Source organism: Serinus canaria, chromosome 6 (genome assembly GCF_022539315.1).
Source record: "Serinus canaria isolate serCan28SL12 chromosome 6, serCan2020, whole genome shotgun sequence".
Taxonomy (NCBI): domain Eukaryota; kingdom Metazoa; phylum Chordata; class Aves; order Passeriformes; family Fringillidae; genus Serinus; species Serinus canaria.
In genome coordinates, this window is record NC_066320.1 from 9,134,679 (window position 1) to 9,206,519 (window position 71,841).

Sequence of the window (71,841 nt, forward strand, 5' to 3'; positions counted from 1 at the left end):
TAAAATGCCATACAAGCCAGTTCTACCCGAATTTGCAATATTCAGTGTAGTAACACACAACTATTTCTGGAAAGGTGTTCTAGTCTTATTTGGTTGACATGGGAGTGTAACAGGATTATCCCTTTCATTTAGAGACCTAGAACTGTGAAGAACCAATCTTTGTGATGCAAGTAAACTGCCTGACAGAAACCCAAGATTAAAGGGGAAGTGTCCCTGTAAAATGTTAAGCATTTAACACTGCTTTTCTGGCTTCTTCACAAAGTGGGTCTAACTTGCCATCACCTCCTAAAGGTGATGGCAAGTTAGACTACAACTTGCCATCACCTACAACTACAACTTACAAAATATATGCATGTAATTGTATTTACCTTTTACATTTCTACTTCTTACCCCAACACATATAGCCCTTTGTGCTCTCCCTCACAGTACTTGGAGCAGCTTGGCTCTGCTGTGGTTAATTCAGTAATCTGAGATGGACTCAGCAAGCAAAAAATAAAAATTCCTATTTTGAAAGCAGAGGGAAGCCCTAATACCTCTGTGGACCAAAACCTAGCAGGTTTTCTTGTGGCTGTGGGCTGGTGCATGTGGGATGGCCCCAGACAGTGCTCTCCCAAGCATGACCTTAACTCCCAAGCCATTCTCTGTTCCTGACTGTGCCTTTAAAACTGCCTTGAATATAGAGCAGTACAGAGCTTTAAAGTGTAAATGTTGATAGAACTGAACTGTTTATGCCTTAGGAAGTGCTTATTTCAAAATGCAGGTGCTTTTGTAAAAACTGCAAATAATAAAATTCAGGAGTTACCAAAATCCAAGTCATAGATGTTGCAATGAAATGCCATCTCCCTGTCAACCACCAGGTCTACAGCATTCCAGTTTGTTATCACTTCCAGAATAAGCTGATGTCCATCTGCCTTCAGGCCAGCTGGAAAAGGGCAAAGAAGCTGTGGCCAGGACTGTATTTGCTTGATTCCCAGTGAATTTTGAGTAAATCTAAGTTCTAGCACTTATGAGGATGAGAAAAACCCAGTGGTAATGTAGTTAAGTGCTGTAAAAAACTCTAAAGCCTATCAGCTTTAATCTCTGTCTTCACTATTATTACATTAATGGATCTCCTTTGAATGAAGCCTCCACCCTCTGTCATTTCTAGGTCTAGGGGTAAAAGGCAAGAAATTAATTTTGTACTTGTATTTGCTATTAACTGGCAGAGCAGCTGTAAGAAAAAAAAAGCATTTATTTGTAAGTACCACAGAATAAAACTAAATTCAAAAGAATTCTCCAGTAAGCATTAGGATGGTGTTATGGAACAGCTGGAACATTAAGTGAACAACCTTGATAACCCAATTGTTCATTGACGCATAATTCATCTTTCTGCTACTGAAAGAGTAATTTCTCAGGACATTAAACACTTGAGATTTTTGTGAAGCTGAGAATCAAACCAGAATGGACAAAATAATCTCTTGATCCATGTATTTTTTTAGATGAATTAGGTGCTTTTCAGGTTTATTATGGTACATTGTATAATGTTAAATTAATCAGAACTGGGGAAATAAGAACACAGAAGTGCCAAGTACTTGCCTGGGCACTCCCCAGATTGGAATTTGTTTTAATTCATCACTTTCTATTGAGTTGTTTTAAAAGGCAGAAGCAAATTCCTGTATAGCCAAGTATTCAGGGTTTCACCTTTCCACGTTTCTATCAGCTGTATTAAGGCTGTACTGACACCTCAGTTTTCCTGGCAGGTGGAGGTATTTTCTCTGTCCCACTTCCACTGTAGCTGGATGATTTGCAAGGGTCAGCATTTCTCAAACATTTAACCTAACTGCATCCACCTGTGAGGGGTGTTTGCAGTAGTTTAATTCAGCTTACTGAAAAAGTAGGAGAAGTGGCTGTGGAAAGAGTGCTTCATAAAATAGCATGCTTTCAGCTTCTGCTGCTGTTTTGCCATTTTCATCAGACAGCTCTCGCTGCTTTCTAGGAAGCTTTGATAGTAATCTCAGACAATTAATTCACACTTATAAAATGGGTGAGAGAGATGACATCTCTATACTGTGGGCTCTAAATTAAAAGACCACCTGATTAGTTTTCCCAGGTTAGGGCCATGACAGGTACATTGCAATGATCTGCTAACCCTGGTGAGAAAAATTGGAATGAGTTATTAGTAGCCCACTTATTGCATTGACTCATGCTTTTTGTAAATTTTCAGTGTCAGGCAAATAGGGATTTGTCTGATACTTAGCTTATTCTCTTTTTTTTTTTCCTCTTTTTTTGGTGCTTCTGTGTTATCGAAAGCCTTTAACTTCACAAAACTGCACTTATTTGAATACTTGAGATCACATGCATGCAATTTGATTTGTCTTGAAACTTTAGATGAATTTTGCTATGCAGAAATGGTTATTACAGCTGGAGAGCATTGGAGCAGAGGAAAAGTGTTGCTCATTCCCTCATAAACAGGAAATAGACTACACCAGTCCTTAATGAGATGAATGAGAAAAAGTAGCTACAACCCTTCTCTGTGGGCTCTCCATCACTGCAACTTTAAGTATGGCTAGTGAAGTTCTGCAGCACCTGCAAACTCCGTAAAGCCCCGAGGCACTGCTCTTCTGTCAGAGCTGCCGTGGAGCCATTTCAAGCCCTGCAGCAGTGCCCTGAGCCGCACAGCTGGCTCGGTCCCTCACCTGTGCATGTGGGAGGTCGGAGCAGCTCTGCTCCAAAACGTGGCACCCGAGCCTGGGGGTACCTGCTGCCTGCCTTGTGCTGCTTCCTGGAAATAATAGCTGAGCTGTGAGCAGCGAATGTAACTACTCCCAAGTACTTCACTTTTCAACTACATTTGGGTTTAAATGTTTCCATCATTGGTTTATGTGTTTGTTTCAGTCTGTGTTTTTAATGAGGTTTGTGTAACTGGAAAATATATGCACACTGTAATGCAAACTAATTCTAGCAAACACAAAGGATGGAGGTGTTTGTACTTTCTGAGGCGTGTTTGAGGAACAGCCCTTTCCTCTGCCTCACAAATGGCACAGCTGCTAGAGCCCCCTTCGCAGCCTGCCAGCTTTGGCACACCGAGAGCCTCCGGTACAGTGCAGCCACAGGGAATCTGAGCAGGGACCAGAAGGAACGGCCTGAAGCTGCCTCAGGGGAGGTCGAGACTGGGTATCAGGAAAAGGTTCTTCATCCAGAGGGTGGTTGGGCACTGGAACAGTCTCCCCAGAGCAGTGGTCATAGCAGCAGCCTGACAGAGCTGAAGAAGCATTTGGACAACGCTCTCTGGCACATGCTGGGACGGCTGGGGGTGTCCTGTGCACGGCCAGGAGCCAGAGATCCTTGTGAGTTCTTTCCTTCGTGATCCTGCACGATCGCACGTCAGGAGCCCGCGCCTCCTCCCTGGGCAGGGCCGGGCGGAGTCCGCCGCAGCCCCGCCGGGCGGAACGGGGCCGGGGCGCCGCGGGGAGCCCGGGCAGCCACGGGCGGTGCAGTCCCAGCTCCGGCTCCCTCCCCGCGGGGCTCGCAGGGTGGGACGCGGGGCGACCCCTGAGGCTTCGAGGGGCCGAGGCTGAAGGCATAAAAAGGCAACAAGGACTTTCCTCTGATAGCTTTTATTTGCGGTGCGGAGCTCCGTCCGTGAGCGAAGGAAGAGCTGAATGAGCTTTACCAGCGTACACTTCAGGGCGTACATATCGATATAGACAGATAAATATATTTCAGTAGAGACAAAACATAACAGGAAGAACATGTGCTATAAATACACATTTACATTTGTCATAAATATATACTTTTTTATAAAAATAAAAGTATCACTAAAATATTTCTCTGTCTTCTGCAACTCACGCTGTGCTGTCACAGCTGTGTCCTGCCAAATTACCCGTGGCACAGGGGCGCTGACAGCACTCCTGTCAAAAGAGCGAGGTCGGGCTCTTACACCCTTTAAACACCCCTGTTTTGAAATCGAACGTCTTTTATTTTTGATCACTGTGAACACAGAAGTTCATAAAAAAATTCACTTTTTAATTTCTGCACCCCAGCACTGCGTGTACATTGGTGTACGCCTTTTGAGAGAGCAAAAAAATTACCCTCTGAAAGTTCTCTTGCAGGGGGTTGTGTGCCCCAGGTCCCACCAAGAGGCTCATTAAATCAAAGACACTTGTTACATTAATGTAATTACACCCAGTTTGTCAATCAAAATTTTCTCTCTTTTTATACTGAACAATCTATTCCACAGTATTCTGGTTAGAAACATTTTAAAAGCTTCATGTTTGGTTTCCATAAGTGCATAAAGGTGTGTATTTTTAAACTTCATAAAAGAACTTCATCTGCGTAACACAAATAATTTTAAATAAGAACTTAAGAAAACTCATTTTCTGAAATCCTTGGTAGATACTGCATGGGATCACACCACACAGGTGTAGGGCATTATCTTAACTGAGAAGCAGTACAGTCCCTTGTGAAGCTCCTGCTGTCAGAGAAGTTTGTAGTGCCTGTGAATTTTTATCCATCTGTAATTTAACCAGAACGCTCCAATTTAAACAGACCAGAACTGAGCCTGAAGCTTCCTGCACTATGTCAGGTACCTTGCAGATAGTGCTTTTAGCCCAGGCAGTGGCAAAGGTAGACCATGTACACAAAAGACCTCTCTGCAGGGACTGAGGTCATCAAAGCTGCTCCTTTCAGATATTCAGGCTGAACACTAAAACCAGATCAGTAAGACACAAGTACAGATTGGTTAGCTAAATAAATGGGAAGTATGATCACTGGTCCTCAAGCAAAAATATAGTGTCAGTATTTTCCACCACCAGTAGTTTCCAGAGCTGGAGAATGCAAAACACCTGTTACAGAAGCTGTAGACAACTAAGGGGCTCTTAATGATAAATTGGTATAAAGTATCAGCTGTGGGTGTAGATGCTTCCTGAGTTCTCAATGGCTGTATTGAGCACAGTGTCTGAGCTATTGTTAAGATTCCAGACTAAAAAGTAAAATGAGTAGCAGGTAATATTTGCAAATAACTAACTGTACTTATGTAGCTAGGATTACAAAATAAAAGTATATATTAAATTAGAAGAAAATTAATAAATTATCAAATAACTATTCACAGTATTTTTATACACTTAAAATATTACTACAATTTTAAACATATAATTCTACAAAAAATATGTAGTGCTACATTTATGTTAGAAATGCAGAATGCTTTTGTAGTGAAATGATACAAAGAAAAATTACTGGGAATGTTCTGAAGAAATTTTCATAATTATAGTATAGGAACAATTTAAAGCTTTATTTTGAACCGTGTATTCCTTAAGCAAACCTTTGGTCTCGGCAACAGTTTTTTTGGGTTTTGTTTATGCCTTTTTACATCTTAACTTTTAAATTAGATTAGATGTTAGGAAGAAGCTCTTTACTGTGAGAGCAGTGAGGCACTGGAGCAGGTTGCCCAGAGAAGCTGTGGATGCCCCATCCCAGGAAGTTTTCAAGGCCAGGTTGAAAACTGGCCTTGAAAAGGATGGGGCTTGGAGCAACCTGGTCTAGTGAACCGTGTCCCTGCCCATGGCAGGGAAGTGGGAACAAGATGATCTTTAAGATCCCTTCCAACCTAAACCATTCTATGATAACTTTGGGGAAGTTTTATGCTATAATATTATTTAGGTAATCTAAAACCAGGTTTCATCTTTGATTTGAACCACAGCTCACAGAGTAATAAAATGTACATATTTTTCAGTAAAATATAATAACTTTAAAAAAATTAGCCTAGCTCTTAATATATGCAAATCATCATGGTTGATTTGCTTCAACATATCTACTTCCTCTAATTGATTATCAGGCCCACTGTGTTTTCACATATGGGGTTGGGGATATCCTTTATCCAGCAGACTGCTTAATTGCATGTATGCCCCTCCAAAGAGGCAGTAAAATAATCATGGACATGTAGCTTCTCCTGAATTTGTATCTAGAGTTCTTAAATAGAAACATATCTGCATTTCCAGGCTATTGCAATAAATCCATTCTGCTTTTAGGCTTCAGAGTGCTTAAACATGTGATTGTTTGGTCTACAAAGGAAGAGAGAACATCACTCTTCACAGGCAAGGAAGCAATCCCTGGCCAGGCCTCAGAATGTGTTCCAGATTATGTGGCACAGGATCTGCACTGGAGTTTGGAATTGAGTGTCTTCAGTGAGTGAGTAAGTTGTGTTCTAACAATGATACTGACCACATCTAAGTAAGGCAGCATATTTGACCTCATGAGAAAGTAACTGAAAATATCAGTCCCTGGAAGGATTTATAGGAAATGAAAATGAAAAAAAAAAAAGTTAGAAAAACCTCAGAATAACATTCACATAAAATGGGAGTCATCAGACACTATATATTATCACTTTTCTGGTTGAATTTACTGCATATTGCAGAATATGATACCCTACATCTGATATTTAAAAATATAAGTCCCTCCAAGTGGGATGATGCAAAGCTGATATGAGTACCAGTACTGGTATTTATAACTCTAAGCTGAAGACTTCCTTATATTGCAAGTTTACCTCTTCATTCTAGTTATTGCTCTTTGATTTTGTGTGGTTGCATTCACTCTCCTGCCAGTCACAGTGACTAAATTAATTCCAATGCAAACAGAAAATGTCTTAAGTAGGATTGAATAGTACTTAGGTTTTGTGCTTTGCCACTCTGTCAGGCTGGATTTTGCTCACTGATAGAAATAATTAAGTCAATTCATTAGGGACAAAATTCTCCCAGTTCTCTGTGATGGATCATGTCTCCAATATGCTGCTTTCAGAACAGGACTGTGCTTGAGACCAGTGCAAACCAGAATAAAAGCTAAATTATTTCTGCAGCATTTTTGAATTGGGGGAAACATGCAAACTTGTGTTATGTTCCTAAAATCTGTGGAAATGCACAGGAGCCGCTCTTTAAAAAATAATCAGTTTTTCTTACATAGTAAATAGACTGGTGGTATTAAATACTCTTCATGCAGAAGTTCAGGATATAATGGCATCAGCCTATTATTTACAGTTTTACTCTCAAATTCCCAATAGGGGAAATTTCTTTTTTTCTTTACATGCAAATCTTGTAGTAATAGATGTGAATATTTTAGAACTACTTCCAGGGGATATTAATTAATTGGTGTTCCTTAGCGTTTAATTTATGTCATGTGCATATAACAGACTAAATTTTTTAGGTGATAAAATGGCACAAGTTAATTATGGTTAGAAATGGTAGTACAACACATACTTTTATGACTTCCTCCTTCATTTCAGTCAGTGAGACCAAATCTTTTTGCTGACGTGTAAGCAAGAAATGGCAGATTTAGTACACAGAGTTGTAAATGTTGGTAACAATGAGAAACAAATGACACTTTGGTTCTACACTATTATATTACCAGTAATATCTTGCCTTTGAACAGCTACATTGTGTTTCTTCCTAGAGTGAATCCAGGAGAATAATTCCCACAGCCTCTTAGCGCTGGTGGTCACTCTGCAGCTGGGTGGCTGCATCTTGTTTAGCAGGTGGCTTTGCTGTAGTAGAACTGCATTTGTTGCACAGATCTCTCATTTCTAGGAGACTTTCTTCCACAGCTTTTGCAAACATGCCTGAGGAGGTTTCCTTACATTCCTTAAAGCTTGAGATGCAGAATAATAAATGCTCTGGCTGAGGGTTATAACATGCCCCATATCCATTGGGTACCACAGGCCCATAGCAGCAGAACATTTCCATAGTAGTAGGAACCTGGTTGCAGGGAGAAGGAAAAGAGTGATCTATGATAAAGCAGGGCACCTAAAATTGCTTAGGAATAAGAGAAAAAGAGAAAAAAAGAGAAAAAGAGAAAAAAATGCTACAAATGCTGGTAATGTGGTGAATCCAGCCTTAGAGAGGATCACCGTCTTCAGAAGTCCAGAGCTGGAGATGATTTACCTTGGAAAGCAAAAGCTGATCTCAGTATAGAATCTCATTGCTCTGTTTGTTTGCTATGGTTTAAAAACTAGTGTAATTTGAGGTGGCTATAATGCCTTTCTTTGCTCAATTTAAATAAATATTTGAAAGCTAGAAGATTTTTTATTGATAGGAATTTTATGTAATCCTTGCACACAAAATGAATATGTAAAACTTCTTTGTTGTCTTAAATAGCAAAGGTTCTATCATCATCATAGTACGAGGATTTCATATTATCAGAGCTTCACACCATCTTGATACAGGCAGCTCCTCTACACACTGACTTCTCCAGGTCCTCACAGTAATCTGACTCTCCTCACTCCTCTTTCCTTACTCTTATATAGCACTAGTTGTTATTGATTGCAGGTGTGGCCTGTTAAGATCAGGCCCACCTCCAATCTTCAGCAACTGAAACAGCTGCAACTCATTGGGCTTGCAAGATCACCCTCTACACTTCTTTAAGGTTTTTAATTACTTAAGCTTTTGTTAAATTTGTAATGCTAAGACTGCATTAAAATAAAGAAATTAGCATTGTCCATTTCTAATAATTGTTTATAATTTTGACGCTTATAAAAATACTTTAATGCAACTAGGCATTCTACTTCACCCCAATTTAACCATGGCATAATATGGCAGTGAAACACTTTGTTCTGCAGAAAATAAAAGGTGTTGGAAATCTATATGTTTCAGACTTTGTGTTCATGGGCCTTCTCAAGCAACATTTGCCTTTTTAATGGTGTAGAACAGGCCATTAGTCCTGCTAATAGAGCCATAGAATTGTCAGATGAATTTGCTGTGCAACAGCCGAAGGCCATAAAGCCATTCAGAAGCACTCTTTGCTCATGGATAGTTTCTTGGAGAATTTATGTAGTAGCATGTTGGTTACATTCACTCATGTCTGAAAGCCTACAAACATTATGACAAGATCAAATTACTTATTAAGGTTTTATGCTGTAGTATGATATTGTAAGTCTCTTTTGTTTCATAGTCCCAATCAGTTGCAGTTGGGTTAGTGTTTCAGTTAATGAATTCCTATAGAGATTTCTTTTTTCATTAGGACTGCTACCACATGCAATGAAACATTTAATTTTTAGCCTGTATGACATAAAGATGCTTCCTTGTTCAGAACATTAAATGTAGGAAGTATTGACTCTTACAGTACCTTTGTATGTGCAAATAACTGAAAATCTGTAAATGTAAGTGTTTGGTTGCATGTCTGCGTGGGTTGCTGTCCTACAGCAAACAGCAGAAGGCTCTCAAAGATCTTAAACATAGCAACTTTTAAGAGTAAAATTGTGGCTCTTGACTTTCTGTTTCTCAAAGTGGCAGCCTTTCTGGCTTGGTCACTGGAGTAAAGACTGCTCACTAGAGCTGTCATCTCAGGGCAAGGAGGAAAAGAAGGGGAATGGGAGTATATGCAGTTTGGAAACTGAGCCCTCATTTTACTAGTTTGTTTGAGTGCATTTCCAAAATATCTGCAAAGGACTTTGGAATGTTGCCTTTGAAGTGATAACTGCAGTCAGTATTTACTGTGCTGATGAATGAAAACAGGATTGAAAATGTGGAGCAATTTGCAGACTTCTTGATGATACTGCTTTTGTTTGTTTGCCTTTTTTACATTGTTTTCATTGTGAGCAACAAGGTCTGGCAGAACACAAATGAACTATGCTTTGCTTGGCAAGACCGGTGAACAGGAGACACTCACCTGGCTGGTTGAGAGGATGAACCGATTGCTTGTCAGATAAGTCTCATCTGTAAATATCTCTGGCAGCTCCTTGAAGTGTTCCCGTGCCACCTCTCTGAGCCCTAGCAGGTGATTGTCTATTGCCATTCCAGTAACAGCCTGTGATAAGACAACAGCGTTTAACTGAGTTTGGAGGCATTTGGACTATTACTGCCTAGTGCTCTGGTCAGAGCTGATGAACTTGGTTTGAGTGATGTAAAACCTGTAATGTTCAGATATTACTCTGAGTGTGTACTTTGCTGAAGATCAGTAACTAGAAATTCATATGGTGCTCTGAAGATTTACACATCAGGAAGGAGACAGTTTTGATGTGTATTATGTGCTGTTGTTATCTGTGTGCTCATTGTCTCTCAGAGCTGAATATCATGGGCTGAGCTTCTAAAGATGCTGAAGGGAGCATATGGGACAGCAGAAATTTCTAAGCATGCTTTGGAATTTTCTGTGCATCATTTGGATTGTTTCAAGGTGAAGGGCTCCAAAACACCTCCAAATTGGAACAAGTCTTCTATCACTTTAATGGAATGCATCTCCCTCTGGCAGTTAAAGCATATGTCATTCCATAGAATATAGATCCAAGGATCTGGTAGGTGTCTGCAACAGGCTGAAAATAATAACAGATAGATTTGCCAGTAACCTATCATGGATCTATGAGCAAACCCCACTGCTTGGGAAAACTGGAGTTAGGGACTGTTAGAAGCAGTGGTGGCAGCTCACAGGAGCTGCTGCTGAGCCTGCAGTGGAGTCCCTGCCATCAGCTGCCTATGCAGGTCTCTGCTCTGTCCGGCTACTAAATGCTCTAGACTTAAGGCATTTATTAGCTTTAAGAGCTTTGCCCTACAATAAATGTTTGAAGATTGAAGATGGCTAATGGGATAAAAATTCAGCACTGGGGGCTTGGCAGACAGGATAGTTACAGAGCTCTGTTTCTTTGGGAAACCAACCCAAAATTTGGTCCAACCAGGCAGGAATTGCCTCAGATAAATAAGTGTGTTCAAAATCCTTCAGTCCAGGTTTGTTCTTCCTGGTGAAAGCACTGATTTTGTGGACTGAGCTGTAGCTCTGCTGTGGCCCAGGCTGAAGTCACGTAGGAAGGGAATGCTGAACTAGGGACATCGTACTTCCCTGAGAGCAGAGCTGACATCCCTGTGGCATAAGACCCTTCTAACAAGGGGAACAAACAGCCTGAGAGAAGGCAGGATTTAAAAAAGAGCATGAGCTTGGTTTTCCTCTTAAGGATTAAAAAAACTAAAAGAGCAAGTTTATTCTTCTCTTATGAGAAGAATAATTTTAACCTCTGCTAAGTGCCTGAAACAGGGGGTTGGGAGTGCATAGCCTGGTTTAGCTTATTAAGATCTAAGCACCCATTGGTAAAGGAGCTATTTGTTCATCAGCCCAGACAGAGGAAGGATGCTTGCAAAAAGGTAGCATACATCAGTGCTGTGCTTGTGTTCTTTTTCCCATACAGGGAAACTGACTTGATAATCAGAGGAAATATTTTGCTATCACACAAGATTTATAAGGCTGTTAGCAATGACATTTTTGCAACATAGATCAATGTCATGTCTGAAGAGAGGCTGAGACAGGCTAACAAAATAAACTGTGAGTCAACGCATAGGAAAAAACTGGGCTAAATTGAATTTTAGAGCTCCACTTTTAAGATAGCAATGCTACTAGTAAGCCTTAACAAGGGGAAATAAAATCATTAAATTGCTTTTTGTTTTATTAAGTAGATTTTTTTTGTTGTTGTTTTCTTAGGTGCTATTACATTTCAGTCTGTTATGCACAATTTAGTCAGACCATCTAAGTCTTACTCAGAGTTTAAAGCCCCAAAGATTACATTCTGCTATTCTGAGAAAGGAGGGGGACCTTGCTAAGTAGAAATACCTGGAGAGCTTTTTAAATGTAAAGATAAATTATTTTTCCAATGGAAGTTTTAATATTTTCCCATAAGCTACACTGGAGGCTGAATTTTATAACAGTTTCTGGCTTTGAAATAATTTGGAGGGGAGAATTAATGTGTGTTTTTCTTTTTTTCCTCTCTTTTTTGTTTTTGGGGTATTTTTTGGTTTTGGTTTTTTCTTTTTTTTTTTGAGAACGGTTGCACAAAAATTCCATTGGTTGTGACCCAGTAGACCTTTAGTGTATTGTGCTCATTATGAGGTTACCCTCAGATGGTTCAGGAGAGGCAGCTGCTCTGAAGTAAGACTTGGCTTCGCTTTACAGAACATGAGAAGTCTCAGCTTCTAAGATGTGGGTTCTCAGCACAAGGCTTGAGACACAGAACTGTTTTTCTTCCCTGTTTCTTTTGTTTCACTGTCCTGTCTGAAAACAATACTTTGCTGCTTCAGTGCTCAGAATATCCCTTTAAAACCACCTCTGAAGGTGAATGATTTATTGAATATTATGAATATTCAAAGAGTAATCAAAAATATGGGTTTATACGCAATGGTCTGAGTCAAAACCATAGGCAGCAAATTCACTTATCATAGCTGGTTATTAATATTTATTAATATCGTTAGTGGTATGACTAAGTTGTTTATAGAATAAGTCTGTGCTTTGTCTTTGCACAGTGGGACATAAAGCATTACCCAGATTGAACTGTCTCATTTTTAATCAACAGAAAATGAGTTGTATTTGGTATTAAACTGATTTCTTCACTGGAGGGCATCTCTCCCTTTTATTAGACACTGCATTCAGGCCTTTAAAAGGAAACTTACTATAATCACTCCCTCATTGTTAACGATCTTTATTAGAAATGGCAGTTTGGAATACAAGAATACATGTTCCAGAATACCAGTCCATCTGAGGATCAGGTTCCAGATAGGGACCTCTATCATCTAGTGAAGAGAAATATAAGAAAATGCATAGATAGTTAGTATTAGGCTTAGGGTTTTTTAAGTTGAGGTTAGTTGAATATGGCTATTTGGGCCATTAGAAATGTTCTTATGTGTGACATAGCAGATGCTTTCCTGCTTGGAGATGCCTGAATTTTTCTAGTATTTAAATAGCTAATGACTGTCTTCATACTTTTCTTGAAAAAGCTGACTAGTTCTTATTTAGACAGGCAGTGTTTTACTCACCAGAGCAGAGTAATTAGTCTGAGCTGCAATTGCATCCTTAAATTTCTGCATCTTCTCAGAATCCTGTTGGGGTAATCAGAATATATGTATTATTGAATCAATTCTCAAAGAAATAGCATCTTCCATCAACTAATCAAGAGCCAAATAGCAAGCACCCCAAATGTCCTTTGCTCTTGGCTCAGGTGTAAGTACGCTGATAAATGAAAAGCCACTGAGATCAGTGTCCTGATCAGCACCAGCACCTGACTGTGCAAGGGGAGAACTGGTTTTATGGTGGTGGGTTGTTTGAAGTCAATAAAAGGTTTGCAGTTCCTTTTGTGTACTCCTTCCATGGATTTTGGTGGTGTAGATTATTACCAATAGAATCACTATGTTTGAAGTAGGGAAAATAATTCCCTAGTGTAATTCAGTATTTTCAAAACACACAGGCAGTATACCTTCTCCAGAATGGTTTATCTAGACATTGACAGTGATATTAATGAAAGCTATTACTGATATTTTACTAGCCAGTCAAAAATTACTCCCATGTGTGAAAGGGCATCTAGAACTTTCCAAGGCTGCATCTGCAGATGCCTCACATTTCAAGCTAGTAAATTTGAAGTCCTGTCAAATGGCAGCCTTTTATATTAAGGGAATGATCTAAAGAAGTGTTACCTTGCTGTACATCAAGTTCAACACTGCAACTTTTGGAGACCCTGAAACAGCCAGAAATGAGTGGGTCTCCAGATAAACAGGGGACCTTCAGCTCTTATGGACGATGAATGGTCTTTTGAACAAAGAATTCATTTTTGTAGCAAGTCAAGGTCACCATCAGGGACCTTCAAAATACAAAGTCTGATATTTTTTTTACAAGGCTAGAGCTAGGCCTTAGTTCCCTTGTACAGATTAAATTACCAAATGCAGTCTTTAAATCTGATTAATTTACAGCTATTCAAGCAATCCCTAGTGTCAGTAGCTGCTGCTTTTACAGCAAGTGTCAAATACATGAAATATTTCTCCTGCTGAAGAATCAATCTGACTCAATCAATCTTTGGTGACAGTTCAAGCTAGCATTTGAGGATAATTTTTGTTTGTATCAGAAGAAAAATGTTTTTTAATTGGATTTGAATTAATAGCTATTAACAAACAATATTTTGGGAAGTTCAAGGCTACTTACACCAGGTTGTACATCTCTTTGTCCAGAAAAAAGAAGTAACCCCTCACATTCAGAGCAGTGTGTAGGTCTAAAGAAATCTCCTTGGAATAGGGTTGTATTAAATTAATTTTCTAATATTTCTGTGATACTAATATAGGTAGTTTTGCATGGAAAGATGAAGATGCTCCCATCAAAACAAAGATTTATTAATGTCTGTTAGAAAGAACAATCCCAGACCAGTATAAGTGTGCTTTATATCTCTCGGTGGAGAAGAGACCAGGAAAACTATGACTGGCTTGGTTTGCATTATGATTACAGGTTTTCAAGAGGAAATGAAACCATTATTCCCCCTATTCTGTATGGCCTAGGCATGCAGTAGAAAGATATGGGGGTTGAGACTGAGCTTCATCTAGACACACATGCCATTCTTCAGCTTGCTTGTGTAAAACAGGACAGTTTAGGGGAGCATGATCTCAGATTTGGGTGGGGAAAAAGGTGAAAAATGCTGAAGCTCTAGGAAAGTGGCAGGAGTCAGTAAGTGTTGGAAGAAGGCAGGAAAGAAGAGATAGTCCCAAGGAGCTAGAAAGATCTATTGAAATAACATGGTAGGAGCATGCTGGCTCCTGCCAGGAGCACAGTCAGTGTGCACAGCATGGGCTGGGACTATGCTGAGTGCCCAGGTGGGGAGAGGAATGTGCACAGAAAACAGGAACTTCTGATGAAATGTGATTGAGAACCATTTTGTCAGACAGGACGCTGATAGCAAATAGAAACAGCCTCTTCTTGCCTGCTGTATAGCGCAATGTTAGTACATAGATGTTTGAGTGGAGAGAGGAAGGTTAGGGGGAGGAGTGTTGCAGTTGGGGTAATAGTTTTTAGCATTGTAGGAGGTTAAAGTTGTGTAGGTGGTCAGAGCCGTGGGCTCAGGTAGAGGCTATAATGCAATAGTATGGCCATAGTCTGCAGTGAATTACCCAACCAAGAGAGGGAGTTACTTCAGGTTTTTTGAGTTATTTTACCATGGGACTTACTTGAGCTTTGTCCATCAGGATCTAAGTTCTGGGCATAATAACCTTAAGGAAATTGAAGAAGCCGTGGATGAAGAGAGGATTTTTCTGGGCAAATTTTGATAATCCTCTGGGACATTAGATCCTGCTTTATAATTTTTCATTAATTTACACCTAATCTATAGCCCAGCAATGCTTCTAGCAATGTTATGCTAAATTCTAAAGAACAGGCATGTGGGCTGTTGCCACTGGAATGGGCTTACTGTGAAAAATAAACTGTATTGAGGCAGCATTTTGCATCTAAACAGCCACCTGGAAATTCCCTGTACAGCAGCACAGTGCAGTGGGTGGAAGTGGCGCAGAGACATTGAGGGAGGCTCTCCAGGGATGGTGGGCAGGACAGTACACAGGGCTGTTTGTGCAACTCAACTCCCAGCTGCACCTCTTAGCATCCCCATCTACTCTGTACAGTGCTCATGCTTCTGGCAAACAGATGGTGGTGGCTCAAAGAAAGGCAATTTAAATTTTTCTTTTTGCAGTATGATATCAGGACAGTTTGGAGAGTTGTTTGATTAGTTTGATAAAGCTTTTCATCATTAAGGTTCAGCTCTCTTAAGCATCTCATAAGACTTAGTCTATTTGTAAGAAACGTCCCTTTAAAACAAAATGATCATCCAGAACATATCCACTTATCCAGAAATGAAAGCATGGGAATTACATCACATATTGCAGGCTGCAGCAGAGCTAACCACTGCAGGAGACCTGCCAGGCAATTCCCCTGGTGTGGCAGTTTAATGATCCTGAACTTTGCATGTTCAGCCTAGATCTCTCCAGGGAACTGAATTTGGATCTTTTGATAGGACGTTCATAAGACAGTACTAAGTCTAAAATCAGATATTATGTTTCTTATAATGTCATATTTAGGTACCTCTGAATCTTTTGGATGCTTAAATAAAAAAAAAAAAAGGGAATATTTATATTTAGCTTAATGGGTTGTTCTGTACAAAAAGCAAAATCCTGTAATGCTTGCTACCCTGCCCTATGCCTTTATGTTCTCAGTTAAGGGTTAAAAAGTGAGAGATTGGGGACCATGAATGCATCAATTCCTTAGTGTTTTGGCAGAGGACAGAGGGAGGCAGCCCAACTTACCGACACAGCTGCCTTGTCACCTGCCATTGCTTTGACAAAAGCAAATGCTTCGGAGGTAGCGGACCTGATATTCTCAACCCGGCCCTCGTCAAAGCGGCGCAGGGAAGCGCTTTCATAGGTTGGGACAAGCCTCTTGTGGCACCTGAGAGTGAAGGAGGAAAAACAGAGAATGATTATTTTCAGAGTCATAAAGACTAGGAGAAGTATAGGCTTGGTACATTTTATTGTTACAGCCACACTTTTATTTCTTGCACAGTATTCATCTTAATGTTGATAGAATTCTGTAAGAAACTTTAAAAAGATGGATGCTCACTCATGTCTAATATGAAGAGCTGCATGCAGCTGTATATGTTTTAGTTATGCATTGCCAGTAAAAAATGACTTGTTGTGTAAAAACAAGGCTAGTAAACCAAAAATTTACTGAGAGATCTCAAGGAATGTTTTATTTGTACTGCATCATAAAATAATTGTGTAATTAATCATTTACTTATGGGCTTGAAATATGTTTTATTTAAAACAAGAGAAAATGCACCAAGTGTGTGAATGAAAAGAAGAAAACCAAAAGGGGAATAGCATGTTTTTTGTGAGCTGGAATGAAAACCCTCAGAGCAATTAGAACAGATTATGAAGATTGTTACTTAATTTGGGTCCAGCACTACTCCTTGCTTCAGGAGACAGACTGTGCCTTTCAGTTGAAGAAGGTGGTCTCAGAACACAACTGTTCCTAAGGTTTTTTATGGTAAATGTGGGATTAATATCATGGCTGGGATCCAGATGAAAATCTTGGGCTAGGTCCTTGTTGAAGTTTTAATTATAGAATATGCAAAATGGATGTTCAACAGATGTTAAAGGAGTACATGAAATGTGTTAAGCATTTCTGGTCTTGACCAGGTAAAAACCACTCTGGAATTTAATCTGACATGATAAAGGATTATTTGTGTAATAGGCTGTTCTGCAGGAGACCATGCAACCTGTCTCTACCTTGGAGTTCTGGCAATGTAGAAAGGAGCTTTTAACTTTGGTAAGACCATGGAAATTAGGAGATCTTATCAAATCTTGGGCTGCTCGTGAAGAAGGGAACAGCAGTAGTTACTGTTCTGTGTAGGAACTCCAGTGTGATGTGCTGTGTTGCAGTGGATGCTTTACAGCCTGTGCCAGAGATGCATGTCTGGTTACTGCCATGGTTCCTCCCAAGCTACCCACGAGGTAATGCAGTGGTGTTTCTGCCCTAGGGACCTGGGCTCCCCAGCTGCTGCTGCTCCAGACATCCCTGCCATATTCCCTCACCTTCTCAGTGCCAAGCACAGGGATAGCTGTGGGGAGGGTACTGGCTGGGAATGGCATGTGTGGGACACAGGGATGGGAAGGCAGACCAGGAAGAGGGAAAGGGAATGAAGAAAAGGAGTACTCTCCCAGAGCCAGGTATCAGTTTCTATCTTGTCTGCCCTACAGTCATTAGGAAAGATCACTCATTTTCATGCATGAGGCATTTGTTTGAATGCTGAGGAGAAAATGGACCCTCTATATAAAACCCCACCACCTTGTGTATCTTGATCCTATGAATTAAACTAACCTTACCTGTAGAATGCCAGCTGAAGTGCTACTTGAATGTAGGCATCTGGGCTAATCTTCTGTTTCTTAATGAATTCCTTTCCATAGTGCTCAAACTTGTAGGCTATAAAATCCAGATTTTCCACTACCCTGGAAAACAAGCAAAAGGCAGTTACTGCTGGGGTGGATGTAAAAATCTCATAGAATTGTTAAAGTTGGAAAAGAACTCTTAGATCATCAAGTCCAACCATTAACCTACTCTACCTTGCTCACCTTTAAACCATATTCTGTCTTATTTCTGTTAGCAAATAAAACCCAGAGATCTTTTCCTGCCAGTACCCTCTTAGAAGTGAGTGGTCTCCTGCTCTGCAGACCATCCCGGCCTTTGGTAACCTGCTCCTAGCAAGTAACTTTTATTCATATAGGTTTTACACCAGACTTGTTATCTGTAGCCATAACTGTGGCACTCAAGTCTGTTCATTTCAGTAGGACATCTTTTTAAAAACAAGCAAACAAAAAAACCCCAAACAAACAAAGTCCCCAAAATCCAGCAACCTTAGTGTTTCCATCCCTGAAGCCTAAGCAAGGATCTCCTTTGTTCTTCACAAATTTCTGACAGATTTACTGGTGTGAGAATTGGGTGCATTTAGGACCTGATGAAGGCCCTAAGCCCCATGCAAGATTCAATTTAGAGAACCTCTACTGTTATTTAAAACACAAAGGAGTTATTCTGCATTCTGAATGTTCTCACTCATATGTATCTTTATAGCCACTTTGAGGTCTTATCTAATGCAACCACACTGGACATGCTTACAGCTGATCATGCAGACAGTGTGTTAATTCTCTACAAAGAGATCACAGGCCTGAATGTTGAGAAAAAATCCTCATTGCTGCCCCCACCCCCAAAGATCATGCAAATCTTTGACAGCCTGGAAACGGAGTCAGAAAAACTAGACTTTGTAGAAGCAATATGAATGTAAACAAATTATGATCCTAAATTCAAATTGTTTATTCAAACCAGTTGTATTCTACTGTCCTCTATATGTACCCCTATTGCCTTGGCTTCAGATTGAGTCAGCTCAAACCCATAAGACACAAAAACAGAGGACCAGGACCTGCATTGTTTGCATCCTGTGCAAATATGGGCAAGCTGTTTTTCCTCTGGTTTTTAGAGTTCCTAATATTTACATGGAAGGAAAACAATGGTAATGCAATTCCTGAATACAGACAAGTAGCTTCAGCCCATAAAGGTCCTATCCTGCCCAGAGATGCTAGGTATGTGCAGTTTGGTAAGAAGAGGAGGAGCAGAAAGGCAGGACACCGCCAAGGAGGGAGCCCATGCAATGTGCTGTGTAGTTCCCAGCTTGCAGTTGTGGCTGAGAAAGATGAGGCATCTGTTCTACCTTTGGAGTTTTTCTGCTGCTGATGCCAAATGTGTCTGAATATCAGGGGAACACTTCCATCTTAGTCTCCGTGGAGCAGGAAGTTCACTCACTGAATCAGCTCGGACTAATTTCTTGGAACTTTCTTTCCTGTTGGCATGTGAGACAGAAGTCATTAAAGTCATAGGAATAATCCATTTATTAAACACTGCTCTTTTAGCAGGTGAATTACTGCTTTTCAACTGTTTTATGTGTCTTCGTGCCCCTGTGCACCAGGGGAAGTTTGCCACTGGCAGAGGCTTCCCAGGGGTTGGAATGGGTGTAAAATGTAGAGAAGGGAACTCACATGTGCCTGAGCAGGTATTCAGCGCACTGCACCATGACGATGCCATCAAAAGGGGAATGTTCACACACGGTCCCGCAGAGTCCATCTCTTCCTACCACAAACTAAACAAGGAGAGGAATAGGTGCAACATATACAGGGAATAGATTGTGTTCTGGGTAAGTTATCCATGATGGAAACCTGACAAAGGTGTTATTGTTCCCCTGTGGTTTTCTTATTGCTCATATCAGGAGCTTCCTCGCCCTACAGATCAGTGGGTGACTTAGATTTGCTGCAGGAGACTTGCTTGTCCTGTGAAAGGTGTTGCACTGAATTCCTTTCATGCTGCTGTTTGGGACTGAATCCTGTGAGAATGTAAATGCTAGCAATTCCCAATGGAATCTGAAACTTTGATTTAGCACCTGCTTTATGGTACACAAAACCCATCAATGCAAAGACAGGCCAGGGTTCTCCTTCTGCTTTTGAGGACAATAAAACATCTGTATCTGGGAAATCCTTAGGATCCCATTTTATTACAAAGTTCATTCTTATTTGATAGCTTTCTCATAGCTTATTTTGAATATTTTATTTTTAGATACTTTATTAATTTCATTTCCCTCTTATTTATCTTAATTCTTAATTTCATTGTGTACACATGGCACTGCTGGTCACAACCTGCTGCACTCCAGTTCTGTGATACGCTCATGCAATTTGTAACTTCTGCATCTCATACAAAAGCAGATGTCTAGGCCAATACTGCAGCTTTCCTGTTCTTTTCCTGGGCTTTCCCCCACACTTGTTTTGAAGTGCATTTGGCTGGACTTGCCTCACTTAGCTCTCTCTTGCACATTTGACTCACATCCTGCCTCCCTGCTTTCCATGAGGTTTTCAGAGAGTGGGCATGATGCAAAAAGCTCACCTGGACATTTTCTGAACCCTTACTGCAGAGGTGAGGAAGAATATAGAGAGAATGGCTTCCTACATGATCTGTGTTTGCATAAAAAGAAATAGGATCTTATTTCCCTAAGAATTTCTCTTCACCTTGGAACTACTTTGGCTTGAATACATCTGGACAGATTAAACCCTCTCACACTCTACACAATTTTATTTGCTTTCTGCTGCCTTATGATAGTAGACAAAAAGAAAATGTTGTTTATTCTCATCTGCTTGAAGTATATCAACACTTGACCCTGCAAATAACAGGGTTCTATCTTTTCTAAAGGCAAGTGGTTTGTTCTTCAAAAGAGTCTGCTAATAATGTCATTTGCAGTGACAATAATCAGGAATGATTATTGAAATGTGTTTGCTCTTGGGTAAGTTGGTGCAAGTGGGAGAACAGATGGGAGAACAGAGAGCACAGCTGAGCTTATGGATCGAGATATTCTGGCCTTGGTCAGGTACAGATTGTGGGATAAGCAACCATAGATATGAAAAGAACTGGAGAAGTACAGCATATACAGCTATGAAGTTCTCTGAAACTATGTGGTTTTGTAAGGCTGCCAAGTAACACATACAGGCTGATTGTGTAACTAAGGGGAAATTCTTGCTTAAAGATGTAACTTCTTGGGGCCGCAAAAATGTATAAACTGATCCATGATAACAATAAAGCACCTTTGACTTCTTTCTGCCTTGACTTCTCACATCCCTCCTTCAAAGTCCCATCTCTCAGTTGTGGCAATTATTTTAGGGGTTTCTCTTTTCATGTTGCTGTTCTTAGATATGGCAAGAGCAAAAAGCATTATGCAAGCAATGTATCAGTCAGGGTTTTTTCAATTTTTCATAAGGTGTCAACATGGTTGACAGTTGGAGATTAATACATCACTTCACTCTGGGTCTATTGCAAAGTGTGGAAATAACAGTGCAATGCTTTAAAATATGATGATCAAAATCTGATGGGGAAAAATGCTGGAGAAGTCAATACTTAAGAAAGTCTCAACAAGGATGCCATTCAATGAGTAAACAGTCTGTTAAGTGCGGATTTAAACACATGCCAAATTATAAGCAGTAGCATTTCTAGGATTTCAGGAAAATGCGTAAGAAGGGGAAACAAAGAAAAATATTGTGCTTTTTTTGTCATTCTGGGATACTAGGCCAGCATTTTCATTCCATTTGACTCAGAGTAGAAAAATGCATTGTCTTTTTATATCCAATGTCTACCTACTCATACATCTGAGTATCTGTGTTATCTCAAGAGCAAAGGGCAGCTTTGGAAAAGGTGGAAGTGTTCCTGCTTCCCCTGCTTTGCAGGGGACAGCCTTGTTCACACCAAACTTGCCCCGGCAGATGCTGGCATGACATTCCCCTCTTTCTCCCACCTGACTCTCAGTGGTCCCCACCATCAGGCAATGTACAAATACTGTCCCAGTGCTGTAAGGTTTTTACCTGCATAGGTTTGTCATACCAACGATTGGCCCCGTTTTTATGGTAGCCCCCTCCGTGCAGCATCTGAAATGCCATGTTTGTGTTGTTGAGTTCCACCCCACTGGGGCTGTCCAGGCACACCAGGCATATGCACCGTTCAATCATGTCTAGAGAGTCGCGGTTGGTGGAGTCTGGGGATAGAAGAGTGAAATGTTCACATCCTCTTACCTCTGAGTACAACACTGTCTGGGGAACGCTCTGCCTTGGAGAGAACTGGGGATCTGACCCTGACTCTGCAATGAGCTGATGTCTGCAGACCTTCTCTCAGCAGCAGATCATCTCAGTGTGAGGGAACATTATACCAAGGCATTAATTCCTGTGTTAACTTTTGTAACTCTGTGTATCTCTCACATGATTCAATAATAACCACTTTCTTTTTCTGCCTTTCATTTCCTTGAAGTAATTATATTACAAAATAGATCTATTTTACTCTTAAAGCCAGCATTGCTTACTTATTTTATAAATAACAGTTACAGAGGACAGGTGGAAAATAGAAAATTTCAGAGCTCATGCTATTGCTGCAATATTCTGCTCTGGAACAGCAGAGCTTAGAGTGTTTTTGTGTTGTTCTCCATGAAAACCCTTTTCAGAACAAGGAACAGCAGGGTCTACATGGGTTTTGTCTTATTGTATTAAAACCCTCTTGTCTGTCCTGTCTCTGATCTCTAGCTTATATTGCCTACATCACTTGAGGAAACATCTGTGGATGAGGTTTTGAGGTTTAAGTTTTGAGTGTGGTTTTGCCAAAACCATGGGTTGTCATGTTACAGTGCTCTCCTGTCACTACTGTACTGCTGAATAAAATGGGCTTTTCTGGAACTCTTTCTGTTTCTTTTACTGATCCTGACACGCTTATGCGGTTGGACTACTGGGGGTATTTTTACCTGGTCCTCAGGGCTTTTCTCCTTATTCATGGTGTATTTATGTGTTCTCAGTTTCTTTGTCTAACTCAGAAATATTACAAAGGCTCAGGGTTTGTTTGCTTCTGAGGACCAGTTTGAAGCATAGGAAATATCTAATTGTGACCACTTCTTACAGTTCCTCATTGAAAGAAGAGAAGTGTGTAACCTATAACAAGAACTTGTTTCATTTAAAAACATATAAAATAATTAATTGCTGTTATATGGTTGTCAACAAGATCAAAGGAAAAAGGGCTTTCAAGCATCAACATAAAATTCCTTTTGCTTTTAACAGATCAGCTTTCATCCTCTGGTTTTCCTAGATTTTAGTGTGAATGTAAACTTGTTTCAGGATGTTCTCAACAAAAGATATCAATTCAGATTGATTAAAACTTCTTTCAAGTCTAGGCTAAGTTCAACAAATACATGTTCAATTCAGAAAACTATTTTAGCTGAAAGAATGGAAAAATATTTAAAATTAAACAATTATGATTTCCATTTGAAATATGGGGCCATTTCAATATGTGCATGTTTTCAAGGTTTGCAAGTATGTAAAGTGGCTTGATTGTCTGAAAGATCGGCATTTTTCATAGTAAGAAATAATGCACCTTTCCAGAAGGAGTAACATAGGTTAGTCAAGAGCTAGAAAAAACCCAGACATTTGTTACCATCCAGGTTCATTCTTCACATGCTGAAAAAGAAACCAAATATGCAAGAAATTAAAAATGTGTCAAGAGAAGGAGAGGCAAGTGATAGCACTGACTGAGAAGGAAGACGGGGAGCTGTGGCCTTGTGCAGGTTATGGTAAGGTGCTGCCTATTGCTGTTTGGTGGCTCCTGCAAGGCAGCATTAGCAGCTGGGGCCCAAGGGACAGAGATGGTCAGTCTGACTTCTTGCAGGCTCCCTGGGGACCTGGGGGAGTGCAGAGCGTGTTGTGTCCCCTTGCCAACAGAAGAGTCCTAGGGAAAGCAGCTGGAGCACCTGCCAGCTCCTAAGAGGCTTGAGCCAAGAGATTGTGTTTGATGGGGCGTGCAGAGAGGTTGCTGCCCAGCAAAAAGTGAACACCAGTGTCTCTCGGGAGTGTCTTCAAAAGCATTCAGAAGCTTTATAAGAGAGAAGACACATCCCTGTCCACTTGGCTGTAAAGCTTTTCTAGTGTCTCACACTTGCAGGGCTGGCTGTAATTGTGGTATTTTTTTCATTGATCTGGGTGCATCAGTACGAAGGTTGAAAAGATCCTTGTGAATGAAACTTGCCTGGTATACATCAGCTTCTGGTGCTTGCAGACAGGCATCTTTGAGGGAAAACAGCCTGGATAGTGATTTACAAACTGCTCACAGCTTGCTCAGCATTCTGCTTTCCGCTGTTTGATAGGTATATATATATTTCATTGTGGCTGCTACCACACATCTTTGACAGATATGAAGCCCTTAGTCTGACATATGGCTTCAGGATATCTGGAGTCTAGGTATTAGAGTGAATAAAATTAAGCTGTGCCAGAAACAGAGAAGCAGGGGAAAGATGCCTTTACAGAAGGAAACAGACATATCCAGAGGGCTGATGAAACACTGAAAAATTATCATGTGAAGCAGGCAATAAATTGCATGAGAACTCATGAACCATGACTTGGGATTGAAAATATCTGCAGGAAGAGCTAAAACAAAAGAGAGTCTGACCAAGCCTAAAGCCTGCAAGACATTTCTTCCTTTCTAATGCACAGTTGCATTGAATTGGCCAACCAACTGTTAGCTAGTTGGGTTTTTTTAAATATAGTCTTAGAATGAAAAATATGAGAAAGCAGTTTTGAATCAAATTCAGATGTAGCATGCATGGGACTGTAGCCAGTCACTTCATACAGAATTCACCTCCTGTACTTAGGAAGAGCAAGCTAGTTCCTCAGCCTGAAGACAGTTACAATTCTGAGTGTGTTTATAAATCAGTGATGGCTGGGTTTATTACAATATCTTGGACATTTTCTCTCATAGAAGACCTGTGGTCTACTTGCAGATCTGTGCAGGCCCATGGATAAAACTCCTTCATAGCCTCTGCAAAGCACTGCACATGTTTTCTGTCCCAAAGCATTCTCTCTTGCCCTGCCCAGCACAGATCAGCTTGGAGTGACCCTTTCACCCACATTGCTTCCCAGGTTCTCTTATTTATTGTTGCAGGAACATTTCACCATCACAGATAAGAAAGGAAAGGGCTGTTAATGATCACATACCCATGTGTAACAGCAATGCATTCACCTATACAGAAGGGTTGTGCTAACATGAATGGTCTGGGAAGGGATTCCTGCTTAGATTAGAGAAGGTTCACATCATGGTGCTATGAGAGTTACTAGTGCAGAATCTGGTTTTTTTCAGCTGCCTGAGTTGTTTGCCTTCTGATTAAAACTAATATTTTGGGAAATGCCAGGCAATCTAAAAACACTGGAGAAGGTTTTGCTAGTTTTTATTGATTTTTCTTTTTGTTTTTCTTTTGGATGATATACGTTAACAAAGATATTTTTGCTGGAAGTTTCAAGGCATTAACTGTTATACTTAGTATGGCATGAAAATAAATGATTAGGTGTTCACCTCAATTTTCATTAAAGTAAGTTATTTTTTAGTCTCCTCCTTTAAAAGGAAATGTTGGGAAGAAGAAAGGAAAGCTTAAAGATGAAACTAATGCTATATAAAATTGCTGAAATAATGGCCAGGACTCTCTGTGTGTGTATCTGTACTAAGCTTTATAATCCCAGATAAACTTGAATAAGAAAAGGGGAATTTTCCTTAGGTAATGGTAAATTTATTTTTAGATTATTGGCAACTCTTGTGTATTCCAGGGCATTAGTAAAACAGCAATATTTTGTGTGGCATTGCTGAACTGGATATAAGGAGATGAGTTAATGTTTGCTTCTGGATGAAAAAGTAAATACTTATTGCATGTAAAATGGCAAAAAGAGGGCATTTTTATCACTTAGCCTCAGGGTAAAATACATAAGGTGTGATGTGATGTGATAGAGGTCACTAACCCCACCCTTTGTTTTCATCTGTTTCCAAGTTTGACATTCAAGTCCAGAATCTGAGACAGCTAAATGCTGCCTGTTGGAAAAGAGAGAGAGAGCAGTCCCCAGATAATAACTGGTGCCATCTTTCCTAGATAGTTAAGAATTGGTTGAATCAGCCCTGGTACCTTCTCCATTGATCGGAGAGAGTACACAACTAGATTCAATAGGTGTTTAACTTGCAGCTGCTTTTGTTGGATAACATCAATAATATCTAATAGTTGCCAAAAGCTAAGAGGATACATCACTCCTATTGGTACAAAATGGATATAAAGAAAGAGACAAATCACAAAATCTGACGTAATGTAATTTATGCAATGAAAAACAAAGAATGGAGTGAGAGTTATTACATGGCATAACACTTAAACATACACAGCCAAAGGGTCAAGCTATTTCTGCTGATCCCCTGGCAACACACATCTTACAGGAGTTTCCTACTGCTGGAAAAATTCAGCAGTGGGGTTGCACATTCAGTCCTGTGTTTGCTGTGATGTTTGCTCTCAGCAAATAAAGGCAGTGATGGTGAGGAGGAAGATGATGAAGAGAAAGCTGGGGTTGCTGCAGCTAACCTTTCATAAGGGTCATCCTGGCCTCTGCCCACTCTGTTCTTCCGTCTGTTGTCAGCAGGCCAATTGGAGGCAGCATTTCCTCTTCATTCTCTGCCATTTTTGCTATCTTTTGTAACTGAGTGAAAAGATCTCCCTCACTGAGACGACGGAAATTAATGACAACATCCAAAACAAAAAACTGCAAAAAAATTACAGAAGTCAGAAGATCAGTCAGAGGTGGGTTGGACCCTCTGTGGTCCAACATTTTACTTTCACCTGGGTAGGTGTTGAGATGCTGAAGTCCTGCCTGGAGAGCCAGGCCTGCATGCAATGCACCAGAAAACCACTGGGGAATGAATGGCCCAGGGCTCACCTCTCCTGTGTTTTAACACCAATGTAAGGCCAGTTGCCATAGGGGACTTATATTGTGTGTTAGACTCAAATAAAATACACACTATTTGAATAAGCTTTAAAAACGTTGGAGAGATAAAATCAGACAGTAAGTAAGTAATTTTCATGGTATTATTTGTTTAAACATAACCTAGAGAATCTAGAAAATTTCCTGTGCTTCCTGGAAAAGCAGAAAGCACTTCACTGGAAGCTACTTCCTCATTCCAAGAGCACCTACAGGCATGGCTCCAGTACTGCAAATAGACAAGCTGTGCTATAAGTACTGTGCCCAGGGAACAGACTCTGCTGCTCTTGGTAATTACTGGTTGGGGCAGATTCACTCTAACACTTCAGTATTTCTGCCTGCACCTGTGCTAACTTCTTCACTCATAGCTTAGGGCCCCTACATGGTGTCTATGCCACGCATAGGTGTGATGGTGGTATAGTTGCCATGAACTTGACTGTGCCAATGCTTGACTGTCCATGAGAAGGGCATTTCCAGCAAATGCACTCTAATAGGATTCTTTTTTCTCAGTGGTTTCCTCCCTGTTTATTAAACATTTTTGTTTGAAAGAGAAAGCAAATAAATTCTGCCACATTCCTCCTTTCTGCATCACTGTACTTGGAACATAATGTGGGCCAAGGACAAAAATGCTGCAGAAGCATCTTTTAGAAATATCAGCAGCAAATGCTTGGTAAGAAGTGAGCTCATACATATCACACTAATTGCATTTCTGAACAGAGATTAGATTAGGCTCTTTTGGAGTGAATTTAAGCAAATTAAGAAATATAGAAAGGTATGAAAAAAGAAAACAAATTTACCTGATTGTTGCAAGCAACAATGATGTGCTCTGGTTCTGGCATTACATTGCTTTTCTGGGCCACGAGGGTATCTTTGGTAAGTCCTGGAAGACGATAGGAAGAAAAGAGTCCATAGTATTGCTTCATGCAGAGAGGATGGCCAGACAGCTGTCCACGAGAAAAGTCAGTAGGTAAAGCATGGCTGCAGAGAAAGAGAAAAACAAAGCCAGAGGAAAAGAGGGGAGAGAGACAGAAAGGAAAAAAATCTTATCTGTCCTTTGTTCTGTTACAATTAGATCAGGTATAACACAAATTGAATAATAAAATGAGATTACAGTATAAGGGAAATAGATGAATTCCCATACCAAAGTTAAATACATCATTCCTGGCAGCTTCATGCATATTCATTAAGCAATTGCATTATCATCCAGTGGAAATGGAAATAGCAGGTCACAAGCAGCTTTGCAATGTGCGTGGGAAGCCTGACTAGTTGGGACCCCAGAAACCTGGCAGGACAGAAGTCAGCAGAACAGCTGGCAAAGACCAGTACCTTAAAGAAAGGTACTGATGAAATTCCCTGCAAATCACAGCAGTCATGTCCTGTGCTCACTGGTTAGAGTGTGTGTGAGAGGGCCTTGCTTGACAAACAGGAATGACCTGGGCAATACAGTGGGAATTTCTGTTTTCCACAGGTCCTCATTTTTGTGCTAATTTTCACTTGGACCCGTGGAGTAATATGTGCTGAAAACCTATTATTTTTTTGTTTGGAAGGTAGGTAAAACCAGCATCTCTTTAAAAGCTTCTTTAGTGGCCAGGGGAAAAAAAAAAGAATTATCACAGTCACAAATATGATTATGGATTGTAAAATACCCCACTGACACTGCAGCAGGAAATAATGGTTCTGCTTGTCAGGAGAGAGGCTGCAGAGACCACAGGAGGAAGAAAATCTTACAGTGCAGAGATTTTCCTTCTGCAAAAGAGGACTAAGCTTCCAACTTGTCAGACAGAGGCAGGGGTAAAAAAGCAGGCAAGGAGGTTTACTCTCATGCAGCTTATGAGGGGTAATATTTTAAGCTTATGAAGGGTAATAGTTTATCTTTGTTAACCATGCCTTTAGAACCATTGTAGTACTAAACCAGGGATATTTACTTCAGTTCCCAACTCTCAAATTCTCGGTATCACTTATTTCCTTGTACAGGTGTATAATACATACATGATTTGAAGAATCATGTATTTCCTCGGTGTTTTTATTCAGAAAGTAACAAGAGCATAAGTAGCTTATTTTTATTAGCTACTGAGCCAGCCTTTCTGTGGTGGGACTCCCCTCCCCTGCTAGGATGTGTTGTTGCTCTGGGTGCGAGGGAGGTGGGACAGTGTTGTTGTAAGCGGAGAGTGCCAGGAAAGGTGTGCAGGCTGTGTAACCACAGTGCTGCTGCCCTTTGGGTGTGGGGAGCACAAGCTTCCTCTTGTGTTCTCAGTAACTCTGTTAGGCAAATTGTCTGTGCCCTTTTGGGCTGCACTGTGCCTGCCAGAGTGATGACTGCCAGCCATCAAAAAGGATCTTTCTTCAATCTGTTACACTGCAGAAATACAGCAGAAAGGGCATAAAAATTGCTGAAGAACTTGCCCTGAAGCATGCTGGAGCCCCAGCCCTTCCCCATGGTGGAGAGGTGCAATACAGCCCAGCTTTGTACTGAGAGCTGCCTTGAATCAGAAGCCCTGTGGATACTCAAGCTCTCCTTCCAAGCCACTTACGTGTCCAGTAAAGCTTTGTAGTCTTGCACTCCTGAAATGAGATTGGCAGCAAACCTGCAAGTAGCAGAGAGAAGTGACATCAGTCTTTTGTCATTTGGCAACACTGGGCTGTTTCTGGGAGACAGAGGAAAGCCTGGATGATTGATGACACGGCATAAGGAGAGAAAGTCTTCTGGCTTGGCAAGAAGAGCTCCCTGCCCCCACCCAAATCCTAAATTAATTCATGTCAAGAGAAATATGAAATCCTAGAGACAGTCCCTTCAAATGGTTAAACAGACTACCACAGGAGGAAGCCTGAAAGTGCTTATTTAGAGAATGGGAGCAGAGACTGAATATTTAATAGAATCCTCACATGGGTTTCAATATCAATACTCATAACCTGTCCAGTATTAGAGTACTTCCTGTCCTAAGCAGATATCCTTTTTGCAGAGCTGTGGACAGGTGTATTTTTCCCTGACATTGTTCATCTGCACTGTGTCAGAATGGGAGGCTCTGAGAAAAATATTTCCTTGTTAAAGCATGTGCATTAGAAAATGCAAAGTGTAGGTTTTTTGAAAGCTGTGTGCACAATAAATTGAGTCAGTAATGAATGGAAGCATTTATAGTTATGTTTAAAGTAAAGTAAAAAGATACATTAGCTGTCTATGCAAAATGTTAAAATAATGCATATTTGTTTCAAGGTTCTGGCTGTTTTATAATAGCATAAATTCACATGCAGTTAATTATTTCAGTAATGAGCAGCTAGAGAGTGCTAAAAGCAAAGAGGAAAATTGCACTATATGAAGGTAGATTTTTACTGTTTTAAAAGGAAGAATGTTTTGGCAATGGCTGAAGAATGGAATCCTGTTTTAAGGGTGTCTGGAGAGGTATATTCTGTGCTTGGCTACATGCTTACTTTCTCACTTTTTAAATGATAGTAAGTGCCCACAACAGCTCAAAGTAGAAAGATCATTTCAGAGCTGGGACTGATGGGCCTGAAGGAAGCAGTGTTCTTGGGGAAGAATGATTTCAGAATTCTTATTCTTAGATCCCCTGTGTTTCTGGTGCCCTTTTGTGCATCTGAGAGGGACAATTTAATGCCAGCGTGGCCTTTTCAGTTTGCAGGGTGGCTACGAGTCATAGTGAAGCCATGTTAAAGATTATTTCCCTTGAAACTGTGTGTCAGAAATGAGTAGGTTTTTTTTTTCATTACGAAGTGGTTTACTTGAATCACGAACAGTAAAAAGCTTTGTAAATATTCCTTAAAAATATAAATCCCTTGGTGTTTTTTTCATGCAATGAATGTAATAGTAATGACATCTTTCTTTCTGAATATCAGTATGAGTTACCCCAGAAGCACTGCCCTCAGTCAGCCAGCCTTGTAGGAAATCACTTTAATGGCTACAGCCCTTATTTTTTAATGAAAGTTGATTGTCTTTTTGCAAAAGCCGTACATTTAAAATACCCTTTCATTTAGCAAAAGCTGCAAAGTCGTAGTACATTACCTCAGCTGGTCATTTGCATCCTTGAAATGCTGACGAGCAAAGATAATTGCAGGGCTGGAATTGACTGGAAGAGCCAGGCGGTTGTTGAGGTACATGTCATCCAGCCAGTAGTTAAACACCTGAGGGAAGGGGACACAGTGTCCTAAAGCTGCCAACAGCACACAGAAAAGCAGTCTGGGGTGAGGGGACAGTGCCTGTGCTCCTGGTGTCAGCCACGGGCTCTGATTAATGGAGCTGCTGAGCATTTTCAGTCTGGGCTCTGTGACCTCAGCTCAGCAGAAGTCAGCCACAATGCCATAATCCTATTTCTCAATCAATGGCAATTTACAGTGTGTTCCATTAAAAACTCCACAAGCTCCAGATTGTGATGCTTTGGGTATTTTTTTGTTTGCTTTTCTCTACAACATGTTTGAATACAACATGTTAACTCTTGCACAGCAATTAGAATATGTTTAAGAGAGGGACAGGCTTTTACCAGCGATGGCTTTTCTCAGGGGGGTCTCAAATATTTGTGAATGATGCCAAGATGCTCCATTGCTTAGCATCAGATATTGTCCTGTAGCAAGACAGAGCAGGAGAAGAATTTCCCAAGTCTGATGGTTCAGTCCTGCAGAGAGTGCCACGTGGATAAGGCCCCTGGAGAATTCCCTTTGTGTCCACTGACACAAATGCAGATTGCTGATTCTTGACCCAGACAGACACACATTAAATTTCTAACAATTTTTTTTGAAAACACATATGAACAGTAACTGCATTTTTTTATGTCTGAGCAGAGATTGAAGAATCATTATTTGGAAAATGGAGGCTTTCATAAAAAGATCAAATGGCCTTTCTTAGAGGGCAGGCTTTGCATATGGTAACTATAAACAACAACAAAATTATGCAAAAATAATTACAAATGCATGCATCCGTTGAAAAAGTTTTCCTCCGAGACATTTTATTGCTGTTAGAACAGATGCTTCCCCCACAGTCTCTGGAGTCTTTGGGGGAACATGCTAGAGATATACTCCTGGCAAGTTAAATTCCAAATAAAACCATTTCTAATTTACCTTAAGAATCAGGTATTCATTTTAATAGCCAGTATTTAAAACTGTCACAATTTCAGAAAATGCTTATGCATCCTTCCTCTGTAATTTTCATGCTATAAGTGTTCAAATGAGCAGTTTTCTTCTGGAATATTATTTCTTATCAGGAATGCTTTTTAAATCCTGGTTAGTTTAGCCACCACTAAGTTCTGTGGTCACAATATGTAAATAAGATTGGGCAGCATTTTGTTCACAAATTAAGCACTGCTTTTAAAATGAAAGCACTGACAGCACTGTAGCCTTTTCTCCCAAACTGTAGCAGCAATTTGATGGAGTTTTTTTTGTGTCACACAAAAGGGAGAACCACAATTCACTGACATCAGTAACAAGCCTGTAGGGTTTCACTGTATCCATAGAATAATTTTCCTTGTTGGAATGGAAGGACTTCAATAAAACTCTAATTTTCAACTGCCATATTCTAACACAGTTAATAAGGGCAGGATGAACTGTGACTTTGTGGAATGGTAAAATCTACTTTAGCTGTGTCTTACCTAATTTGCCTGCCTTGGGAAGCAGAAGCTGAACTTTTGTAAAGGCAAAGGTCTCAGCATGGTCTGTGTGATAGATGTACATGAATATACAGGTATGTGCATATTTGGCAAAGTAACTACACTGGTATAGCATGACAATGAATGGCAAATAATAGTTCAATTTTAAAAGACTAATTCCTAAAATGAAGTATTCCATTCCAGAACAATTGGAGTGGATCAGAACTTTGTGTAGATGGCTGTGACATGGATTTTGACATAATTTTAAAAATCTAGCCTATTACATCTGAAATATTCCTTTGTCAGAATGACCTCTGTTTGCATTGACCTGCTGAAAGAAAACAGTGATTGCATAGAGAACATCAGAAAGAACTTGTAAATATGTATCATCAAACACAGTGATTATTTTTTCTACTACATTTGCTTACCCAGTTTATTGTCTTTTCACTTCTTTCCTCAAGCATTTTCTGCAAGGATTCCCCCAGGCCTCCTGCAATTCCAAATTTCTCCACGATGGCCTTGGTCTTTTTAAATTGCTCCTCTGGCACCAAGTGTTTCATGCACTGTAGGTACATGCGTAAGGTCTGTTGCAGTGGTGGAACTGGAAGTTTTGGCACTTCCTAGTCATTAAAAATAAATATATATTGGTGAGTAATTCTACTTGTTTTCAATCTGTCCTCTTTTGTTTTCTTAGTTTTTTTCTTTTGTTGCTGATTAATAGGTTACATCCCTTTTAAAATGAATTTATTCTGTTTTAGTTGAGAGGCCTGACTACTACAAATGTACTGTTTGTAGGCTTTCAAATGGATAGAGCAGTGGACTACTGGAAAATTATCAAGGACACTATTGACACTATTCCTTGGTAAAAATTCTAGAAATCCTAGGACAAAGAGGCATGGTGCAAGCAAATATCCTGAGCTAAGCTCTAGGAAATCTGCAAATACATTAAAAAATAGTAAAATAATATCTTAATGTATTTCATTAGTAAAGTTGTGATTAGCTTTTGGTTAGTAAAACCATGGGTTAATACTTGTCTGGTTGGTAATATGAATGGTAATACAATGATAGAAGTAGAAAACATGCAGGTCTACCTGTTTATTAGTACTGATTACGTACAGTCCTCAATAGGCTTGTACTTTGCCAAACCTCTGCTGTCTGGAACCCCCTGAAAGGCTTGATAAAATGTTTCCATTTACACTTCCTTTATCCTTACCCTGTCTGGAGCAATAGTATTGAGGAAGAAAAGAGCTCCATGCTGTCCATGCAATTAAGTTTCCTTTGGTTTTAAATGTAGAATTAACCAAGTGAAGGGTAATTAGTCATTTAAAAGCCAGGGCAATTATTGGGACACACAAGATTTTGGACCTGGTTAGCATAAGAGATGTGATCATCAGGAGGCCTTGGCAAGAACAAACAGAACTTTGAGTATTAAATAATGACTAACTGAAGACTAACTGAATCAAGACTGACTAATGAAGACCAACTGAATCAAGACTTATCGAAAATGACATCAAGACTTCTGCAAGTAAGTGATGCTGTAAAATATATCAGTTTGTTTATGCGATGATTAACCCAGTCATTGTGGTAAAAAATTACTAGCCAGAAAGTAGTATATAAGCATATGTAGTCCACAATTAATTTGGATTCTGACCAGGTCCCAGTCTCTCTCCATTGCTGATAACTGGTGCTCTGCATGAGGAGAAGGAACAGCCTATCTGGCTGCAATCGGTGAGCCCCTGGAACTGATCGTGATGATGAGAGAACCATGTTTGGGCCAAGCTACCTTACCGAGGAGCCTTAGAGGGTATCACAGATGCAGATCATTTGGCATTTCTTAAGGTTCCTGATGTGAAAACCCTTAAACAGTCCTTCATAAATATCAAACAAGGTCCACAAGAGCGCTATGTGCAGTTTGTGGACAGATTGAAACAAACACTGGAGCAAGAGAAGTTATGAAGCAAGAGAAGTTATATTCCTTGAATTGGCCATAGAAAATGCCAATGAGGATTGTAATCACCTTTTGAAATCTTTGCCTTCTGAACCTGAGCCCGCTTTACTCCAAAAGATACAAGTGTGCAACCACCTGGGAACAGTACAACACAGCATGGCAATCATCTATCAAGTGATGGGGCAAGGCATAGCAGATGCTTTTGGTGCCCTGAAATTAACCTCTGGAAAGCAGCTGGTTTGTTTTGGCTGTGGGGAGTCTGGACACATTTAAAAAAACTGCCAAAAAGCACAGAAACCCAAAGCCCCAGGTATATGCTCTTGCTGTTGGTAAGGCCCTCACTTTGCTAGTCTATGCTGCTCTAAGTTTCACCAGAATGGCCAGCCTTCACAGGGAAACTCATCTTGGAGTGTGGAGCAGCACTGCACGATGGCACAGATCCCACAGCTGACGCAGCAACCAGGAGCAACTGCCAACTTCAACCAGCCCTGCCCCTGCCCACTGGACAAGTGTCACTGACCTATATGCAGCCACCCCAGGCAGCACAGGACTGGACATATCAAACAATATCACAGTTACATTCATCTGTTCATTTGCTTCCCACAGGAGTTTTTGGACCACTGGGACAGCGTATGCACGCTTTGATCATAGGCAGATCATCCACCCCTCCTGGATAACAGGATTGTTTGTTCTCCCTGGGGCTATTGGCTCTGACTCAGTTGGGAAAATTAAGATCATGGCTTGAACCTCCCAGCTGCCCTGTGCAGTCCTGGCTGGGAGCCATATACCCCAACTTGTACTTTTTCTGGCAGCACCCCTATCTGCACCACCGATAGCTGAACCAGAGGGGAGGGGGGGTTTGCTTCCACAGGGGCAACACAGATCTTTTGGACACAACGTACCACATCTCAGTGTCCCACATGCCAATGCAAAGTAACTCCAAAAGGCAAGGATGTAATTTTAACAGGACTCCTTGATACTGGAGCAGTATTTATTTTTACTTAGTATAAGCTGATTGTTTTTACTTTTATGTTTATTGTTTTACTTTTATGTTGCTTTCATAATGAGAAACACACATGTAATTAAAAGGGGGGGGGATATAGCTCCTCCAGAACTTTACACTAATATTTACACAAAAAAAATTAAAGCAAATCAAATCAAATTTGATGCCTTACCCTCCTGAAGCACCCTTGGAACCCCAAGAATTAGAGCCCCTGGATTCTGTGAAAATGGATTTTTTGTGTTAATTTTAAATACATAGAAAAATCAGTCTAAAAACTTTTAAAATGTTTCTCCCTATCACCCTGTGTATAAGAATCAAACCTTTTGGTGCAATTGCACTTCTTGCAATCTTTCTAAATCCAGTAATGCCCTCCCTGTGGCTGCCATTAGGAATGTTTTTAGTTTATAAAGATCAAGCCTGAACCTTTAGTGGCTAAGGCTTTTTAGCTAAAAGATTCTTTTTAATATGGGTATGTATGTGATGATTTTCATAGTAATTGTATTAATCATGATATCTTGTTTCAATGTTTGCAGAGATTAATTAATAAGGCCATTAAAGGAGTGGTTTTTGTTGAAAAGAGAAGAGGGAGATATTGGGACACACAAGACAGATGATGGACTTTGGACCTGGTTAGCATAAGAGATGTGATCATCAGGATGCCTTGGCAAGAACAGACAGAACTTTGAGGATTAAATCAAGACTAGCTGAAGATTAAATCAAGACCTACTGGAAAAGAAAAGTACATCAAGACTTCGGCAAGTAAGAGATGTTGTAAAATTTATAAGTTGGTTCATGTGATGATTAACCCAATCATTGTGGTAAAAAATTAGTAGCCTTCCTAGAATGGTATATAAGCATATGTAGTCCACAATCAGTTTGGATTCTGACCAGGTCCCAGTCTCCCTGTCTCTCTCCATCGCCAATAAGCAATTATTGGGGCAGTGGGAAAACAAAGCAAGGAGGTAATTCATGGATGACTGGGAAGTTGCAAGAGGCTGTGATGCTTTAAGTGTGCATCCTCAGGGAGGGAGCTGTGTCACCTAGTTGAGAAATGGTCATCTAATGCAGCTATGCTTGTCCATTAGTGATTAGTGTAGGCCATAAACTTTTGGAGGCTTTGTTTTTCTAATTTGATTTTTGCCCATCTCCTAAACTAGGCAATATTCAGACTTTTTTGCTAGTTCTTGCTGTAATGGACACTCATTTTAGTAGGATTGCAGTGTGATTTTTGGTTGGAAGAAAGGGTTAGCAGTAACCTGTCCCACCTGCTGCTCAGAGTTAGTCCAGTGCATGCAGGGAGGGAGGGTGTGGAGGAAGTGCTCTGAACTGGCAGGGACTGGGTGTCCTCTGAGCTCAAGTACCAGCTCTGCCTTTTGATATCCACAGAAAAGTCAGTGCTGCGTTATGTTCCCTATCTGGAAACCAAAGATTTTAGATACTCATGAAAACTGTCATAGGGTTATGTGTTATTAATGGAAATGCAAATCCAATTTAGCCTACAATACACCCAGAAATAAAAGAATGGCAATTGTACAGTTTCAAGCCATGTTTAGTCAAGACATATTTCTTCTGTCAATGATTTCTTGGTCATTGGAAATGGATGTGCTAACTAGTATTTCTTTTTGATACCAGGCTTTGGCCCTATCTTTCTGGGTAAAGTTCCTGTGCAGTTCATGACTCTGCTTAGGAAAAAAACCTGGAGGCTGACTATTGACAGGCATAGACCCTAGCACCTTCTAAACCAGTCTGAAAATGAATCATATATATTAGTTTGATAGTGCTGTACTAGCATGAATAATTTCATGCCACCTCTGACTTTCTGGTATAAAAATATTTGTTGTATAATAATATTTAATTTACTGTAATTCTTCAGAGGATGTTGGGAGAAAGAGTTTATTTGGATATGAGAAGCACTGTTGTTAGATCAAGGTTTCTGGCTCTAAACTGTTGCAGGATAACTGGTGTTCCATGAAATGAAGAAACTGGCTCTAGAACAGAGCTTGGGTTACAATGATGATATTAATTTACAGAATTAAAAGTTATTAAGTCATCTTCTTTTTTTCCCTTTTTGTTTTCCCAGAAAGAGTTACTTACTCTTTCATCTTTACTGCATGTATCTTTCTCGTTCTTCTGCATGTTTTTTTCTAGGTCAGGCATTCCTTCATTTCTTTTGGTATCTTTCGTTGAGGGCAGAAATTGAAGTCACTTGGGGGCACTTATGGAGCCTGATGCCTCAGTTCTGGAAATAGAAAAGATTTAAAATCCTGTCAGTACCCATTATTTATAACCAAAATGTATGAGGGGAGTATTCCCTGTGCAAACACATACAGTAGCTTCAGAATGCAAACCTAAAGAGAAATATAAGTACAACATTCAAAGTAGCTAAACTGAGCCCTGTGGAGATTGCTCTGACATTCTGTTTGTCTCATTTTGCTATAAATTTATTTTTTCAGAACTATCTAATGCTCATAAAAGGTCCCTTCTCAGCATGGTTGATTTTGTCACTGTAATTTACTTTGCAATTTATTGTGGCAGAATCTGCATGCTTTGTATTACTGTTACATGTTAGCTGGAGGAAAGAGGGGACTTTTCTTTGAATGTACTTATGTTGACACAGGTAATAGTAATGTTGCAGTTTTCTATATTAGTATCTTATATTTCCTCCCCTTACCACTTTATATGAAAGCACCACAGCCTTTAAATGTATTTTTCATGGCATTGCTCCATGGATACAGTGAGGTGCCGAGCTAGAAGATGCAAAAAGGAGCTTGATGGAGATGTGCCTTTTCCCTCTGCAGCCTAGAATCTCCCAGGGTACCAGTGCTTTGGGGCATAGGTCTGGGCTGGGGGACCCTGTGAGCCTGCCTGTGAAGGCTGTGGGAGGACTGACAGGGGTGCTGTACCCTGGGTTTGAGCTGTTTCGTAGAGCAGTCTTTCAAACAGCATATACCTATCCAGGGAGATGGTTTAACCTGCTAAAAGTCACAGAAGTAATCTGTGACAGAGAAGTACTCCTACTCATGTCTCTCTGGTACTGTACTTATTCTGGTATTCATTTCTAAAGATGCCTCTCCACTCCTTTTCTGTGCAGGAATAAGCTATCTGACAAGCATATTTCTTCTGATATACTAGGGACCACACCAAGTAATTATCCTTTAAATATGACAGTACAAAAGTACAGCTAAAGCAGAGAGAATTTTTTGTGTTCAGTCAGGTCTTGATGGTTTAGAGGTTTTTTTTGGTTTTTTTTAAATTACTTTGGACTATGTGTATGCAAAATACAAAAGAAAACATGTGTTGACTATATAAATTTTTTTTATGTAATCTTTGGAATTATTACATTCAGGGCACTGAAATTATTTCTACAACAGCTTTTAAGAACAATTTGGATCGTACTCTACCGTGCATGAAAGTGAGTTGAAGAGTTTTGTTGAGCAATAGGCAGAGATGGCCATGGATTATTCCTTTACTGAGGAATTAGCTTGGCTTTTGCAGCCTTGCAGCTTCAGCATGGCTCTGCCAATGTGTATGTGGTCACTGACACCTTGTGTTGATCCTGTCCTGCACTGGCTGTCACTGGGGCCATGTGCTGTGAAATAGGTTGTATAAGGTTGAGAGATGTCCCTGGGGCCCTGCAATGAGCCACACAGCAAACTCTTGTTGATCTGTCATCTGCTCACGATTTCAACCCAGGTGAGAGATAATGTCCCTCATGGAAAGGCCACATTAACTCACTGCACTGCTCCACTCTCCCTCGTGCTCAGGGCTCATCACTTAGCCATGCACTCTGTTCCTAAAACACAGGTTCAAAGCACCTCAAATAATGCACATCCTGTAACTCTTGGAAGACTGTTGGCTTGCCCAGTTATTTGTGGGCTGGCCTCAGCCCCCTACCTGCATTTAAAATACAGAGCAGCCATTTTGTCTTTAGAGCCCCTCAAACTGTACTCCCTTAAAGGAAAAATCCTGCTGGTATTCTTTTTGATGGGAATTTTGTTCTTTCTTTCCTTATGCTTTTTTGTCAAACTGCTATATAGTGTCACGCTGACTAAAAATCTCTATTGGCTCAGTGTCTCTGGGAAGTGCTACTACTAACAGCCCTGCATATCTGTAAAAACAGTGTGATAAAGAGTTTGGAGGTGGAAGCCTGAACTGTGCTTTTCTCTGCTGCGGGGATGAACGGAGGCTTTGTCTCTGGTTCAAGTGCTGACAGCTTAGCATCACACCCAATCCTGTATTTGCTTAATAAAGGACAAGAAAACTGACACAGGAGAATATCCTTCAGAAATTCAAGATGACTTCAAAGTTGCTCACCAGAAAGCTGTGAGGTACATTGTCAAAGTTATTAGGTGAAAAAAAATAATCCTAGCTGTTTTTATTTACAGCTGGCTTAGCTGGAGGGCCAGGGTGAGCAGCTTAGCAGGGTGGCTGCAAGTCACAGCAGGCTGGGGAGCCGGGTGGCCTTCCCCACAGCTCAAAGCAGCAACTCAAATCCATAACAAAAGGCACTGATCTCTCCCTCAGCAGATAGCAGAGGAGGACTAAACTAAGCCCATGCGCTTATACTTGAGTTCTCCTGACATGATGGACTCGGGCGGCAGCTTGCAGTAAACGGTGTTGTTGGGGCAATACATTCAGTCCCCATCCGTTCAACCTCACTTTCAGGGTTATCAGGAGGATAAGCTTTAAAGTTCTCAGGAACCTATGCCTGAAGTTAAGAGGAAATATGCGTTGCCAGGAGTACACGTGTGAAGCGCGCACTGCCGCGGCAGTAGACATTGCGAGCGGAGCCAGGAGCCGCCCTGTCGCCGGCCGTAAGCTCCCCGCGGGCCATGGCAGCGCCGGACCCAGGGAGGGCTCACGCTCCGCCGGAGGCTGCCGGCACGTCCCGAGACCTTCCCAAGCCTCAGCCCCGAAGGAGCCCTTTCCCTCCCGAACCGCCCGTCGCTGCGGGGCGCTCGGGCGGCGGCAAAACGGGCGGCCCCGTGGGTGCCGCCTAACCCGCCGAGTTTGGCGAAGGGAGCTCGCCGGGGTCCGCTCCGCGGGACCCACCGCCCCCGCTCCCGCTCTCCCCGGCCCCAGGCTGTCCCGCAGCCGCGCCGTCGGGGCAGCGGCAGGCGCGGGGCGCGCAGCCCGCCGGCCCGTACCTGCTCGTCGGGGAGCTCCGGAGCGGCCGCCGGGCGGGCTCTGCGAGTCGCGGCGGCTCTGTCCAAGGTACCGCCGCCTCCTCCGCGGCCAGGTCCTCTCTGGGTGGGGGCGTGCGGAGGGCGGCCGAACTCCGCCGCCGCTGGCTCCTCCCCGCCCCGCCCGGCCTGGCCCGGCCCGGCCCGGCCCTGCCCCACCGCCCCTCCCGCTGCGCGCAACAGGCGCTGCTGCCCGCCCGTTGTGCCCGTGCCACTGCTGCGCCCAGGGCCGGCCTGTCCCCTGAGGGCGTGCGGCGGCAGCCGGGCACAGCCGGGCTCTCCGGAGCTCTTACGGCAGAGGCAAGGGCAGCCCCGAGGGGCTGCTGTGCTCGCGGACCCGCGTTGCCCCAGGGGTTTGTCGCCAGTGTCTAGAAGTGTCGCCATGGGCCATCTGCGGCTCCTGAAAGCTCGGTGGCCGAACGGCCGGGCGGCGCTGCCAGTGGCTGCCGGCACCACGGCCGGGAGGGGTAGAAGCCGCGACGGGGCGGCAGCGGTCCCGGGAGGGGCCCGGGTTCTGCAGGAGCCGCCATGGGGCCGGCGGCAGCGCGGGCGGCAGCCTGGGAGAGGCTCCGCTTTTGCCGCTTACCACAAAGAAGCGGCTGCGGTTTAGGGAAACGGGTCTCACCTCTCATCACGGTGGCCACTGCTCTTTCGCCGAACCCCCGTATCAAAGCGCCATCCCGCTGTCTTCATGAGTTTTGCGCCGCCTGAGCAGCGACTCGACCGCCCCGGCGGGAGTTGCGGAGTCGTGCGTTCGGCGTAGCTCAGCGGAACCGACCGGCCGCTGCTCCGCGGCGCCCAGATCTCCAGGGACGGGTGGGAGCCCTTTAATAGGTGCTATGGCCGCTTGTAAATGTCTTTTCACCCATCTTGCCATTACTAATAATTATTTTTGTTTCCTATTAAGCTAAGAATTAAAATAAACGATTTTATTATCTATTAAGAGAAATTTATAGGGCAAGTTGTGCAGTCTCGTTCCCTTGTGAATGGATCGAAGGTTTCCACTCTTCGCAAATGTTTGAATGAAGTGTTTCACGTATCTTTTGTTTTTGTTTAATCCTTGTCGAGTCACTGAGGTGGCTGCCTTTTAATTCGGGCAGTATTTAGCACTGAGAAAGGCACCTTCCGGTACTATACCTCTAACTGCTGGTGATGTAATTTTTGAAATATTAGAAAACTGAAATTTATTATTGTGGGGAATTAAAATTGAATTCATGTGAGAATTCAAGGAACTGTTTTTAAACAAGCAGTAGCAGCGTTGCAGCGCGATGTTGTTTGCTCAAACCCATTATGTTGTGAAGAATGAATGAGAACATTTTGTACTGGGGTTTCTCCTGTGCCATTTTGGTAGCTAGTGAGAATTATGCTCTGGGAAATTGTTAGTTTAGGGGTTACACTGAGCACAACCAGCTCCCTCCCTCAAGGAGCCCTCAAAAACAAAACAAAAGACTATCAATCCCCTTCAATTCTGTTTATTCAGATCATATTATTCTTGTAACTCTGACTTCAACATAATACAGCATATTGCACTTACCGGAGAGCAGCACAAGAGAGAAAAAAAGATACAATATTTCAGTTTATTCCCAGGGAAGAATGAAATGAGACAGCTGTTGCTCTTAAATATAGGAAACCAACTGAAAGTCTGAGTATATGTACACAAGATTTACTAAGTCCCTGAATACACCATTTGAAATTTTACACATACTTTTTTGCTTTTCTTGAAATTTTTACAGAGATATACAGTATGTCACACACAATTTCAGTTTGAGAACACTCTGCACAATTATACCCCAGCTACAAAGCTGTTGGATTTTTTGTTTTCTTTTTGGTGTTTTCTTTTGAAAGATCCCCTCAGATTTCTGCTAATGATTACTCCAATAATTTTTTTCAGTGTTGTCTCCCATTTGCTACCCCCTCCACTTTGCCAGAATGCTGAGGGGAAATACCGATTGAAAGTAAGTCTAGAAGAAAGCCATTACATCATGACAAAGGTTAAACTGTAGATATTGCACGTGGGTACAGAAACATAATGCAGTAACATTTTCCTCCCCCCGCTTTGCCTCTCTCCCACAGGTCTCTCCTTGCCCCTGGGTCTGGGCCACATGGGGGAACCTAACTGTACTCATAGTCGGATGAGTCCTCCTCAGACACCCCTTTCAGGTCTCTGTGGTAAGAGCCCATGCCATTCTCATCCATCTCGCCCGCTGGCTGGAGGCTTTTGCCCATGCCTTTGCGCTCCTCCATTTTGATGGTGTCATAGAGTCCCTTAGGTCCTTCTTCAAGGAGGATGTTCCTCTCCGAGTGAGAGGGTTTCATTTGGCAGACATTTTTGAGGAAGAGAAGGACAGGGGCATAAAGAACGTTGGCAAGCCCCATGCCCAGGTTGAGCTGCGCAAAGCCCATGGTGTGCACAATCTGGCCGGCCACGATAGGCCCCAGGGCATATGCCACACAGTAGGAGATGTCTGCAATGGCATAGACGCTGCCATAGACAGAGACGTGTCGCACGTCCACCAGGAAAGCCAGGGTGGGCAGCAGGGCAGTGTCCACCAGGGCGATGCCAAAGCAGATGCCACAGAGGGGAATGATGACCTGCCCGAAATTCCTGCAGGCGGGCACCAAGCAAGAGCTGGCACCGATGATGGCCATGCCCAGGGCCCCATAAAACCACTGCAGGTGTGGGTACGCAGCAGCCAGTTGGACGGTGACGTAGACGCCCAGCACGTGGGGGAAGAAGGCGGGCAGCCAGGTGAGGCCCACCTCCCACTCGCTGGCCCCCATGGAATCTTTCATCCAGTTGGCGATGGTGGGCTCCAGGAAGGCCAGGGGGATGTTGCAGGTGGCCAGGGCCCCTGCCACCACGGCAATGTAGGGATCAATCATGAGGCGGTGTATGGGGGTGCCCACAGGCATGTTGGCCCGTGCTCCGGTGCCACCGGGCGGCGCCAGGACCAGCAGCATCAGCCCGTCGAGGAGGCAGACGCAGGCCAGCACCAGGAAGGGCACCCGCTTGCCCGCGAACTCGTAGAGGACGCCGCCGAAGGGGGGTGCGGCCAGGCTGCCGAAGGAGATGCAGGCCAGCGCCGTGCCCAGGGCGCGGCTCCGCGCCGGCTCCTCGGCGTAGCGGTCAGCGATGAGGGCGATGCCGGCGGTGTCTGCAAAGGCAGAGCCCAGCCCCTGCAGACTGCGCGCCGCGAACAGCGTCGCGTAGTTCTCGGCAAAGGCGAAGGTGGCGGTGGAGAGGAACAGGACGGCCAGCCCGGCCAGCAGCGGTGCCTCGTAGCCCACGCGGTCGATGAGGGTGCCGCTGAGGGGGTTCACCAGCAGCTGCAGCATGGCTTTGGAGGCGAACAGCACCCCGATCTGCACGTCCTCGTTGCTCCCCGTGGCCGGCGGATACCGCGCAGGCAGAAGGCTGCGGTTGCCGCCGCCGCTCCCGTTGCCCCCCGCGGGCGCGGACGGGCCGGCGGTGCCCCCGCCGCCGCGCATGGCCGCGATGTAGTCGGGGATGATGGGCACGATGACCATGTAGAGCATGTTGTCCAGCAGCAGCGCCACGCACACCACCATCAGCAGCAGCCGCCGCTGCCGCCGTGCCTCCCCCATGGCGGTGCCCAGCCGCCGCCGCCGCTCGCCCACCGCCTCCGAGAGCCGCTCCACGGCGGCCCGCGCCCGGCCCGCGCCCCCCGCCTCCGACATCACCCTCAGCGCCGCCGCCGCCCCGCCGCCCGCATGGGGCACGGCGGGGGCGGCCCCGCCGCCTCGGCCGCCCGAGCTGCCGCCGCTCACCTCCGGGCGGCTGCCGTCAGCCCGCGCCGCCGCTGCGAGGCGGCTCCGAGGGGCCGATCCTCCATCACCACACTAATAAGCGCCGCGCACGGAAACCCCACCCGCCCCCGCCACCGCGCCGGCCCCGCAGCCCTCTCGCCCGCCCGCCCGCACTCCGCGCCCCGCCCCGCCCCGCCCGCTGCACCGCGCCGGGGACGGCAGTCCTGCCCGCCGCGGTAAGGGGGCTGCGGGGCGGGGGTGCCGCCGGGACTCTCCGCCCCGGGGTGTGCCTGGGGGGGGCGGTGGGGATGCGGCACCGCCCCCGAGGCGGGGACCCGACGGCGCGGCTGGCCCCGGGCGCCGGGGCATCGCTGGTAGCGAGCCCGGCTCCCCGGCAGCCTCCCGGAGCTCTCCGTTGCTTCCCCTGGGCCGGGGCGCCGCTCTGGGCAGCGGTCCCGTGTCCTCTCAGCCCTGCCTCGCTGCTGCCTCACCGGCGCCCGGCCCGCCTGCGGAGGTCGGCGATTACGGACTCTGCCGCTGTGCTGCAGCCGTCTAACCCGAGAGTTGTTCTCCAACACGCCGCGCTGGTCCGCCCTCGACGGCGTAGCTGGCCAGGGCAGGGTGTAGGGGCGTTCGGGGTGACTTGGGCTAATGGGAACGGGGCTGGCAGGGCTGGGCTGAGCCCCCCACCTCATGGGGGCCGTGAGACCACGGAAGCTTAATTGGAAATCAGAGAGCAGTACAATAACTGTCTTCCTGCGTCCGAGCGTGTTTCTGACACTCAGACAAACGCCAGGGAAATAATCCTCAAGTGCTGTTGTGTTACATGCTGCTCGCATTTTGTCGGGCCAGTGCGGCAGCTGGAAGAGCTGCGGAGCAAGGGGCCTCACCCGGTGCAGACGCTTTGGCATTGAGAAGTACTCTTTAGCACAAAGCAGCATATCTGTACTCCTGTAGCAGAAATGACGTGTAGGCTGATCTAAGGAGGATCTCTGCAGAAGGCTGTATGAAATAATCCCATCTCTCAGCCGAGCGGTTCCTGAGTGGATGTGGAGTTTGGGCAACTTCATTTGCTTGCGTAGCCGGGTTTCCGCAGCTGAAAGGGAAATGATTTATCTGTCAGTTGCTGTATCTTGCTCTGTTGCAGGAAAACATTCTAGATGGCCAGAAACACTATAAGATAGATCCCTGCGTGGAGTAGCATACAGATCCAATTGTGTTTACACAGAAGTGGAACCTTGGAGAATATTTAAAATAACAATAGTCCTAGACATCCATATTGTCATTGTTACCGTTGTTACTCATTTACTATATCCACTGCAAAACTGCAGAAATGCACCACTGACAATCGGGATAAAGCTCTTGACCTGGGACTCTAATTAGGCTATTATCCTAAATGCTTCAAAAGCCAATTTCAGGGTGTAGAAGGAAAGTATCTGAAGGAATAGAAGAGTCTAACTGGAAGGGTACTGAGCTAAAAGCCAAGGCTGCTGCACTTGGCTGCACAGAGTCAAGATACTCATCACCTGTGAGACTGATTTATTTGGGAAAAATCAAACGAAACACTACAAAGTGTTTATCTATCCTCTGATTCCTCAAAGAAACCCTGGGGTAGCTTCTTGAGAACGTTTCTGCACAGGACTGTGAGCATGGAAGGAGCAGCTACCCAGATGATGAGGAAATGGCTGAAGGATGCACCTCCTGTTTGGGATGGATATCACGTTGCGGTAGGCAGTAATGGGTTGGGGGCAGATATGACTTTGGATCGTTGCTGTGCTGCAGTCAGGAGTATTGGAATCTTGGCTCTCGCTTGATGAGGCACTTTATTTGATTAAAGTTTCCCTTTTAATCAGAGATATGGTCATTTCCCGTCTCTAAAATGGAATCTGGCTCTGGGGGTCATGTCTGGATAATAAAAGGACTGGTTCTCTTGTCTCATGGGAGTTGATATCGAATTTATTACCATCAAGAGAAAGCAGAATTATACTTGTAAAATGTTACATAATAAATTTAGCTTCCTCAGTAAATCAAATCAGCGGATACCCTTATCTGCAAGAGATGCGTCATCGCTACGTGAGCTTCTTTGACTAGACAGAACTAATGGCTAGAAAATGTACCTTCAAGTGTGGTCAAAGTTGATGGACCCACTGTAAATTAAAGTTAAAAACATCTCCCTGGTGTTTGGCTTAGAAATTTATAATTATATTTGGGAAGGGACTTAAGGGTGAAATGACATGACTTTTACAATTTTGCGCTTTTATCCCAAAGCCTGGAGATGTGACAATTATTTAGTTTGAGAGAAGGAATGCGGAGGAGGTGATGTACTTCATCTGTCCTCCAGTGCAGAACAGGCGGGTTTGGAAAGCCACTGTTAATACCAAGGAGACAGAGAAGATTTTGGGTCTGTGTAAAGAACAGGGATGACTGCACCAGGACTTCTACCACTTTCTTTGTCCTAGAGGCTGTAGAGGAAGGAAAAATAGCTCAGGATGACTGTTTGGGAATCAAAAGGAGTTTGTTATTGAATCCAAAAGAGCCCATGGTCCAGGAAGAGAAATTATACTAGGATCTTCAAGATTTCAGAAAAAATCCTAGAAAATATATAACATATATGAGCATACAAACCTTTATATCTGATGATGATATCAGTTTAAATTGAATGTAAGGGTAAAGTGAGGTTTAATATGACTAGTTGATCACATTTCTAACACACAGCATAAAAAGGAGACCTACCTACATTGGGAATTTTGGAAAAATGAGAGAGGTTTCTCTCCAAACATCAAAATAAATATATAAGTAGTTAAACAGATAAAATTACTCATGTACAGTCTGCTCTTTCTTGTCCCGCTACCTACTGAATTGATAGTCCTTGTGCTTTGAAATGACAGTTGTTTTTGATGCTGTATCAGGGCAATTTTACAGAGAGAAAGAGAGAGAGAGAGAGAGAGAAGCAACAACTGCTGTGATGCACTCTGCTGTCAGGAATGGAACTGAGTTAATTGCGCATCCTTAGGAGCCTTTCTTTCACAGGAGAAAAAGTTTTTGCTATGAGGTGTCCAAACACAATAAGTCAGAGAGTTAAGAGTCCTCCAGGTCTGCAAAATATTAATACTCCTAATAGCTTAAGTATTTAATGTCTGCAATGGACATCTTGCCCTCTTCAGGATATGGCAATACTTTTTAGCACTTAGGACTGAACTTATTATGTGGGTTTTTGGTTTTTTTGTTTGTTTTTTTTTTATTAGAAGATGGTTGTCATACTTTGAGGAATGGTAAAATTATCAGGGTGGGTTTTTTAAATTAATGTTACACCCATACTTCATGCTTCTTCACTCTTTGGAAATAGTGCTTAGGGAGAAAGGAAAATAGCTGAAGATAGAGAAAATAAGAGGAAAAGCAATTAAAGGATTTGTGTCTAAACTTATGTTAGTTCTAGTAATAGTTGATATTCTTGATAGTTGTAATAGACAGTTCCTCATTTAGAATTAAAGGAAAGCTAATAAATGACGGTGTATCTTCCAACTCTAAAACTACAGGGTATTATCTATGACAAAGTAATTTCTGAACATGTAAATAGCTCAGTGAATGGAATTTCTGCTTTCCCTCTTAGAGAATACTTATCTGTCCAATAAAATTCAGGGATTGAATAGTCTCCTGATGTTCAGTCTGAAATTTCTTTTCCTGTTTTGTTCCTGCTAAGCCTATGTGTACCATGTGCATTACCTCAAACCACTTTTTTCTCTTCTTTATATGCTTCAAGCATTTGTGGTGTTAGTCCCAGACTACACAAGGATGACAAGTGGCGTTGGTCTTTGAGACATAAGAAGGAGCTATAAAATCTGGGGAGATGCTGTTCCTCCCAATGACTTCTCTTCCTAGTTCTTGTTTACCATTTTTGTCCTGTCATGTCTTTATCTGCTCTTTTGTGGAAGGTTGTCAAAATGTTCTCCAATCAACCAAGAACAAAAGTCTATTTTTCCCCAAAGTTATCCTGGTTTTTGTCTTTTCAGTTGTTAAAATACAGAATCTATCCTTGCTCCAAGATTCCTCAAGTTCATTTCTGATCCAATTTTGCAGAGAACAAGAGCTGAAAGAGTGTTTAGATGCTTCTGAGTCTTAACTTCCTTCTCCACTAGCTACTCATCTCTGCTCAACTTTTGGGGCTTTGCTGCAGTCCAAATCAAATTCTTCATTGCTTAACAGCCTTTCAGAACTGTGATAGCAGGAAACACATCTACCACATGCTCACAAATAGTTTCTTGGGCTTTAAAAGTGGTGTCAGATTGGCAATTTGGTTTGCTGACTGTTCAAATGTGCGTTTCCATCATGCTGGACTTTCTCCTCAGGCTGACTACAGAAGAAAGATATATCAAAAAACCTGTCAGATATTTTGGATTGGTAATCTGCAAAGACATTCATTTGTCCAAAGCAGAATGAATTGAATGTGAATGTTTTACTTAAATGGGGAGGCAAATATCTTGGGAAATAATTAAATATACATTTGAAAGATATATTGTAAGTGACATATGCCAGTGACAGGATACAAGTCAGCTTGTATCTTCTAACTATTTAAGTAAAATTTCACTGTCAGGAAAAGCTCAGACATCTGACAATTTTATAATGCCTTTCTACAAAATTATTGTGAAGGAGAAAATTTTAAGTATTATCTAGGCACTGGTGTTGGGAGACAAACAACATAAAGTTGTAGTGGGTCCTACTTTCCCATGTGACCTAAGGAAATCAGAAAAAATAAACCTAGAAAATTACTCATGTACATCCAATGCATCTAAATATCTAAACCTTAGCTATTTACTCATGTCCATATATTGTATGTTACATTTGTCTGTGGCAGCATTTGCCACCAGACTTGCCCATCTCTTCCCAGTGCACTGTTTAGTACATAAGAAGTTATATTTCTGTAGCTTTCATCCTGTGCCTTAACATTTTGAATAGCTGTGGCATTTCAAAGCATGAAAAGTCCTTGTAAAAAAGTGGAAATAATGTTCCTTTCTACAGTATAGATAAAGCCAGTGGAGACTGAAGCCACCTTGAAGGTCCTTATAGGTGTGTGGGATTAGTATTCACACAAATTTAGGAAGGGAAATCAGGGGTGCATCATGCATTCCACCTCAGGAGGTTACAAGACTGATTCTTAGCCTGCTAGCCTGAGGCTGGTCTTGGGATGGCATGAGTCACTGGTGTCACTGTGAAGCTGCTTTTGAAGTGAAGGCTTGGAAGTGGTTGTCAGTAGAGAAAGAAGAGTAAAGTTAGTGATTTTGTGGTGCTTTTTTTCACTGGGACTATCTGCTGAAGTCTCTGGTTCCACTGCAGCTTCAGAGCAGCGTATAATCCATATGTGGTCTTTGTCAGCTGGGGACTCTTTGCAAGGTACAAAGGGGCAGTGACTCCTGCTGGTGCTTTTAGATCTATCAAAGCAGCCTTCGGTATTTTTGAATAAAGTTGAATAGTAGTCTGTACTTAATAATACATTAAGCTTTTTTTCTTCTTCTTTTTATTCATGAACCATCTGAAGGTACTGGTATGCAGGTACACAGTTTGTGGTGGTTGGGAGTGGGGCTGTGTGAGCCTCATCCCCAATGGGCACAGCTGTGAGCAGCAGTGAGCAGCACTGACAGCAATGAGCCCTGGAGTGCCCAGGGGCACTGACCAACCACCAAAGGGAGCAGAGGGCACACAGGTGCAATGCATCAGCATGAAGGGTATAAAAGGCTGGGCTGAAGAACAAGAAGGGCAGATACTTGCAGCCTTCTGAAGAGGGATGGTGTTACTCTGTGTGGGCAGACACCTGAAACCTCCTGATGTGGTAAGACATTACTGTGTATGGGTGAATGCCTAAAGCCTTCTGAAATTGTATGGTGACATTCTGTGTATGGTGGCTGTCTCAACTGTGGTGTGTGCTGAGACAATTGTACAGTTGTCTCTTATTTTGTTTGAAAATATTGTGAGTTGCTCTTAGCATGAAGATTATTCTTAGAGAAGCTGCTGCAAGAATGAGGTGCCTGACATTAGAAATCTGGACTGCACTGACTGGCCCTCAAGGGTGGAGCACCTCCTATTGCTCCCCTGCTTGGGCTGGAAGCACAAGGACCTAATGTTTGTGTCTCAGCCTGAGCATGTCTATGCCCCCCCAAACTGAGAAGAGTAGATTGTAAGTGGAATAGACTTCATAAAAAATGGTGAGATTTGACAGCACATCTATTAAGTTTGGGTTTAGAAATTGTACTGAAAGCTCTCTGGAGGATTTGAAAATCCAAGGAGATGAAGTGCATTTGCTACTAACCTAGGCAGGACCAACTGGGGAGCAGGAGGAGAAACAGTTTACCTGGGATAAACAGTTGAGAGAGCTCCTGTTCTGAGCCCTCCTGGAGGTGGGAAAATGCATGGGATTTGCTGTCAAAATGTGATGGGACTGGTGGTGTCCCAGTTGTAATCCTAAAGAATGCTTGGTTATGTAGGTTAGATTCAGAAGCAGAATTTCAGTTTTCTTAAGCAGTTTGGCACTGTCAATGTGTGGGAGTTTTTTGTTTGGTTGTTTTGTTTCCTTGGGTGTTTTTGTTTGTTTTTTTTTTTGTCCCAGAAACACAAAATTATGAGGCAAGTTTTCTTTGACTTTCAGAATAGAATTAAGTACATCTGCAGGTGCCACCATCAGTTAGATGGTGGCACCTGCAGATGTACTTAATTCTATTTTAATCTACCCAATTGCTTTAATTGTGAACATGGCAACAGAATGGAAAAGTACTTTTGGGGGGTATCCTATTTTTTTTTCCCCCAAAGCTTTGCAAGTTTTTATTGGTACAATTAAGAACTCTGTTTTTTAACTTATGCTATGTAGGCATTATGTATTCTGTGTATTTCTTGACTTAAACTGTATGTATGGAAAAGAAGGCTGCTCTGTGCAGGTTTCTGCACTATGTGCACATCCCTTGAGTAAAAGAGAAATGCAGGGAACATGCAGCAATAAGCTAAAGGATGTTGAACATGCACTGTGAAGGAAATGGATTCTAATTGGAGACAAATGAGGTTGCATTTGAGGGGATCTCTTTACCTCCTGACAAGATTTTAGGAATTCAATGGGCTCCAGTAATTTTCTAACAGTGAACTTTTAAAGAGATTTTCCATTTCCTTGATTGCTGCTATATTTAAAGAAGATGGCACTTGAGAATTGAGAGGAGGATGCAGTGACCTTGCCTTACCCATAAGGCCAGTGGAAACCAGTGTTCTTGGAGTGCTGTAATTCTGCTCTCACTGGGAGGCTGCCTTTGATTTCAAGGCAAATAGCTGGAGCTCCCATATGGGAGACTGCTGTCCTGCATCTCTCACTGTGCATGCATTAACTGGAGAGCAGGCATCAGATTAACATCCCTAGTGCTGTCATAAATCAATCTGTGTATGCTTAAACAGGTTACATCAGCCTAATGGGAAAAGATGTGGTGAGACAATTAAAAGAATTAACCCAGAGCAGGGGGGTCGATAGCATGGAATAATCTGTTGCTGGAGTGTGATGACCAGGCGCCGTGGTAGTTCTGGCAGCCCGTCCCTGCAGGAATTGAACCCCAGTCTTTCTCATGGGAGCGCTGATGCATTTTTAAAGGATCTGGCAATGGGGCTCTGGGGTTTCCAAATGCTTGAGGGCTGATGAGGTTTAATTATTTTTATTATTAATTTTTATTGCTCTGAGGTGGAAAGCAGCTGTGTGTAAATGAGTTCACTAGTGCATGTGTAGTGCCAGCTCAGAGCCTTCCTGCCAGTGGAAACAGAGCATAAGCAATAGGGTGCAATCAATTTTAGTGATTTAATACTGTCTAGGTAAGCTTTTCTTCTTACTTACTGACTCAAGAAGGTTGCCTTACAATGCTATTCTTATGTTTTAGTGAGTTGCCTAAATTGAGCTGTGCAAATGACTGCCAATGGAAACCAGAAACTCAGACTTCTTATTAGATTTGGTACAGTGGTCATTATGGTGAATTTAATTATGAAAAAGGCAGAGGAGAGTTGCTAAAAAAAGAGATGGGTTTGTTTTCTTTACTCCTCCCCACCTCGTGAAAAGTCAAACTGCCAATTCATATCTATCAGGCTTACAGTCTTGGAGCAAGCATTGCAAGCTCCTAGTTGAGTTCAAGGCAGTTGTACAGGGGTCTTTGAAAAATGAGCCTCTATCTTCCCCAGCAATATTTAGTACCTGAATTCAGTTCAGCCACACCCTGCTCCTCCATTTCCCTTGGGTCTGCTTGTTGTTTCCTTAGAAGATTTCTTTTCCATGGGTCTACTTGTGCCTGGAAAAGACAGTCAATGTAATGTACCTGGGACCAATGTAAATCTCCTCCTTTCCTGCTATTATTTTTTTTTTCCTGTAGCTTTGTTATCCTCAGGCAGAGAAACCTATGGTTGCACATAGTTTTCTTTTCCACTTATCCCCAGGCAGCACCATGAAGTGTTCCTGGGGCCATAAGGGGCAGCATGAGGAGGTCATGGAGTTCTCTGGAGGTGGGGGGCAACTCCACCATGTATCTCAGAGCATGTCACATTGACACCGAGTCCAGCAGACCACCAAAGCTTGAATAGTAAGGCTAAATGCCAGTGGTGTCTCCAAGAAAATAAGTTATTGGATGTCCAACCCTTTGCTTGCTTGGCTCAAGGCACATCAGGTAGTGCTGGGACTGACTCTGCTGCTGCATTACAGCAAAGCCAGCAGTGAGCAGCTAATGTGCAGGGTCCTTCATTGCCAGAGGGCTGTGACAATGGTTGTTTGAGCGAGCTGCTCCCCCAGATCATGTATGTGTGACTTGATTTTTGTGTGTGTTGTGCTTATGGTTTTGGTGAGTGTGCTGAGAAGGGTCAGGAGCAAGGAAAGGCTCTTGCTGGCCCAGGACACCAGCAGCATGAGAATGCCATTGAGAGATGCAAAAGGAATGCTGACCCTAGTTGCTCTGCTTTCTACTTGCTGTTTTGAAGCATCCTGGCAGTGAGATACTGTGCAAGATAAACTTTGTGGTCCTTTTTCAGTGTGCCAGTTGCATATATACTGATCTCAGTTAGGAAACCCCACCAGGACAGAGCAGGAGTAAGGGTTAGTGCAAACCTGGCTTTTACCCTCCCCTAGCAGCTATTCAGCTGCATCTTCTAGCACAATGCCTTCAGCAATCATCGAACTTTTGACCCCAGTCTCTGAAGTAATGCCAAGTATGTTTAGCACACATACAAATGAAGTGGAAATCATTATTGGCTTGCTCATGACCTGCTGAAAAATGGGTCCCCTCCGGGGGCTCTGTTTGCATTTCCCTCAGTCTCTCTGAGCATTCAATCTTTCAGCAGTTTCATGTGCTACAAACTGAGCATCACTGTGCTTTTGATTGGATCGACCTGCCACTGCCTGCTCACTCCAAGCCTTCCCCTACCTTATGTTTTCCGAGGCAGCAGTAACAGGGCTCACACCTAAGCACCCCCAGAACTCACGTTTATATTGTACCGTGTTTATCTTGTACTTCCAAGTGTGACTCGGGACCACATCTAGCTCATGTCATGCTGGGAGCTGCTCTCAGCCTGTCCTTCAACTACCAAGCTCCAGGAAAAGGAAATGCAGATTTGTAGGCTGTCAGGAGGCTCTGCTGAGCCAGATGACTGGCAGCCCGAATGGCACAGTTTCTTCCAACCTTGAATTTTATTTCTCTGCTTTCCCTCTGCATGCATATATTCATTTTGTCTGGGCTGCCATGAGGATTGAGAAAGCTGATCTCTTCTTTAAATGTCCATCATGTGAGCCCCTTCTCTTCAAAACAAAGAAATGTCCAAAAACTCAGAAACCTCTGAATTATCTGAAATATGGTAATAAAATATATTATTTTTATCTTTATTTATTTTCTAAGCAAAGCTACACATTAAGTTCGAGATAAGGTCAAAGCTCATTGAGATAATTGCTACTTATTCTGTGTAGATAGAGTGATTCCAACAACTGGGTTGTTCCTTGCAAGAGTCTCCTTTTGCATTTGCATGTAAATGAGTACAGAAAGAAGGAAATCCCAGTATTCACCTTGTCACCTTATCCTGCATTTCAGTTGAAATATCATTAATAGTTGATCCTTCCATTTTGCAGTTTTGGATGCTTGCCTTTTTTTTTTTTTCCCTGTTGTACTGTTTTAGTAAATGGTATTTTCTTCTCCCAAATGTATTCTTTTTGATGGGCTGGGGATAACACTGGAATAAATAAGAGATGGCTTCACTGAAAAGGAGTAATGATCAACTCACTAAAAAGTTTAAATGAAACAGCCATGCTAAGCTGTCTTAGTAAAAAAAAAAAAAAAAAAAAGGTAATTTTTTAATTTGTTTCTAAATTGTTTTCTGTCAGTATACCACAGCCTGTGTTGAGACAGCAACTGTTCCTGGCAGAGCATGGTGCGTTTGCATGCTGTTAGTATGATTGATTGGCAGCTGTGACAGCAAAGCCCTTTCCTTCAAAGAGCTGGCAGGACTGCGACTTGATGAGGGGATGTGGCAGACCAAGGGGAGCAGGGCCCTGCCTCTTCTGTCCCTGCTCTGCTGTTTGCTGCAGTCCTCTTGGAAATCCTGCCCTGGTGCCGAGGGGCAGCTTGGAGCCAGGCAGCCGGAGCTGTGCGCGGCCCCAGCGCTGCTACCCGCCCTGCTGCTCGCTCTGCATGCAGTGCAGGGCTGAGGGCTGCTCCGGAGCAGCACATTTACTGGCTAGGCTCAGCAACCCCTGAACCTCGGCTTTTTCCATGTCACAGGACAGCTCTTCTGCAGCGGTGACAGCCGGAGCAGCGGCGGCCCCAGGGTGTGAGGGGAGCGGAGCGGATCTAGAGCGGGGCGGGAGGGACTCGGGCTCCTGCTCTGCTGACCCACGTGCAGGAAACACGGGGCTCGGAGGCTCTCTCTGCTGTCAATGTGCAGTGGGGATTCTTTCCCCCAAGACTACAACTGTGTGAGAGGTGCTTTCGATGGGCAGCTTTCCCTTGCGCTCGGGCAGGGCTCCTGTCTGTGCCCCAGCTCCTGAGAGGACTTTGTCCAAAGTGAAACCTGGCAAGCTGCTGCCTGGGCCGCCGATAGAAGGGCGTCCCTGGAGTCACACAGAAACGCTGTAGGAGAGGCAAGGTGGCAGCGTGCCTTTCAGGATTGCTGGAAACCCACCGAGGATTCAGCCACACCCCCGGTTTCTCTAATGTCACCTTTATCCTTGGAGATGATGTGAATAAGTGGTAAGGATCATGGAAACCCGTTCCTCTGAAATTCTGCCGAGGTTTTGAGATCCTGCTCCTCTGCTCCACATGGCAGTATTGCACATACTGCACACACTACCTGGTATGGGGCCCTTCTGAGTCCTATGGCTTCAGTGGGCTTCAAAAAAGCCAGAGCAGATAGACCCTGGGTTGGTTGCACAAAGGGAAGAGACAGGAGAGAAGAAATACAGGTTTTTTTTTCCCCCTACTGTAATACGAATTAGTTATTGACTACGTCGCTCTAGTTCCAAAGGGTTTATGCCAGTGGTAACCTTAATTTCAGGATTATACTGCCTGAATCGCCCAGGACCCTTCCCTGCTCGGCTCCGGCCGGCAGCGCTTATGGACACTGGGAGCAGATTCGTGGCCATTCAATGCCACCTTCTGGTTGTAAATATAACAGCAGAGCTGCTCCTGAAGGGTTTATTGCTGTCTTTGATAAACTGGGATAACAAATACATAACTTCTTTGGTGGCTTTCTTGGATAACTTTATTTAAACACATTTTTATACCAAGTAACATGAAAATTTTCCCTTGGGTTACTGTTTATATTAAATATAAACAGTTAAAATATAATGAAGATAAAAACAAAAATATTATATTATAATCTGCTGCTTTGCCTTAGAGAGTGAAAGTTCTGTAAAAGGGCTTGCCAGCCTCACTACAGAAAATCTGCCACAGCCATTTCTATGTATCAATAGAAAAGGTCCGATTTTCAGTAGCTAGCAACTGTTTGTCCTGTGGACATGTTATTTAGTGATATGTTGCTACTGGAGCTTTTTTTTTTAAATTTTTTTTTTTAATTAATGATATCATTTAATTAATCATTTAATTAATGATATCATTTAATTAAATGATATTTCTACTCAGCACAAGGGGGCTCCTTCCTTACAAAAAAAACCAAACCAAAAAAAAAAAAAAAAAAAAAAAACACAAAAAACCAAAAAACAAAAACAAACCAACCACAAAAAAACCCCAAAAAAACTACATCCCAAAAACCCACCAAAAAAAAAAAACCCCCACAAATAAACAAAACTGAGTTACCTTGCAAGAATGTGGTAAATAAAGGATTTTCATGAGCTTCTCTTACTATGCATTAGTCCTATCTGTAAACTTTTTGCTGGCTCCAACTAAAGTCAGTAAAGATTCTTACTAGAATCCAATGGATATGATGGGGTTAGAAGAAATGAGCGGTTTAAGATGAAAACTGCTCCTCTGTGTTTGTATTTGGGTGATGGGGGAAGATCTCCGTGGTGAGACTCTGCAGGCTCTTTGCTCGTGGCTGTTTCCCCGGCAGGGGGTGCAAAGGTAGCGTGTGTTTTGGGGGAAAAAGCCCTTTTCCTCAGCTCAGCCCCACATCTCTTTATCCAGTGCCTAGCCTTTAAGGAAGTTTTCAAGAACAAAGAACACAGAAAATGCAGACTGTTAGCAGATGTAGAAGCATTATTTGATAAAATCTAATTTCACTTTACAGGTATATGCCAACTGCTACAGGAGATGCAGCCGGGCAGGGAATGGGGTTACTTCTATTTACTGTAAGTCATTTCTACTTTCTAGAGAGTATTTTTATTATTATTGACAACACAACACTTCTGCATGTCTTTTTCTGTGGGAAGAGTATTTTATTTTCATGTTTGAGCTATGGAACAACTTCTGCCTTTTCTTTCCTTTCACAAAGATCTGATGGCACCTTTTGCCTGTAAAAACCATGCTTTTCTGAAATGAGAATATATTTTCACTAGATTATGTATAGGGTAATGGAATGTATGTAGTGGTAGAAGTGTTTGAAAGAATTAAGAAATACAAGGCAGTGTTTTTAACATAAAAAGTAAAACATTCCTTGTCAAATGCTGGTATCTTCATGCTTGATAGAACATTTAGCAGCTTAGGAACTACCTTAAAGTTATTTGGTTTAACAGGCATTTTGCAGGAGGAAGTCCTAGTTTTGTACTCCCTAAACACTTCATGAGGATCCTGATAAAAGCTTCCTCTCTCTGAGGATCTGTGCACTGTGGTTTATGATCGGTGGGTCAAATATTAATTTAATTCACTTGTGACATTGGCTTTCAGGTTTTTTCTTATTTTTTGCCATTGGAGTTCCAGTAATGCATTAAGATTATGTCAGTGAAGATGGGTTACAATGTAGGAGGTTAATATTGTTCAAATGATTTGTTTGGTGAACAGCAAACAAAAACATAAATCTTAAAAAATACAAGAAACAAATTTCTTCCTGGCAGAGTTCTTCTCCATTAAGGATAGTCTGCTCAGATGCCTGGGTATCAGCTATCTTTATTTGTTCCCAGTTTGTCAAATCCAGATTTCAGAGTAAAATCCACAGCATTTATGCAAGAGCACAAAGCAAATGGCAGCTGCTGTCTGGGCTGCTCAGAGCTGATTAAGCTGCAGTGAGGTGTGTGCTGCCAGTGACCACCGGCCTGAAGAGACCGGATCATGAACCTTCCTCCAACTTGTCACACTCAGCTCTGTCCTGGAAGTCTAAAATAAATCACAAGCTGAGCTGTGGCCATGCTCCTTAGACAAGGTGCTGAATGCAGGAGCCAGCCAGGCTTTTAGAGGTTTGCACTGTTTTGTAACTACAGCCTGAAGGCACCTCTGTGTCTTCGCCTCCTTCCATGGAACATTTTTTTTGTATTTTCAGGCACCCCTTTGGTTCTGGTCTTACTTCTCTCTTTTCACACAGTCTGAATGGGTGCTGAGGGAGGACACCCTGGCTTCTGCAGGAAATTGTATTGTCCACTTGTGATTGAAAATCCAACAGAAACAGCCAATGTTTTTATAAAGCTCCAGCAAAGACTGAAGGGAAATGGAAGCCACCCTCTGTTAAGAGAACATCAAAGCAATTTCTGAAACTGAAGATATAATTATGACAAAGTCCTGTGGCTTTCCCTTCTCATTGCTGGGCTTTCTGCCACCTTGTGCTGTCAGTCTGGGACTGACCATCTACGTTCAGCAGCTTTCTTCTGAGTAATACTATTTAGTGAGCGGAGGCACAGCGCTGAATGACCTTCCATTTCCCAGCTGTGAATCCAAGAACCTGGTCAGCAAAGAGCTGTGTTTGGAGATGACCTTGTGGCGTGCCTTTGAGCAGTGGTGAAAGGAGAGAGGCGATTTCCACACTTGACCCAGCAGAGGGCACGAGCTGGCTCTTGGGATTCATGCCAGATCCAGGCGCATTGTGAAAAGCACAACTAGTTGTTTATGCATCGCTGCGATTTCTGCCACAGATAAGACACACAAGGACGTGTGTTTTGGGGAGTATCACACTTCTTTGTTGATTGAAGTCTGGGGACAAGCCGAGGTATGTGATAATCACTCAGAAATCCACTGCCAGGTAGATCTTGCAGTTTAAGGAGATCATGACATTTCCTTCCGAAATTTTGGATGCTGCAGCAAAATCAGGTGCTGCCATTGCTGTGGGGAGGTGGGATACCCAGAAAAGGGGAAAGTCCTGCTCAGAGCGTGGCTTCAACCATGCAGGAGTGATGGTGGCTTTCATAAAGAGCTGGGCTGGCCACATCATGCTGCATCTGCTCTTCCTGTTGTCAGATCTGTCAGGCAGGGCTAACATGATTATCCCCAGGATGAGATTACCCAAAGGTGACTTCTTTTCTGTGACAGGTGATGGGAACTGACTCTTCACCTTTGGAGTCGCACTGATGGAATAGGGTTTCTTTCAGGAAACTAAAGATGGGAGCCATAATTGTGTTGTGTGTCCTTTCCCATCTCATTTTCCTATTTCTATATCTTGGATCACCAGCCCTCTGCTCTGAGCAGAGTTGTGAGTGCAGTGGGACAGTCACCAGGGACCTGTGGTTGTGAGAGCAGCCCCAGCTCCTGGCTCTCTGGGGGCACCTGCAGGTGGAGATGTTTGATGGGACAGGCACCAATCCTCTTGAAGGAGTTTTTTGGTCTTGTCTCTAATTTTGAAGCAATATTTGTACTAAGTGCTGGTAAGGATATATCAGTGTCAGAATAGCAGGTTTAGACACTACTCATTTTTAAAAGAATATTATGTCAATTTATTTGTCATATTTAAAACAGCAGTGGCAATGCCTACAAGAGGGCCTGTGAAGAAGTTCTGAGTTATCTAGAATACCTAGACTTGGTCCTGTGTTGTCTGCAGGGCTGCAGTGCAAATCAGATCATGTGCAAGAAATTAGGAGAAGTAAATCTAATTATTACTCTTGCAAAGACTGTTTTCTGTCCCTTGATTCACTTTTTCCATCATATGCTGAAACAAGATGAGTTGTCTGACATATTGGGGTGTCAGTATGATTTTGCAGAGATTTAATTTTTGATGTAGCATGCTTAATTGCTATAAAAAGGTTTGGAAGACTTTGAAAAGGAAAATAGTATGATATGGATATAGTTGCTAACAGATCTCAGTGTTTTGTAAGAGACCAGCATTATGTTCTCTATGGGAAAATGGCACAAAGAGCCTTCCACCATATAGTGACACAGAATATTATACCTGCTCAATAAATCAGGTAACCTGTGATCAGAGCAAGTCTCTGTACATTGCAGCAGGCTCTTGAAATCATCTTTCAGTCACCAGTGGTCCTTCTGCCCCAGTGCTTAATGACAGTCACACAGAATTGTCTGTGGCAACTTTTGAGGTTCACTGTAATTCACACAGAATCCTATAAACAATTGTGTGAACCACAAAATCGGCTAGGTTGGAAAAGATCTTTCGGATCATTAAGTCAAAACCCTTGGTCATGGTCTCTACCAGCCCCTTTCCTCGGGGAGAAAGAGGAATTTGTATTTTCTGCTTCAGAGGATGAAAATAATTTTGTAAAGTGCAGGCTGTTCAGGGCTCGCCTGAGGTCTGCTCACAGGGAGCAGGTTGTGCTTCTGGTCAGCTGGCTTGTAGAAAAGCTCAGCTGTGGGAAACAGTCTGATGGTAATGAATGAGCCACAAATCTGCCTGTGTAACTGCTGTGGCCGCATCATCCCATTTTCAGTGTCTGTCAGTGTAAGTTTTGCCCCAATTTCTTGTCTGTTTCCCTTTCAACCAGTCATTCCACAAATGACTCTATGGAAAAGCTAGATTAAAAAGTCACATAAGCTGCTTTAGCAGCCATTAGTTTAAATACACTCAGCAGTGTAAACATTCATATGCCAAATCAATTCAGTAAATGGAGACAGGTCACTGCATTAAATGGACTGGTGTGTACTCAGGACACCAGATCCTCTCTGCAAGAGATGCAGGGACTGCTCTCCCTCCAACACTACTCTTACTAGACACAGTTTATTGGAGAAACTATTTTGTCATTACTTGGAAGTAATGACAGAGATCTGGTTAGAGAGGTCCCTGAGAGTTTTTATACATCTCCAGGACTGGGAGGATGGTGCTTGCTAGCAAATGGAGGTAATTCTCTGTCTTTGGCTCCCATCCCTACATGCATGTGCTTCTGGAGCGAGAGACAGCCTGGAAAACTAACAGCAGTACAGACTGCCAATGCCTTTCCCTTCCATGGATGCCATGGTAGGAGAAAAGGGCTTTTCTCTTGGTGTACTTGGCCAATGCTGCTTGGACACTTGCACTAAAGAAACAATGATGGTCTCAAACAGCAGCATGGGCACTGGATGGCCTGCAGTTGTTGAGATAAATATGTGCCTTATAGACCCTAGTCCCAAATCCTGTCACCAAGTGTGGTGTCCCTGTCCTGGTGGGCTTTGGGAAAGAGCTTGCTAATACCTTTGGTAGGTTATATCTGAGTATGTACCCTGGAGTGCTCTGAGCATGTGCTGGGTTAACGGAGGCTATGGGCTTTGTATTTCTCTTTCTGTAACAAGAGAGAAATAATATGGTAGGAATATTGACTTTTCAGAAAAAGCAGAACCAAGACATGCCCTGTGATTTTTGTTTTCCTGGCTGCTAGATTGTCACAGGCTGAGCAAATCAAATGGCCACACATCCTTTTGCCTCTGCTGTGTATCTCCTGCATGAAGAGGCTGTGAACCCCCAGCAGAACCTGGCAGCCTCTTGCAGAAGTTAAACAAGTCACTCACATATTTGTACATGAGTATATATTTATATATGAGGAGTAGTACTCAATACTCCTCAACACACAGACCTGTTGTTTCATGACAAAATCAATTTGACATAAGTTTGATTTCAATGCTGTCTTGAGGGGAGGGTGAGGAAAAATCAAATATGAAATTGATTCATCCCTATTTCAGGGTAAAAAAAATCCCAAGAAAACAACAAAACCTAAAACCAAACCAAAATGAATAAATAGAATAAAAATAAAACAAACAAACAAAAAACCAAACCAAAACCCCAAAAGACCTGAAGACAAGTCCAGTTCTCTTGTCAGGGGACTTGCAGCCCTGGTGACATTAGGAAATGCCTGGGCATTGGCTAAGCCTAAAATCTTAGTGCAGTATTAAAGAAATAATCTTTTCATTACGCTTTCTGTTTTGAAGTCTTTTATTCTGACAGAAAAAGAGCTAACTAAGAAGAAAAAAAAGGACTGGCTGAGGTTTCCTTGGGGCCCACTGAGGCTGCTGCAGTGATGGGAAATGTCATTAGGCAACCTCAGGTGTGCCCCAGTTGTGAATCTTTTCTGGCTGTGGGCATAGGATGGGGTGGCTCAGCATAATGTCACCTTTTTTCCCCCTCTGGTGGAAGTTTTCCCTTTCAGTGTACTCTGGTGATGGTAACACAGGACTAAATAAAGAGAAGACATGCTTCTCTATAGACTCTTCACTATTACAGGCCATGGCCCCACTAGCATAATAACATTAATCTCTTTCTTCCAATTTCTGTAAGACTGGGCTTTCTTATGTTTATGATGAGGTTTTGCCTTTTGTTTTTAAGAATAAAGAGGAGAGCAAAACCTTAACAGCCTCCTTCATCTGGAGTGACTTCTGTGTACTGTAACTGTGTGCCATAGTACCATTGCAGAGCCCAAGAAGATTAAACTAACCTGAATTTCAGGAGGAAATGATAGCTTTGATATTTGCTCAACTTGGTAATCACCTTGAAAGTACCAGTGAGTAAGTTTTCAAAATTCTGCAGAATGAAAGTAATCAGAAAGATTTTATTCCAAAGGGCTCAGTTTATGAAAGCCAGGTAACTTCTTGTGTAATCTATCTATTTGGGATCTTTGTCCATCACCTGCTGTAGGAGTTTGGTCCAGAGTGAAAAAGATTGCTGAAGTCAAGAGTTGAATAGGTTTGCAAGTGCAATATAACAAAACTGAATAAATTTCCCCTCTAAATATGTAATTCTACCACCATGGATTTGTCTTTCACCTCTGTGTCCCCCTGGCTCTCTATGGTGCTGCTGCTCCCCTTTGTCTCAGTGAGACTGAGTGCTCCTCAGGCAGTGGTACTCCTGCTGTGGTCCATGAGGTGCTCAGTCTAACCTCAGGAGGCTCAAAAGAAATACCTGGAGTGTATATTTCCTCCAGATATGACCTATACTGGTTGCTCCTTGGTTATGTGGCCAGGTATAGTTTTGTTTACACTTCTACTATACAGACTTTCCAAAAATTAAAGGAAATTTAATGCATGAGGGTACTGTGGGCTCTGGAGTTCCTGCTTACAGCCTGTTGGATTCTGCTTTTGATGTAGAACCCCAATTCCATTTCATCAATGTGTTTGTTTATTTTGCTGAGATTTCATAGCTTTTTAAACAGAAGCTCACCACATGTTTTGGTAGTGGCTGTGACAGTACACACGAACATTTCCTAATTCATTATTTCTCCTTTGACCAGCTCTGCCTATCCTCTCCTTCTAATCTGTGTTCAACAGATGAGTGTGTCTCCATAATGAACATTTGAGAATGTCGCAATCTGTGTACGTGGCAGTCCTCCAAGTGAAGGAGGAAAACTGTGGGAAGAGTTCCTGGGTACTCATTTTACTGCTCAGCATTAGGCATCTGTTTGATTGTTCCTAACAAGCTGAAGCAAAATGGACAGGCAGACACAATCAGATGTATTTTAATTTGCATCTCTCTGAGGTTTCCCATGCCAGAGTAGGGTTTGGCAGTCATTCTGTTTCTGGAGTATGAAAAAATGCCAGGCTGGCTGAGGGTGGGTTTCCCTTGTCTCCATTTGGTGTTTGAAAAGGGCAAAAGTAAGAAGTGGAGAAACTTGCAGCCTTATTAAATCTAGTATTAAGTTCTGAGATGAACCTCTAACTTTAATGGTGTATGGTTGTTTATTTCAGGATGATTTGGTTTTGGGATTCATTTGCTCTTATGCTCCTTAGGCAAACTGGCTAAAACAGCTGGTCAGAGTGAGTGTTGTTGCAGAGGCAGAAAGAGAGCATACAGGCCAAAAAATATGTAACCTATCAATGTCCCAGGTAAAATGCATGGAGTGATCTGGCCCTGGCAGCTGTAAAGCTGGCTGTGCTCAGCAGGAGCTGGTATCCCTCTCTGAGACCTTCTGAAACCCCTGCTTTGGTGCTGAGGACTTATTTCTTCCTGAAGCAATTGCCAGGCAAAAGGCAGGGTTCTCTGCAGTTGTTTTACTGAAGTCATTCCTGTTCTAGGTTTTGAGCCCGTTTTAGCTCTTTTCGCTACTGACTTATGATGGTGGTTCTCTCCTAATTAGGGGATGTAACTGTTTTCCTTGTGAAGGTGTCATGAGGCCTACAAAGCATTGTCCTGGAAAAACTAGTGGGAGTTTGATTCACAGAAATGACTCCATGTTCAGTGTTAATGATTTGTAAATTTAGACAGAAATAAGGAGCTGCAGGAGCAGCCCCAAATTCTTGTTGTACTTTTTGGGATGGCTGTTTGCAAGGGTGAGTACTGTGACCAATGCACTCATGTGTGGCAGACTAAGGGCTCACAAGCCCAAGTTTTCAAAAAGGTGTTGACAATTCACCACTAATGCAGTCATCTCTTAAAATGCCCTGAAAAGCTTACTACATTTATTTTTTTTAAGTGTGGGAATAATTCTACCTCTTTCTAGCTTTCTTTAGGGTGTGATTTGTTTTTGGTTTTGTTTTTCTTTTCTTCTGACTGTTCCTGCATGGTTAACTGGAGTCAACTTGAGGTTAAAGCTAATTTAAACTGGATGCTATATTTAGCATTTATGGTGCTAAAAGGATTATAGGAAAATAGATACTACATAAGTGGCCATAATCTTCTCACTGCTTGTGTTACTTGAGTGGCAGAGAATGGGGTGCCAATCTGAGATTAAAAATCTAATTTTAGGGAGTTAACAAGAGTCACATTGAAACATAAAGATACAGAGGGATTAAATTTTGTGGACTTAATTTTTTTAATTGAGCCCCTGACCTGCTAAAAACCTTGCAATCATATCTTTAACCAAAGCCTATGATTCTAAATTATGTTCTATTTCCATACACCAATTTAATAAAATCAAACTAGACACTTCAGTTTTATCCTTGATGGAACAGCCAGGATACATTTTCAGAGGTCATTTTTTTTCTACCACCTGAAGCTTGGCAAGCCAGTTCTGTGCCATAATTTTTGATTGCTGGAGGCAGCAGTTAGCCAGCTCCTTGTCTGTATTCCTTCCTCCATGAAAGTGCCAAGAAAGCCCAGCCTGGGATGTGAGGAACCAGTGCAGATGGCAGCTCTGCAGCTCAAGTACTGCCCCTTGATCACAGTACAGCCACCTTACCTGGAAAGATCTCCCAGTTAATTTCTCTCCATCACCTGGAGAGAAAAAAAAAAGAAAGAAGAAACAAACTAGTGACAAATAATGGTGTTTGGAGCCATGGCTTCTGGCTCTGGTGGGAGGCTGGACTACTTCTGAAAAGAGGCGGAAAAAACTTTAAACCATGGAATTCCTATCATGCATTATAGATGAACCAGCTTCTCTGAGTTAAATTGTCAGTGCAACAGAGGAAGGACTGGCTGCTAGCACCAAGGCACTGCAGGAGCCTGGTGACTTGGTAAGATACAGTGCCCAGCACAGGCTTACTGGGGTTATTCCACATTCTTCCAGTCATATTTAATGGCTCCCTGCCGGAGGAGGGAGGGATCTTGCATTCCCACTGCAACTATAACGGAAGTAAAATCATCATCCAGAGAATGTCTGAACTGGTTTCCCTTTTATTCCTGCTTGCCTGTAGGCTTTTAAATAACAATTAAGCCCTCTTAATGGGATTTGTGTACCATATGGCACCTTTCTCACAGGATGACACTTTCTTATTGCTATCCTGTCGTTTGTCCATATCTACAAATAATTTTCAGCCAGAAAAGCAACAGGCACTGTTTAGAGACATTCAAGGAGAGAACCCCATCCCCTTGGATAGTTATTTGTACATCTTTTTCGGAGGCACTGTGTTTTCTTGTGGTGGTAAATCAATGGAGTAGATTTCAGTGGTGTCCTGGTTTAACCTCCAGTTGGCAACTAAGCCCCAGGCAGCTGTCCACTCACTCCCCCCACAGTGGATGGGGAGGAACTGGAAGAGTAAAAGTGAGGAAACTCGTGGGTGGAGATAAAGACAGTTTAATAGGTAAGACAAAAGCCACGTCCATAAGCTGAGCAAAACAAGGAATTCATTCAGCACATCCCATGGGCAGGCAGGTGTTCAGCCCATCCCCAAGAATGCTGAGCTTCCTCACATATAACAGTTACTTAGGAAGTCCAGTCTAGAATATCCCTTAGGTCAGCTGAGGCCAGCTGTCCTGGTTGTGTCCTCTTTCAACTCCTTGTGCTCCCCCAGCCTCCTCACTGGTCGGGTGAGGAGCAGAAAAGGCCTTGGCTCTGTGTAAATGCTGATCAGCCATAAGGAAAACATCACTGTATTATAAACACCAAATCCAAAATATTGCTGTACACCAGCTGCTATGAAGAAAATTAATTCTGACCCTGCCAAAAGCGGAACAAGTGGCAAGTTCAGGCCTCTGAAATATTATAGCAAAAAGAAGTTAATAAATGCTCAGTGTAAGTAGAGACTGTTGGGTGATAGGATTCTGACATGCCTCTAGTCTTGAATCCCTTAGTTTTGTTTGTAATACTCTCATTTTTGCTGGTAATGAATTCTGAGAAAGAGTAACTGCAAAAGAACACCAATTTTATAATTAGGTCCATGTGACACAATGGTATTGCTTGTCTTACTGATGCTTGCAATGCTTGCTTCTCCTTTAATTTCCTCCTAATCCTATTTCAAAGCACTGAGGTTCAGCCAGCAGTAGTTACACAGCTGTTTGGTGGTAGATGGAGTCTTTAATTACAGGCAATGCCATGGGATTAATGTTTCTAATTTCAGCTGCTGGGTGGGGTTTCACTAGAGTCAAGAACCATGTTTTTTCACTGACGCTTCAGGTTGAAACCATTGCTGCTTCATGTGTTGTATTTATAGGTATGGCTGCTATATACATTTGATTTCAAATGCCATCTTTAGGAAGTTGTGTCACAGGTGCTGATACTCTGCTCTCCCCACCTGTTTATCCCACAGCAGGTGTGTCTGTGCTCTCCAGTTTACAGCTTCCCCTGGAGGATCCTGCCTCTGAATAAGCACCCAGTGTCTTCTAAACTTTTAGACCACTGAAGTTGGCTAGTGACTCCCTTCAGTGAGCACACTGGGATCAGATCTGACTGTATCTGTGATGTGCTCCACTTTCCAAGTGCTCTGTGGATGAGTTTGGAGAAACTAGGGGAATGTTTCAAAATGTAAAGGAAAGCATTAGTTGCTTCACAAGGGTTGATCACTCTCCACTGCTACCCAAGAAGATATTACACATGATTTGCATCCTTAGGAATAGATTATTATCTCTCAAACACCTGCAATCAAAACCTTACCTGACTTTTTATGTCAGAACAGGACATTAGGTTACCCCTTCTCTCTGACCATGAGGACAATGTTGGCCCCACAATACTAACCCTTCATCCTTGCCAGGCATAGCCCCTGTAGCATCATTTGAGCCACCATGGAAGCATTGCAAGCACTTGATTACAGAACAGGCAATCCTGTTTCACCAAGGGCCGAGATAATAAAGCTGTGCACAGGGAAACTAAGGGGTCAGGGCTTACTGAGCCAGGAAGGACAACTATAATCATCTAGTCTGAAGCCAGGCCAAAAGTGTGTCTTCAGAGCTATCTGTCTTTGTCTAAAGGGTTTGCAAGTGATGGTGGTTTCACTAGTTCCCCTGAAAAGCTGTTTCTGTCTTTCATTACTTTTTTGCTGGGAAATTTCCCCTTATTTCAAGGCTGAATTTTTCTGACTTCAACTTTTATTCATTGGGTCTTTGTCAGCCAGATTGGAAAGCTCCTCATGTATGTCTTCGCCAAGAGCAATTACCTACGCAATGTGACGAAGGTATGTCTACACTTAAGTGAGCTGAATATGCTGAGCTTCCTACCCATCATGTCAGAAGGCATGGGCTTTTTTTTTAAAGCAGAGAATTCATTTGTGACACTCACTTGAACTCTGTCCAATGTCTTCAAATCCTCTTAAAATGCAGACACTAGGACAGCATTCAGTAATGGTCTTGGCAGTGCTGCCAAATGATGCTGAAATCCTTCATTATTTCTGCTTCATATTATTCTCCCCCACCCATATTCAAGAATCTCATTAGTCCTTTTTGCAACAGCATTGCCCAGACAGCTTACATTGAGGTGATTATCTAAAATGACCCCTAAATCCTTTTCTGAGCTCTGTTTTTCAAAGCAAAGTCTTCTATCATGTAAATATAAGCAACTTCCATCCTTGGATCTCAAACATTTGATCTTATCAAAATGCATTTCTGCAGGTTACAGCAGTTTACCCTGATGGCTCACTTACCCATCTATCAGTTAGTTACTACCCCACACAGTTTTATGCCACCTGAAGATGCGACTATAGCATAGAGAAGCAGAACCAAAGAGTCAATAAAAAAAAGTCTCTGGTTTTAAAATGTCCCCATTCAGTGGTATCTACCTATGAACTGTATTTATAGAGCTGCCAGTAGCCTAGTATTCAGTTCATAGAACATGTTATGTGGTAATTCCATAAAAGGTCTGATTTGCTGTATTTTACTTACCCTTACAAATATCTTGGAGAAATTCAAGTTTTTACTAGGAACACATGAGTCTTTGCATTTTATGCTGGAAAAAATATAATGATCTAAATTTCTTCACATCTAGTCAAGTCAAATAAATTCCAAATTACTTGTTCTCATTCAGTTGGCAAAACCAGGTCCAACCACTAATTAAAAATAATTATTCCTAATTGGTAGTACAAGAATGTGATTCTAGGAGGGTCTTTTCTAGATTAAATAATTCAATTATGCTAAGTTGCCTAGTCCCAGGCTTTGAAACTGTGCTGAAAACAGGCTGCAGTGAAGTGGCTCAATGTGCTGACAAAGGACATGAAACAAAAATCCCCCCTCTTTTCAGATCTATAGTCTGTTTTAGGTGCTTTTCCTTACTTTCTGTGTGGATTCCACTTTTGGTGAGATCTTATGTACCAAACTCAGGCTTGGGGACCATCCTCCAGGAGCTGATGTATCACATGGTGATGCCAAGAATCTCAATACATAGATTCCTTGTAGATAAAGGACTAACAGTGAATCAGCCCACTGTCTTGCTCCATTAAGATTTTTGTTTGTTATCTATTTCAAGAAAGCTGAACCTTCCTAGTAAAGGAAAGGCTTCAGAGTTCTCTGGGAAATGCAGTATTTCATCCATGCCTCAAAGGCACCATTCCATGTGATACCCAGGACATGGTGCCACTCAATGAGCTGCTGAGACAGAAGCACAACTGCAGGGTGCTGATCAGCTTTAAAGTTTGAACTGGCTCTGGTTCAGTAGTGAAAGAGCTGACAAATATTGCCACCAAAGCAGTGTGTTTGCCTTTCTTCTGTTAGTTTGATGGCATTTTCCCTGCCCCATCTGTAGTTAATAGCATCCTTAACCTGCTGCTTCTACAGCTGATTTCAGCACAATGGTTTCTCATCCAGTGTGATATTCTTTGCTTGCAAACTGATTGTCTTTGAATTATGGGTCAGCTTATTGATAGAGAAATCAAGAATGTTGCTGTAGCACCTCATGGTGTAGTTCAGTGGAAGAAATATTGGGACAGTGGACATGAATCAATGAACACCATGAAAAAATCTGTTTTCTCACTGTTCACCAAGAAGATTAAAAGAGTGGCTTCTCCAGCAATTCGAGCCTCCAACAGTCGCCTATCAAAATACAGTTTGTTTTCACTGTCAGGATCTAAAGCACATTGAAAACTTAGCACTCTTGCTGTAGCTCTTGCAAGCTTGCTCTCTGTTTCCACTTACATAATATTCTTTGCTGGTTTTTATAACATAGAATCATAGAATGGCTTGATTTGGTTTGGAAAGGATCTTAAAGACTACTTAGCTCCAGCCCCTCTGCCTTAAGCAATCACACCTTTAACTAGGCCAGGTTATTCAGAACCCCATCCAACTTGGCCTATATGTAAGTGAACTACTGCTGTCTCCATTTAAAAAAAGATATATGTTTGTAGAATACAAATGTTTGTCTTCCTGGAGGCATATTTTTGTACTACAGTAATTAGAATTATTTTTCAAACTTGACTTTTGACAGAATTGTAAAAAAGTATTAGGCCTTGATTTATAGCTACACAATTATTTTTCTAAATCTCAAGAACAAATTGTTGGTAAAGAAAACATATTTTCAACCATTAGAGACCTACTGAACCAGGTATTTTCTTCTGAAACATAGTTCTAAACAACGTTTAATTAGTTTACATTAATTTGAGACCTGGGTTAATTAAAATTAGATTCCTTTAAAACAGGTAATTGAATTTGCAGCTGAAATACATTAAATTGGCATTTAGTCAAAAATACCAAATCTGCAAATGTCAAAATGCCAAAAGTGCAAAATCTTAATTGTCTTGACCATTTCTGTGGGTCAGAGTCTCAAGGGAGGTATCAGCTCTCCGAAGCTCCCTATGCTTCACTTCTCTGGCACTGCTTGGGGTATTATTCCTAACCAGTGAGCTCTGAGCTTGTAAGTCCAAGGGTCTCACGGTGTTAAAAAAAAAATTCTTAAATCTTGCATGTACAATTTCAATTGTATTAAATCACTCAGCCTTGCATCTCATTGAGAAGCATTTTTGTGCTTCTCAGTGCTGTTACTGCATCCTTTTGTCTTTTAATGATATACACAAAAGGTTACATTAGTAAGCTTCCAAACAACACCTAATATAGATGTGTAGGCATGCGTGTTCACCATTTGAAAACTCTTATTCTTTTACATAATAATAATAATGCACTAGGCCCACCCTCCTTTTTTCTCTGCAGAGAGTGGAATGCCTGTTTTCATAACAAAGTCTTGTGAGTAGTTAGAGTGTTAGCCTGGCCAGGGTAGCTCATACAGACCATTGACTGTAATCCTCTGATGAACAATCTCAAATGTGAGTATGTATAAAAAGGCAGATGGCACCAAGTATTTTTGAAGTTTAACTCAAACACACAAACTCTCAGTATCATGGGCTGGGGTGTGAGCCTCTACTTTGTCATCCTTGCAGGTGGAACAAGAACAGAAATTTAAGTGAGACATAACAGGAAGGATGAGTACTTGTGACTAACACTTGCCATTCATCATGCTATAAGGATCTTATATTTCACTTTTTGTCTTTGTATCCCATCGTGTTGAACCAAACCAATCACTAGCACTTGGGTCCATGTTTAAGATTTTGGCAGTTCTTTTTTTCTCTGTGATAACAAAACCAGCTCACTGACCTATTTTACAGTAGTGCAGTTCCAAGAGGCGTGATGATAGACTGGGAATAGTGTAGATTCCTCCCCTGACCCTATTGCTGACTTGTGTAATGCTCCCATCAGCTGTACTGCAGGTGCTGGGAAAAACACATCACAATGTGTGTGAGGCACATGAGGAATGTGCGCTGCAGAAAAGCCTGACTCCCTTTTATTGAACTCTAGGGTGTTTGTAGGTGTGGGCAGTGCAGGAAAGCTGAGTCAGCCAGATCTGGATTTGCAGCTTTATTGAGGACACAGTAACTTCATTTGGAGTTGTGGGCGTTTAATAACCTTGAAAATAGAACTGCATGAGGTGCTATTTGAGGTGTGAGGCTTTTATGTCTGCTGAAAGAAAACCTGAACAAATTACACTTTGTATCTAGAGAGAAGGAGGAAAAATTGCCTTCTGTTTTTTCTTTGCAAGTCTGTTTTTCATCAGTGTGTCAGAATGCTCACTCTGAGCAGTATTAGTTTGCCTGTGAGAGGGATGGGAGGGTGTTTAAGTGATATTTGATATAATGCTGCAGATCACTGGGCATTAAGAGGGGTTGGACACCGAATCTAATAATTGAAGCCAAAGGAGAAGCCCACCTTCCACTTCTATTTGTGGATGTGTTCAAAATCTCCCCCACAAAGGGTTGCAGTAGCTAATGTGACATAACCTAAGGTGTCATTTAATTATTTTTAACAGTGGGCACACAGTTGTTGTAGTCACTCTCATCGTTAGTTACAGGACAGGTATTAATCACTGCTGTTCATATTGGCTGTACTGGCTTAAGCT

The 71,841-nt window shown here is 42.4% G+C and overlaps 2 protein-coding genes across 2 annotated transcripts; both read right to left on the reverse strand.

The window, feature by feature from the left end:
* Positions 1–7,451: 7,451 nt before the first annotated feature.
* On the reverse strand, positions 7,452–37,320 carry CHAT (choline O-acetyltransferase). Its single transcript, XM_030241302.2, has 14 exons — positions 37,258–37,320; positions 32,641–32,832; positions 30,640–30,758; positions 29,156–29,209; positions 27,422–27,602; positions 26,231–26,408; positions 21,678–21,847; positions 19,320–19,420; positions 18,995–19,123; positions 17,619–17,741; positions 16,041–16,182; positions 12,750–12,812; positions 9,631–9,768; positions 7,452–7,721 (listed from the first exon to the last, which is right to left on the reverse strand). The coding sequence occupies exons 1-14, from the start codon at positions 37,318–37,320 to the stop codon at positions 7,452–7,454; spliced, it is 1,923 nt and encodes a 640-aa protein (XP_030097162.1).
* Positions 37,321–42,458: 5,138 nt separating this feature from the next.
* Positions 42,459–44,045, reverse strand: SLC18A3 (solute carrier family 18 member A3). The gene has a single exon (XM_050976509.1). It carries the CDS (start codon positions 44,043–44,045, stop codon positions 42,459–42,461), a length of 1,587 nt encoding a protein of 528 aa, XP_050832466.1.
* Positions 44,046–71,841: the final 27,796 nt, after the last annotated feature.

What these genes read in the sequence shown, in the direction of transcription:
- CHAT (XM_030241302.2), bottom strand. Translation starts at nt 37,320, where the DNA reads ATGCCTGACCTAGAAAAAAACATGCAGAAGAACGAGAAAGATACATGC. An exon ending in GTGAAAAGACAATAAACTGG is followed by an intron (nt 30,759 to 32,640) that starts GTAAGCAAATGT and finishes CCCTTCCCTCAG; the next exon opens with GTGTTTAACTACTGGCTGGA. An exon ending in CAGGATGACCCTTATGAAAG is followed by an intron (nt 21,848 to 26,230) that starts GTTAGCTGCAGC and finishes TTCTATCCCCAG; the next exon opens with ACTCCACCAACCGCGACTCT.
- SLC18A3 (XM_050976509.1), bottom strand. Translation starts at nt 44,045, where the DNA reads ATGTCGGAGGCGGGGGGCGCGGGCCGGGCGCGGGCCGCCGTGGAGCGG.